We start from the raw sequence: 63,439 nt of genomic DNA on the forward strand, positions 1-63,439 counted from the left end.
GGTGAAACCGGAGTTTCACTTTTTAAGTGAGGTGGCAAATCAGACTCCTGAAAGAGGTACAGTCATCTGGAAAGGTTTAAAACGACTGATGTAAAGATCAGACCCAGGGGATTCCTGTAAAACCTTCTGCGCTGCCTGCCACTGGCACCAAGGGGTCCCTGGGTCACGTACATCTGTCCCCCAAACTCCATCTCTGGGCAGGCTCAGCTCCTCTCTCCTGCAAGGAGGGAACTGGAGCCAAGGCCGTGCAATAGCGCTGTCTGCAGTGTCTTGAGAGAGTGGCGCCAGCCTCAGGGCAGACTGCTGGGAACCAGGGCACAAATCCAAACTGGCTGAGAATTCTAGACCTAGATTTCACCAACCAAACATGCAGGGTAACCTCCTCCGGCATCCTAACAGCCTAGCCATGCAGTCCCCTTGGGTTCTCCGATCTGTCTCGCAACCCAGGTGAGCCTGTCTCTGAGAGACAGATGGTCTCTCACACTCAGAATCACAACAGTATTCAGGTTACTCCCAGTCCCACAGGTCCAGGCACCCCAGGTGAACTGCACCTTAGACGTCACACCAAAGACCGCGCATGTAGCCAGTCTGATTATAGGACAATTTATTAAAAAGGAAATAAGATTTATTTACAAGGCTAAAGCGGGTGAACATACACACACAACTAAGCTACAAAGTTTCAAAAGGTAACAGAAGCATCTATTGTAGTGACGCTCCGAGCTCAGTGGTTCAGGAGCGAAATTAGTGATCAGCCGTACCCAAAAGAGCCACAGTAGCGGGAATTCATTGTTTCATTTACTATAGCATTACTCCTATTTAAACAGAAGGGCAGGGGAAATATTTAGGTTTTTATATAAATGCTCGCAGCAAATAACTTAGTGGCTAATAACATAGTAAAAGCATCCTGACTGGTTAACAATTAAATCACAGTGTTTTAATATCAGGTGCTACAAAGAGCAGCAGGAGACACATTAAAGAGTCACTTGCAGCTCGTGATCCGCAGTCTGTGTATCACTGGTCCATTATAAACTCTGTGTCCTTTAGGGCTAACGCAGGCTAAGCAGCTGGGGATCTCTTGCTTATGCCTAGAAAACCCTGCCCCCAGCATCAACAAGCTAGATTCAGTTCCTTCTTGTATCCCACCTCCTCCCCTGTGCTCTGAGCTGCTGGAGATCAGCACTTCACACTCCTTAATGCCTTAATTCACCCTCCTGTCTGGTGATTTACACAGTCACAGAGGCTCCCAAAACAAATGCTCCAATATTACCTTACAGTGTGGGATACAGAGGTCAGAAGAAATGAGATTAATGCTGCAGCAGCTCACAAGCATTCAATAAAGGCTAAACACATTCTTATAATGCTAATACCTATTTTAAACATACAGCTGAGCCAGCCTGATCCCAGCTGTGCATTTCTCAGGGTCATGGAGCATTTTCTAAAGTAAAAAGCTTCTGTGGGGGAACGTCAGGGCAGTGAAAGCTGAGGCTGGTGCCTTGGCTCAGTTAGGCAGAGTTCCTGGTCCAGCTGAGGTAGGCTGGAAAGGCTGGATTTGAGCCGTTCCACTGGCGGAAAAAGAGACAGCACGGGTGGGGGGACAAGATGTGCAAATAGCATCTCTGGTTTTCACCTGAGTCCACAGTGCTCTGCCCAGTGATGCGCAGAGCATTCCCCGATATTCTGGAATTGCTCAGATGTGATCTTGTAAAGAGATCAGTCCGGCTTTTCCGGGACTAATTCCCCAGTACTCTCCTTACGAGCCCCCTACCACAGCAGCCTCCTGTGCCTGTGTAAATGCATCGGGTTTGGTGCAGATCCAGGGTCTCTCACTGGTGCATCGCAAGCTGCTGACCCCATTCTCATCATTCAGATACGCACAGTCTCCTCCTCCTCTTATCGGAAACCTGCAAGACAGAGAGCTGGTGTCAGGTAGGAGTTGGACATTTCTCCCTGCCTGTGACTGATGGGAGACGCTCTCGCACAGTGCAGGGACCTGCTGCACTCACAGCCCCTTATGACTCCCCTTCCTGCACCTGCCACAGGCCCCAGCTAGAAAGGGGGCAGTGGGGCAGCAAGGCCAGGAAAGGTTTGAAGATCAACTGACCTCCATGGTGCATTTATGCCGGGTGGGTATTAACCCAGTTCCTACTCTCCCCCCCCGCACACCCAGCTGGGTCTGGATGGGCCCCTGCAGGCCCAACCCACCCAAACGGCCCTGGGCGCAGGTTCCAGGTGACTCTCAGCGTGGCGAGGAGCAGCAGTAACGCTGCACAGAAGAGCTGGGTCCAGGGCTCCCTGGACAGTTTCCATCAGCTCCCAGGCCAGAGGCCTGTCAGGACAGGCTGTATTGCAGGGGGCGGCTGGGGTGAAATGCCAGCAGCGCAAACCCAGCGGCCATGGGGTGACCCCAGCCACTCACACAGAGCTTCCCGTGAGAGCTGGAGGCCAGCGCTTCCCATCTGGGAACAGGGTGGGATCCAGGCCCACAGGCAAATCCTTCCCCATGGTCCCATCCTGGCTACTCACAGTAGGCATGTGCTGGGCTAGGAGGAGGCCCAGCACTACTCTTTGGGCAGGCCAGGATCTCCCTGCCCTCAGGCCACCAGCCTCTGGCTCGGGGTGAGATCTGTCCCAGAGAAGGGAGAACCCAGCCCACAGCCAACTGTGAGCCTCTCCCCCACCAGCATCACCCCGGAAGAGCTCTGAGGGGATGGCAATGATGCACCCAGAGCCTTCTGCTGGGGTGGGTGCCCGCAGGGTGGCAGATTTCAGGGTTAACACCCCACTGAGATGCCTGTTTACCCAGTTCGGGTAAATTGGCGTCACATTAGCTATCCTCTAGTCATCGGGTACAGAAGCGGATTTAAATGATAGGTTACAGACTACAGTTAGTAGTCCTGCAATTTCACATTTGAGTTCCTGGGGTCCTGGTGACTTGTTACTGTTTAGTTTCTCAATTTGTTCCAAAACCTCCTCGAATGACACCTCCATCTGGGACAGTTCCTCAGATCTGTCACCTAAAAAGAATGGCTCAGGTTTGGGAATCTCCCTCAGATGCTCAGCCGTGAAGACTGCTGCAAAGAATTCATTTAGTTTCTCTGCAATGGCATGGTGCCCGCTGCCGTGTAGACAGACCCCAAACAGGCCTGCTAACAGATGGGCTCATGAGGCAATCACAGAGACAGACTGCTGCCGACATCAGGGCATCCTTGCTGGAATATGTGAAAGTATCTGACTGGGATCAAACAACAGGTCATCAACTGACTTGTTTTCTAAGCCTCCTCTGGGCACATTTTCCAGCTTCCCATCAATCGCAAAGGGCTTTTTTAAAAATGCCATTCAGCTGTAAGTACCTAAGACTGGGCACACTGGGTCAGACCAATGGTCCATCTAGCCCAGTGTCCTGTCCTCCGATACTGGCCAGCGGTAGGTGTTTCCGAGGGAATGAACAGAACAGGGTCAGTATCGAGTGATCCATCCCATTCACACTCAGCTTCTGGCAGTCAGATGTTTATGGACACTCAGAGCATGGGGTTGCATCCCTGACCATCCGGGCTGATAGGAACTGGTCGAGCTATCCTCTGTGAACTTATCTACTTCTTGTCTGAACAGAGTTATACTATTGGCCTTCACAACATCCCCTGGCAACAAGCTCCACAGGTTGACTGTGTGCTGTGTGAAGAAATACTTCCTTTTGTTTGCGTCAGACCTGCTGCCTATTCATTTAATTGTGTGACCGCTAGGTCTTGTGTTACGTGAAGGAGAGAACAACACTTCCCTCTGCACTTTCTCGACCCCACTCATGATTTTATAGAGCGCCTATCTCCCCCCCTTAGTCGTCTCCCCTCATATGGAAGCTGTTCCATATCTCTCATCATTTTCGTTGCCTGTCTCTGTACCATTTCCAATTCTAATAGATCCTTTTTGAGATGGGGCAACCAGATCTGCACACAGTGTTCAAGGTGTGGGTGAACCATGGATTTATACAGTGGCATGATGATATTTTATGCCTTTTTCTCTGTCCCTTTCCTAATGTTATTTAAAAGGATGCTCGTTTTTTGCCTCTAACCACCTCTTTTACTCTGCTGTTTAGCTATGGTGGCATTTTTTGAGGGTTTTTTTTTTTTAATTGGGGGGTATACATTTAGTTTGACCCTCTATTATGGTATTTTTAAATAGTCTCCATGCAGTTTGCAGGCTTTTCACCTTCTGACTGTTCCTTTCAATTTCCATTGAAGTAGCTTCTAGTTTTCCTTTCTGAAGTTAAATGCTACTGTGGTGAGTTTCCTCTGGCATTTCCCCCCACACAAGGATGTTAAATTTAATTACATTATGGTCACTATTACCAAGCAGTTCAGCTACATTCACCATTTGGACTGGACCCTGTGCTCCGCTTAGGCCTAAATCAAGAATGGCCTCTTCCCTTGCGGGTTCCAGGATTAGCTGCTCCAACAAGCCGTCATTAAGGGTGTCTAAAAATCACATCTCTGCATCCCATCCAGAGGGTACATGTCCCTAGACAATATGGGGATAGTTGAAAACCCCCATTACTATTGGGTTTTCTGCTTTTGTAGCCTCTCTAATCTCGGTGAATTTCACAGTCACCATCCTGGTCAGTAGTATACTCCTGCTGCTAGATTCTTATTCTTCAAGCATGGAATTTCCTATTCTGAGACATGCTAGCATACAGTTGGATTCGTTTAAGATTTTTACTCTAATTTACTCTATGCTTTCCTGGACATATAGTGCCACTCCCCCACCAGCATGACCGACTCTGCCGTTCTTTCAGTGCTGATGGTCCAGGGTCAAACCCTGCTATCGGCTCAACTAGGGTTTGGTTATTTGATCTCACCCACATCCCACTGAAATCCCTCTTGGGATGTCTGGGCCATCTCTACTGTACCCAGTTCTCATGGCAGCCCCAGGCACTCAGCATTTGTGACCATCAGGCATCTTTAACGCACATGGCCCCACTAAAGCCAGACAGATCTGAAAGCTTTGGCCAGTCTCCCAGCAGACAACACTTGCTTCCACCCATCACTAATACGCAGAGTACATAGCACTGACTGGTGAGTTGGCCTGAACTCGCTATCTCAGACACCAGGGACCCAAAGCCCAGGGAAATCACAGAGGACTTACAGGTTGTTGAATTTGGAGCCATCGGCCCATTTCCAGAGCTGCCCAGGGTCCCTCCGGAGGCCAATCCAGTGGTCAAATCCGCCTTTATAGCGCAGCAGGAAAGCCTAAAAACAGCAGAGGGAGAGGTGGGGTCAGAGCACAGGCTCTGTGCACCAGAGAATCACAGGGATACACTGAAGGGCTCTGTTTTCAGGGAACGGCTGGGGATTTTCGCCTCCCTCTTGTCCAGATCTGGGTAATTCAGTATTAACTTTCCCATCTCAAACCCAGCTCCCCCTCACACCAATCTGCCCTGGGCTGGAGCAGCTCTTGGGTGCTGCTGGGTCTAAGCTGCCCTGGCACTTCTCCATAGAAGGCCACATTCTGTGTCAAAGCCTCTTTACAGAACAGCTGAGCTCCCCTCCCCATCACAGGGGAAGGAGAAGGAAAGAGCCCAGCTGAGCTCAATAAGGGATGCTGGGAAGGGCCAGGGATGAGAGTAGAGCCACCAAATCCTCAGCCAGAAGGGGCCAAGGCTAAGAAGAGCCCCCCCATCCTCATCTGGCTACCCAAGAGCACTGGCTCTTCAAGTCAGTCTGGGATCTCAGTACCCCTTTGGCCCCATGCCACCCAGAAGATACTCAAGCCAGCCCAGCCCTCGAGAGGCGAGTGATCCCTGCAGTCAGACACGGACACTAGAGGTGCCCCGGGCCAGCCAGCCAGGCCTGGCATTCAGCAACTGGAAGCTCATTTACTCAGAGCTGCTCCTCGAGCCCAGGTTCTCCTGCAGCAGCTGCTGAGCCAAGACCAGAAGGTTGCAATTGGAGCATCTCTCACCATTTCCTGCTCACTGTTGATCTCAGCCAGGGAGGCGTTGAGCGCAGAGCAGTCGGTCAGGCTGTAGGTCCAGTTCCTTTCGGCCTCAGAGAAATAGTAGCATTTCCCTCGGTATCCGATCCAGCCGTCTGGGCACGCGGGGCCAGCAACGGGCCCCGGTTCAGCTGACGGACACTTAGGTCTGCACACTGAGAATGAGACAGCGACACGTGGTGTGAGCGAGACCCGCCACCCACCAACGAGGAGAACATGGGGAGATCAGCCCCTGCGCCCCAGGCTTCTGAGACACCTCGAACCAGGGTGGGTACTGAAAGGCCGTGAGGGAGCCAGGAGGACGCTGGGAATCCAGCCCCAGAGGGGGGTTATCTGACTCTGCTCTCCCTCTCTTGGGTTCACATTCAACAGGGATGCAGCTGACAAACCGCTCATGCCATGAAGCCCAGGACAGAGAGCTGGGCCCAAGCTCAGTGTTACAACACGGGGCAGTTGAGCGGCAGAGGGAGGGGACAGTTACCAGGGGGCCAGCAGGGGGGCAATAATTAATGGGTAGGAGATTAACTTCAACATGATTTGCCAGGTCTAGTACCCCAAGGAGTTCTGCTAGCCTGGACTGCTGCCCCCTCCCCCTGCTCTGCGCTTTGCTTCCCTGGAGAGGCAGGTTGAGATGAAGATGGGAACAAACTCCCTTCCCTTCAGGAGACCGAACGCCCGCTGCCCGGCCTGTCCAGCGCAGCCAGCCAGCTTCACGGTCACCACAAACAGCTGCCATCTGCGCTCGCACACGCTGTCTGTGCAGGGGGGGACGTCAACAGCGCGACGAGACCCTGCCCTGCCGAGGTCACCAATGGGTGGGTTTCACACTGCGTTAACAGGGCTGTCGGTACTGCGTTCCACGGCTCCTTTCAGTGACACGCCAGCACCTGCCCAGCACTGGGCACGACCCGGCGATGCAGGAAGGCCAGGCTGGCACCTCAGGGCGACACGCTGCAGGCAGAGGGCCCAGCTCATTGCTGCCCTGCACCGTCAATCACCCCCACTCTGCACAGGTATCCGTGACCGTGCCTGGGGCCCGGCAACAGTGACTTGGACCCAAAGTGCTCAGAGATGGGCTGGGGGGAGCTAATTTCAGTCCCAACACAGAGTGCCCAGGTGCAAGGGTCTGGGAGGGAGCAGGAGGAGGGTCTTGGAGGAACATCCCCCAGGAATCCTCTGTCCCAGGGGCACAAGCCAGACAGGGCAGGAGGAGAGACTGACTGTGGTGGCTCCAGGGGGAATGGGATGTGCAGAGAGGGGGAAGGGAAGGGTGAGAACTCACCTGCCAGGAGAATGATGAGAACTAACATGACTGCGAGGGCGACTGCGAGCCCAATTGTACATTTCTTGTAGTTACATCTCCTGCAGTTGCGACAAGGATCTGAAACAGAAAGACCCGTCAGGCAGGTCCATGAGGACACGTCTCCCCGACGGCACCAGGGCTGGAGCTGCCTTAGAACAGTGGTTCTCACCCACCGGTTCGTGTACCCCTGGGGGTAAGCAGAGGTCTTCCACGGGGCACATCAACTCATCGAGAGATTTGCCTCGGGTTATGACAGGCTACATAAAAAGCACTAAGTCAGTACAAGCTAAAATTTCATACAAGACAATGACTCGTTTATACTGCTCGATAGACTATACACGGAAAGGTACAGCGTTGATAGTCCAATTGATCTATTTCATAATTAAATATGCAACAATCAGAGAGAGTCAGCAATTTTTCAGGAATAGTGGCTGTGACACTTTTGTATTTTTATGTTCCATTTTGGAAGCAAGTTGTTTTTAAGTAAGATGAAACTTAGGAGAGTGCAAGACAAATCAGCCTCCTGAGAGGGCGACAGTCCTCTGGAAAGGCTGAGAACCACTGGACTCGAACATGCACCGTTCTGCCGATTGCTCCTTCCGTCAGACGCTCTGGGAGAGGAGCCCGGAGGGTCAGGCCGGCTGGGGCTGGCAGAACAGCCCCTCCTTCCCCTCAGCCCAGTGCCCTCCCCTGGGCACTCCCAGCCAGGCTGCCAGGAGGCCTGGTGAGCTCAGGGGCACAGAGATAAGGACCCGCATGTCCTGGTGGCAGTTGCTCAAGCTGCCCCCCATCCCCACTGCTCCTCTGCCCTGTGCGGAGCGCTGGCTGGGCCCACACTGCCGAGTGCCCCTGTCCCCGCACACTGGGGTCTCACACTGGCCATACACAGCAGAAGGGAGGAGAACGAACCAGGCAGAGATGGGCCAGGGCTGTCACGGGGGGTCTGACACACCCAGCCCAGGAGGGCCCTGCACAGCCCCACGGCCCCCGCTGTGTCTGACAGACAGCAGCTGTGAGTCAGGGATCGGTGCCCTGAGAGCCCCTGGGGGTGATCCAGTCCCTGCTGCCCACAGACGGGGTGTTGCTGGGCACTGGCTGCTGCCACTGAGAGCCTGGCCCCATGTGGAGCAGCCTCAGTGTCTCTCTCCAACTTGTTCCCAGGAAGCGACACCCCATTACCTGGCTCCCTGCCAGCCTCCAGGTGTCCATTGCCCTCAACAGGCCACTCCTGCAGCGGCTCTTTGCTCTCAGCAGGTCCAGCTGCTGGCCCCATCGTCTCTCTCAGCGACACTCGGGCCGCACACGCTGCTGGAGACGCTGGGCTGGGGTCGGCTCCTCTCTGTGACTGGGTCCAATTCTGCAGCAGCTGCCGAGCTGGGGCGGGGGTCCTGGCCCTGGCTCCCCGCACACCCTGCTCCGGACTTTCCAGCCGATCTGAAAGTCGAGACAGACCCAGCAGGACAGGTCAGTGGGGGGTGGGGCACGATTTGTGGTTTCTTGTTCCATGCCCAGCAGCCCAACCCCCTGCCAGAGGCGGTGCCATGGTGATTAAACCCCCATAAACCCCATCGGCCCCTCCAACCCCAGGGCTTCAGAGACCTGATCTGCTACAGACCCCACCCACCAGGCCACACCACCCACACGTGACAGGCACCCAGCTGGGGTTGACAGGAGGAAAAAACCCTCCCTCCCCACTCATACCTCCTGTAATCGAGAGCAAGTCGAGAATCCTAACAGGAGTGGGGAGTTGGTGGGCGGGGGGGGGAGAGAACCAGGATGGATTGAGTAAAATCAAGGCAATTAAATCACCAAGTCCAACGCCTCAATTGAAATGATCAATTTTAATCAACTTTTCCATTTACACTTCAGTAATTTTCTAAGGCCAAGTGCCCACTCAGTGGGCGACAGAACCATTAAAACTTCATGTCCAAAACTTCCCCCACAGGGGGGTGGGGGGGAGGCGGGGAAATTGTGGGAGTGGCCCTTTCCTTCCCCCTTTTTCTTTGGGAACACAGGCAGGGGGAGGATGCCCGGCCTGGGGAACCCAAGGTTGGGGGTACAGGGAGCAACAGTGCGCTGATGCGCCCCCCCCCCCCACTGGCTTGGGGCCATGGGAGGGGAAGGGCCCAGCTAGCTCCATGCTGCACACAGGTGCCCCATCCCCAGCGGGCAGACCAGGGGTGTCAGGAGAGCCACCAGACACCTAAGACAGGCCCTGCCCCCAGAGGAGAAGGAAAGGGGAAAAAGAGAGGCCCCCCCCCCCACCAGCCCAGAGAGGAGAAGAGAAGGGGGCCGCGGGGGGAAGGGGGCCGGGGCACATGCCCTCACAGCCCCTTAGAGTTGCCCAGCCCAGAGAAGGGGAAGACCCCGCCTGAGTGGACTCGCTGTGGGAAGCGCACGGAGGGGCAGAGGAGGCTGAATGCTCCGAGGTCAGACCCAGGAAGGTGGAGCCGGGGGAGCTGGGTGCCCTGCAGACAGGCTGCTCCCAGAGAGGAGACTGCCCCAGAGTCCTGCCTGGCTTCATGGGGAGCAGCTCCAGAGCATCCCCCCCAGCCCGGAGAGACAGAGGCGGGGGGCGTTCAGGGGGTTCCAGCCCCTGCCCCCCGTGTCCCGGCGCTCTCCCGACAAGCCCGGCGCGGGTGGCACGTTTCTCACCGGCTCAGCAGTGACCGTCCGCGCCCGGAGCCTCCGCGCCGCTCCGCCCGGCTGCGCTTTAAAGACCGTGGGCGCTTAGCTCAGCTTAGTCCGCACCCCCTGCACCTTCAACCTGCCCAGCTCTGACCTGCCTCTGCGCTCCGGGACCTTCTAAAGCCTCGCGGTGACTCCACCCCACCCCGCCCATCCTGGTGCTGTGGCCAATGGACAGAGAGAGTGGGGCCTTATTAGCATATAAGAGGAGTTGAGCACACATTTTACGGGAATTCATTGGCCAGCTGCCAGCTTTCACCCTAGAATGACTCCGACCCGCCCATTCAACAGAGAGAGGCCTGAGCAAATTTCCTGTGACTCCTTGTGGCCAATGGAGAGAGAACAAAGAACCGAGCTCCGGTGACTCCAGGCCCCGCCCTCTCCCTCCCCCTCTCCGGCCTGGGTGGGGGAGGCCTCCCTCTCCCTCTCCGGGCTGGGGGGTGTCACAGAGTCCCCGGGGATGCTCTGGAGCTGCTCCCCATGAAGCCAGGCAGGACTCTGGGGCAGTCTCCTCTCTCGGAGCAGCCTGTCTGCAGGGCACCCAGCTCCCCCGGCTCCACCTTCCTGGGTCTGACCTGGGAGCCTTCAGCCTCCCCTGCCCCTCCCTGCGCTTCCCCCAGCGAGTCCGCCCAGGCGGGGTCCTGGGGGGGCCAGAGGGTCCTGCTCTGCAGTCAGATGGGACTCTCAGCCAGACAGTAAATCAGAAGGTTTATTAGACGACAGGAACATGGTCTAACACAGAGCTTGTGGGTGCAGAGAACAGGATCCCTCAGCTGGGTCCATTTTGGGGGGCAGTGAGCCAGACAACCACGTCTGCCCTTCACTCCATGTCCCAGCCAGCCCCAAACTGAAACTCCCTCCAGCCCCCCCCCTCCTCTGGGCTTTGTCCCTTTCCCAGGCTTGGAGGTCACCTGATTCCTTTGTTCTCCAACCCTTTAGCTCTCATCTTGCAGGGGGGAAGGGCCCAGGCCATCAGTGTCCAGGAAACAGGGTGTCGGCCATTGTCTGGGTCCAGACCCCTGCACACACCTGCCCTCTAGGGCTCTGCAATGATCATACACCCTTATTCCACCCCCTGGATACTTAAGAACTGCTTAGGGGAAACTGAGGCACCCCCACAGTATTCAGAGGAAACATTAAGAACAGTCCCACTTCGTCACATCTCTCCCCCCTTCAAGATCGAACTGAGCGGGGTCACTTTAGCCAGTGACCTGGGGAAGTTCGAAGCCACCAACGTTCCCATGGATGCCCCAACATCTCTCCCATTCCTTGGTGGGAGTTACACCAGGCCCTTCCAGTTTCACGCCCTCCCTTAGGTCAGGGGTGTTCGATAGCACTCGCAGGCCGCATGTGGGAAGGTTTATGCAGCCAGTGCCCTTTGGCCACCCCAAAACTCCAGGGGGTCAAACTGGAATTGGGTCTTCTCCCAGCGTTCCAGTCTGGAGGCCTGCAATTCAGGCTGTCTTGGTTAAGAGCCCCCCTCTTGACCTGGGCCACATACTGTTCACTGACAGAACTCGCATGGAGACATTCCTTTCTCAACAACCTTGTCTCCCCAACAAGCTAGCCAAACACAGCCACTTGGTTAGAGGACTGTTTAACTTTCTTAACAGCTTTCACTCCATCTGAGACCTTCTCAAATCTCTCCACCCTGGATCTTTCAAGAGGAAAGTCAGTGGCTTCATTCACAACAGAAAATTTCTGGCTGTTAGGAACAGAGACTTTCGTGCTTAAATCACTTTCACACCCTTCAGTGGCAGTAAACTGCTTGCAAAGACTCCATGAGGATTCCTTTCCCTAGGGCTTGTCTATGCAACAATTCACCCCTTACAGAAATTCTGCCTTTACCTCTTCACTGAGGCTTGCTCTAGAGGAACACTTTCCTGAGCAACAGACTCTTTCTGGGTCTCACTTACATCCAGAATCACCTCTGGCCCATCAGGCGGATTCCTACCCAATCCCCTTTCAGGCAAATTTACAGACTTCCTAGATAAAAGGTCAGAAGCCTTCTCCTTCCCTTTGCCACACATGAGCAACAGGCAAAACACAAGCAACAGAATGGTCTGGGCTCTGGGATTTTACATAGACACTGACTGGATGCGACCTAGTTACAGGGCCATTCTCCCGAGCAGACACAAACTTAGGACCCTTCCCTTCCTGGGCTTTAGCTGAATCCAGAACCAGCTCTGAGACAACTGCACGACCCTCAACCATCACAGGCTGAAAGGCCCCTTCTGTCTGCTCCACAGACAAAGAAGAGCCGGACACACTTTCTCCTTTCCCAGACCCACAGCTTGGGATCTCTTTCCCCTTGTCCCAGCACACAAGGCTGGTCACAGACAAGTGCTTGGAGATCAGGGTAGCTCCCTCCCTTGGCAAGTCAATACCCCTGACAGACACAGGCACGTTTCCTTCACTGTCCCAATTCTCCACCCAGCTAACAGGTAAGGGCCAGGGACACTCATCTTCCACTCTCCTCGCCTTCCCGCCCTGGGACAGCAAGGGCAGCGCTGAGCACAGTGGGAGCTGAGACCCCAGCTGAGTGCGGGGAGACACAGGCAGGGCAGGGGATCTGTTGGGAGTGGCAAGGTGCTTGGTAAGCTGTGCTCAGCGCTGCCCTTGCTGTCCTTCTTAAGGAGACGGTGACAGGCCATCACTCCGCTCTTCCCAAGTTGTTGTGGACTCACAGGCCTGTGTGCTCTCAGCTCCCCATGGTCTCCAGGGAGAACCCCTAGTGTGCCAGCCCTTCTCGAGGTCACCACCTCTTTGCCAGGGTTGAGCTGCAGACTCCTCTGCTCCTAGGACCGCTCGCTGCAATCCCCAGCTATCACCAGCAGGAGAGTGAATTTGTGGGGAGGGGGTGGAGGGTGAGAAAACCTGGATTTGTGCTGGAAATGGCCTAACCTGGTGATTACTTTAGATAAGCTATTACCAGCAGGACAGTGGGGTGGGAGGAGGTATTGTTTCATATTCTCTGTGTATATATAAAGTCTGCTGCAGTTTCCACGGTATGCATCTGATGAAGTGAGCTGTAGCTCACGAAAGCTCATGCTCAAATAAATTGCAAAAAGAAAAGGAGTCCTTGTGGCACCTTAGAGACTAACCAATTTATTTGGTGCCACAAGGACTCCTTTTCTTTTTGCGAATACAGACTAACACGGCTGTTACTCTGAAACCTGTCAAATAAATTGGTTAGTCTCTAAGGTGCCACAAGTACTCCTTTTCTTCAGGGGAACCCTGTTACTGCAAAAGTCCTTCTCTCTCCCAGGGCCAAGCCGCAGGCTCCTCCGCCCCTGAGACTGCTCACCGCAGTCCCCAGGGGGACCCCCATTACTGCACAGACCTTCTCGCTCTGGTCACACACTCCCAGGGGTTAAGCGCCCCCCGAAACTGCTCCTCTGAGCCTTCAGCACACCTGGTCCTCATCAATCCCCCTTCGTGTTACTGCTCCCCAGTCACTTACTGCAGGAAGTGCCATCCACGGGGTGCAGTACATCCCACCGCTCCCACCAGTTCTCACGGAGTCCCCGGGCGACGCTCTGGAACTGCTCCCTATGAAGCCAGTCAGGACTCTGGGGAAGTCTCCTTTCTGTGAGCAGACTGTCTGCAGGACACGCAGCTCACACAGCTTCCATCTTCCTGGGTCTGACCTCGGAGCATTCAGCATCCTCTGCCCCTCCGTGCGCTTTCCCCAGCGAGTCCACCCAGGCGGGGTCCTGGGGAAGCCAAAAGGTCCTGCCCCCCAACTCCGCAGTCAGACATGACTCTCAGCCAACCAGTAAAACAGAGGTTTATTAGATGACAGGAACATGATCTAAAACAGAGCTTGTAGGTGCAGAGAACGGGACCCCTCAGCTGGGTCCATTTCAGGGGGCAGTGAGCCAGACAACACATCTGCCCTTCACTCCACTCCCCAGCAGCCCCAAACTGAAACTCCCTCCAGCCCCTCCTCCTCTGTCCCTTTCCCCGGGCCAGGAGGTCACCTGATTCCTTTGTTCTCCCACCTTTTAGCTCTCACCTTGCAGGGGGGAAGGGCCCGGGCCATTAGTTGCCAGGAAACAGGGTGTCGGCCATTCTCTGTGTCCAGACCCCTGCACTCACCTGCCCTCTAGGGCTCTGCACTGATCATACACCCTTATCCCACCACCTAGATACTTAAGAACTGCCTAGGGGAAACTGAGGCACCCTCACACTATTCAGAGGAAACATTAAGAACAGTCCCACTTTGTCACAGTTGCCTCACCCTGAATGTCACTGATCCCCCAGTTTATAATTTGTCTCTCCGGCCGCTTCTCCTGCTAATTTGAACATCAAAGCTCTTTCCTGTCCCCCACAGCTGCTGGGTTTGGGCCACTGCTAGGGCCCTCTACACTGGGGTTAACATCTGGATCCTGGCCAAGCTGGTTCTAGCCCATGTGGCCAACCCCCAGTGACCAAAAATCACAAGTCAGAGCCCCCCAAAACCATCAGATTGGCTTAAACAAGATGAGATTTTGAAAACAACTTTGGGTTCTGTTCTTGATCTCCTGGTGGTGGAGCCTTTAGGGGTCACCTTTTCAAGCTTTTCTCCCCATCCAGGAGGGCTAGAACAAGAAAAACGTCTGACAAAAATGGCCAACCCTGCCAAAATCTTCTACCAGAATCAGAAAAAATTAGTTCAGAATGATTGAAAACAGAACAAGTTTTGGTTTTTGAATTTTCCAGGAAGACAGTGAATGTTTTCTATTAAAGCCGACACTTTCCACAAAAGGTTGCCTTTAATCAAACATCCAATTTTTCCTAAAAAAAAAAGTCAATTGAACCATTTCAGTCCACTGGTTACAGCTGCTGTGAAATCCCTCATCCCACCCACCCCAGTTCCCACCCCCCACCCAACTCCAGCCCCTGCACCCATTGCACACACAGCTGTGCCCCCTGCCTGGCCATAGGGCCCCTTCCCTGTCCCCCCAAGAGCAGCTGCAGCAGATCCCAATGGGGGGATCCGCACAGGGACCAGCCAGCTGCACCTGCTGCCGCTCAGCCCTGCAGGGTCCGTGTTGAGCCTCTCCCCGTCCCCGTCCCGGGCAGAGAAGTGCGGTACCTGGGGCTGTGCCAGGCCCATCCCTGCCATGAAGATGCCCTGTGGGCTGCGGTGCCCCGGCAGAGGGAGAAGCTGCTGGATCCATCTGGGCTCCGGGCGAGCGCTGGGTTGGGATCAGGCCCCTCTGGGATGGCTGGGCAGCTGGTTTGCAGGGCCGGTCACCTCCTGGCCCCACGCAGATTGTCTGAACGTGGCAAGCTTCTCTGTAAGGGGAGCTCGGACAGTTCCTCCCAGACCTGTCAGTCACGACATTGCCTCCATTGTTTAGAACCGGTTGTGGGGTCCCCGGATCAGGATTCCCCCATTATATCCCCTCACCACGCCCTGGAGGGACCAGATGGAGGGATCTCACTTCAGTCCTTGGCCCTGGCCTGCTGGGATCCCTCAGGCACGTGATGACGTTCACTCGTGTTCATCCAGTCCCCACTTACAGGATTGTGACCAGTGGTGTCTCTCCCAAGCACCCCTGTCCCAATGCCACCCCAGTGGGTTCCGGAGCTGTTGCCCCTCCATTCCCCACCCAGTTCTCTGGCTTCAGACCCTCGCCCATGCTCCTGGTGTCACACCCCACAATCTGATTGGCTGAGAATTCATTCCCAGTGCTTCCAGCCCAGGGTCCCTGTCCCTCCCTTCCCCCTACCCAGCCTGGGACGGGGCAGCAGCTACCCCGGCAGCCCCACCAGCCGGAGCAAAACAGAGAACACGAGAAGCAAAAGCGCGTGCTTCTCCTTTTACGTTTGTGTCTCCAGCCCAAGAACCAAATGGATTATCCAGTGGTTCTCAAACTTTTGCCCTGGTGACCCCTTCCACACAGCAAGCCTCTGAGTGCAACCCCCCCTCCCCCCGTTATAAGTTAAAATCCACTTTAATATATTTAACACTGTTATAATGGCTGGAGATGAAGCAGGGTTTGGGGGTGGAGGGTGACCGCTCAGGACCCCCACATAATAACCTCACGACCCCCAGTTTGAGGACCCCTGGACTACACTGAGCATGCACAGACAGAGAGCCAGAGGGTTGAAAGGCCGCTGGGATGGACAAGACTTGTGGGGCTCCGAGAGACTGTCCCCGCCCGCCACCCCGCAGCAGTGTGAATTCAGCTCCAACCAGGGGCAGGAATCTGAAGTCAGTTAAACAGCAGAGACTTCATGCAGGCAGAGGTCCATCTTGCCCGGCAGGGACAGCTCCTTCCCTTCCAGGACGTGGGAAAAGTCAAGCATCAGAAACCTGGGAATTACAGAGTTACGGTCCATGCCCAGGCAACCTCAACGCTGCTCCCTGGAGCAGGCAATAGGCACTGGGATTATCGGCATGTACAGCAGCTGCACTCTCTGTGGGACCTGTAGCTGTACTGAAGGGTGGGGCAGGTCGAGAGAGGTGATAGGCGTTAGTTTGAGGAGTGTCCGAGCTGTGACTGGGCTACGAGGAAACCAGGGGTTGCCCCCACCCCATCAAAGTGCAGGAAGCATTGTACCTTGAGGATCCAGTCTGCCTCATTTTGTTGCAAACTTGTGTATGTTGTCTCAGTGGCAAGGCCCTGGGGGGGTCTTGCCACGGGGATTGGCAGCAGTGAGGTGGGATGCCAGAGCAGGCTGTGGGTTGAATGGTGGGTAAGGGAAAGTCTAAGGTTAGATGGTATCCAGTGAGTGAGTGGGAAGTGGTTGGTACATTTCACATGTGCAGTATTGTGCAGTATTGTGCTTAGTGTTTGAGCACTGGGCAAGCGGAGGCAGCTCCTGCCCATGACAGTGAAAAGGCCGAGTGTGAGCGTATGATGGACCTGTTGGGACATCACTCAGAGGGCGGAGTTACGGCTACCTGGGCACGTACCTGTATTTCCTGGCTTTTAGGTGGTTGAGATTTGCTGAACTCGATATTCTGGAACTGCTCCATTCATGGCCGTGGATATTCTCATCCCCACTGCTGGAGAGCCTGGGATATGCACCAAGCGTGCCCGGACTCAGCTCCTCACCCTGGTGTCAGCGGTATGTTCTTGGAGCACGCTCTCAGTATGCCTGTTCTCCGCTCCACACCCACAGTGGTAGGGCTTCCCCACATACTGGCTCACAGGGGGTGCAGGAAGAGGTGCTCAGACATCCCCAGAGGGGCAGGGACCCACAGAGCCCAGCTCACATGAGGGGGTCGAGGATCATTGGGAGGGAGGGGGCTCAGGACCCTCCCTCAAAAGCAATGGCCCCCCAGAACCATGCTCACATGAGGATGGAGGGCACAGAGGGTGGGGTCAGAACTACAGAGTTGGCCAGGGCCCTCCCCTCTCCCCCAGATCCTGGCACTCGCACAAGGGACAGGCACACATGGGAAGTTTTAGGGAAACAGGCTCAGACTCCTCAAGGACAGGCCAAGGCCTTCCAGCTCCCAGATCCCATGGGGGTGTCAGCCATATATGGGCTGGGAGGTGCCAGATCACGGCCCACACACCCCTGCTCCTATTCTCCCCCAGTCCCCATCCCTCTCTCCCACTCCTCCCTTCTCAGTGCCCCACCCCACCTAGCCCCCAACCTCAACCCCTCTCTGCCCCTATTCCCAGCCACTCTTCCATCCTTCTCACCCTCTGCTCCCAGCAAGCATTTGCATGTGGAATTCATTGTCATTTCAAAGACAGGGTTAGCACCTTCTGAGTATTCTGCTGTATTTGGATTAAGTTTCCCCAAAATAAATAATAATAATAATAATAATAATAAAAACCCTTGGAGAGAGGCAGATTAGAGCAAGATGCCTCCTTTTTTTAAGATACAGATTTCCTACCAAGGCTTGGATTTGAACTCCTAAGAGCATAAGACCTGCCACACTGGGTCAGCCCAAAGGTCCATCTACCCCAGTGTCCTGTCTTCCAACAGTGGCCAGTGCCAGGTGCCCCAGAGGGAATGAACAGAACAGGGAATCATCAAGTGATCCATCCCCTGTTGCCCATTCCCAGCGTCTGGCAGAGGCTAGGGACACCATCCCTGCCCATCTTGGCTCATAGCCATGGAAGGACCTGTCCTGCATGAATTCATGGTGCCCGCTGTGGTTCAATGGCTGGACCATTCCCCCTGGGGTCATAACTAGCTTTCAAGCTCCTTCCCCTCTCTCCCTGCACGGGCACAGTGTGATCTGCTTAGCATGTGAGTCTCACACCGGCTGAGCAGCCGGCCAACCTCGAATCTAAGTGGTTCATAACGTGCTCATTTGATCTCCCCCAAAGGGCTGGGGGACGCCCTGAACTCTGCTGGGAGAACTCTCAGCCATCTAAAAACAGAACAGGAGGACTTATGGCTCCTTAGAGACTAACATTTATCTGAGCATAAGCTTTCAGGAGCTACAGCTCACTGCATCGGATGCATTTAAAACCCTGGTGCAGTGACCTCAGCCCTGGCTGTATGGAAAGCAGGTCAACTTTAGCTGGTTGGGGGCTTTGTTCGGGGGAGGAGGGGATCTCAGAAATCCCTTGTCCAAATGGCCCTGTTGTGAGGATGTGACACAGCAGGGAGGGGGGAGTGTTGACCTGGGAATGTGCCCTGGGGATGGGAGACCTAAGAGCCTGTAACCTGAGACAGGAGGGGGAGTGGGAGGTAACACCTCTGCCCAGGAATGTGGACAGAGGCAGCAGAAGGGAACCTGCTGGCGAGGGTTTAGTTTCAGTTCGGGGCTGGGTGGAGGAACACAGGAAACCCCAGGGCTGGGGTCTAAGCTCCCTGCTCCCCCAGAAGGACTTGACTGAGGGGTCCTGGGTGTACCCACAACTCTGTTTTGGACTGTGTTCCTGCTATCCAATAAAACCTTCTGTTTTACTGGCTGGCTGAGAGTCTCAGTGAATCCCAGGAAGAGGGGTGCAGGACCTAGACTCCCTCACGCTCCGTGACAACTGGTGGCAGTGGTGGGATGTACTGCACCCCGCGAACGGCGCTTCCTGCAGTAAGTGACTGGGGAGCAGTAAAACGAAGGGGGATTGACGGGGACCAGGCGTGCTGAAGATTCAGAGAGAGACGGTTTCAGGGGGCGGTTAACCCCTGGGAGTGTGTGACCAGAGAGAAGGACTTTTGCAGTAACAGGGTCCCCTGGGGATTGCAGTGAGCGGTCCCAGAGGCGGAGGAGTCTGCAGCTCGACCCTGGCAAAGAGGTGGTGACCTCAAGAAGGACTGGCACACGAGGGGTCTTTCCTGGAAACCGTGGACAGCTGCCCGGCCTGCGAGTGGCCGGCAGGGAGATGTACTCTAAACGCCTTAAGAGCGACCTGGTGGAGCTGTGCAGGCAGAGGGGAATCCAGGAATTCCCTCTGAAGCACCTGGAATAGTCATTGTCGGAGACAGGACACTGGGATAGATGGCCCATTGATCTGACCCAATATCGCCATTCTTACATAAAAAATAATTATAATAAAAAAAAAAAGTTTAGTACAGAAACTCCCCAAGATAATGACCTCTTGAGATAGCGATGATGTGAGATAATGACATTGGCAAATAACGCATTTTAAAAATCTTGGCCTACTAGGGAACATATATTTATGTAAGTTTCCCAGTCCCAAATCTAGCTTCTGGAGAAAGGTCACTAAAACATAGTCCAGTGCTCTGGCCGCTGTTGTTTGTCAGGCCACCGTTCACCCTATTGCTCTGCCCTAATAGCCCTGCGCTGTCACCTTCTGCTGCCACCTGGCACTGGGACCTCTGTGAGCTGGTCTCTCGCGGTTCCACCCAGCTCTCAGTGTGGGAACCTCCCTGCTAGTGCCCCCCCACAACGCATTCAAGTGATTTGTAACCCAGCCCCAGACAAAATCTATCACTTGGGCAACACAGCTCTGTTTGCTGGATACTGAGGTAGATTAGGTGTGAATGTAAATACAATATGGTCCTGAAGCCTTTCCCCCCAGTCTCCAGCTCATCACTAGCTCTCAGGGAGAGCTCATTTAGACTTTGCTTACAAATCATCATTTGAAATTACTAGGTTGGCCAACGTCACTGAAATGAATGCGCTGACATCGCCACCAAAAACAACAGCTGTATAAGGAAGCTAGTCTATGTTCATACTTTTCAAATCTATTATATTTTTTTCAGATACACGTATTTTCTCATACACTCTATATGCTTTTAAAGTGGGTATTAACGTTTCAATTTCAATTCAAATTTCCAAACAATCACTAAAGTGGCGACGCTGCAGGTAACTAGTTCACAAAACTGTGTGTGTGTGTGGGGGGGTGTTGGGAAAATTCGGGGGGCGGGGGGTGTAGGGAAATCCCTGCCCCCAGCTTTCTCTGTGAAAAGTTTGCTGGGGCTGTGAGAAGAAAGCTGGCATTATTTCGAATCCCGGAGCTGTGCTCCACCCATGCGGTGGGAACGGGAATTGCACCTTTCCACGTTGCTTTTGAACACACAGTTGCATGAGCTGGCTTTCAGCACCCCCCACTATAAAACCGGATCGAGCCCCGCTGCCCTTTGCCCCCTTGTAGCCCCTGTAAAGAGCAGGCAGCAGAATCTGATTCCAAGTAAGGGCAGGCTGAGGTCTGCGGCTTCAGCAGATGTTACCGAGCATGCTCAGGGACAATCTAAGCAGCAAATTCTGTCAGGGAGCAGTTTTTTGACAGGACACCTGCCCACCCCGCCCCGTGGGTGGAGTCTAGAGCGGCGGGAGGGGGTGTGGGCGTGAGGTGTTGCAAATTTTATTACAATCTTAGGCGAAGAAAAGACAATTTCCAGGGTGAAACTGGGGTGGCCAAACCCTGGGGCGTTGGCGAGATCCGATGTCGTCGCTGTAGCCGGGGTACAGGCTCCTGGCGTCGTTAGCACTGACACAGGGTTTACTCTGACTTGGACAGGAAACCTCAGGGCATTGGGGCATTTTTTAGTGTGAAGAGGGGATCGCCAGCCTGAAAAGGCGGGAAACCGGTGGTCTGCATGATGAACAGAAAGGCCGAATGGAGGGGGGGAGGAGGGAGAAGCTAATGGGGAGGGGCATGGTCAAGGCCGTGAGGGAGAGGCTCGGTGTGGTGGGGAGGATCCAGGGGCACCATTTCAGATTTTGGGGAGGGGGAAACTCCAAGTCCATGAGGGAGGGGGGAGAGGAGCAAACGATGGGGGTTTGCTTCTGTCTAGTGGTACAAAACTATGGCCACCCCGGTGGAATCAAAGGATGAAACCTCTGGGGAATTCAACTCCTTCCCTATGGGGTCCATCCCCTTTTAGGGGGGCCGAGAAAAGGCAGCACAGAAGAGCTGCCCCTCACTCTCCTGGGCAGGGTAAAGGGAGCCAATGCCAGGGTGAGTCACTCCCTGTGGGTTCTTGTGCTATGGGAAGTATTAGGACAGGCCGGGCTGGGCCTGCCCAAAGCTAAAGGCCCTGTCCCTTGACAAAGGGGGAGGAACCACTAAGTCCAGGCTCCAGTTGATGGTGGGGGACAACAAAGGAGAAAACAGGAACAGGAGCCTGGTCTCAGGTGGAAAATCAGGGATCCGGAGGGGGATGCTGAGCAGAGAACCCCCAACAGCCCCCACCGCTCCTCCAAGGCGTCCAGGAGTCAGTGGGCACTGCCCAGAGGAACTCTGTCTGGAGACAGGAGCAGACAAGGGACCGGAAATAGACCCCACAGTCGCATGGCAAACCCCATCCAGCTTTCTGCTCCTGGAGTGACAGATGGCCGTCGGGCCAGCGCCAGGAGGTGGTTGAGGGGGGGATATTATGGATTTGTGGGGCGGCCGGGGCATGGGTGCAGCTCAGGAGGTGCAGGGAGAAATGCAGAGAGGTTTTGGAGGAGCCGGAAGAGGGGCTGCAACAAAAATGCCGTGTGCCTGGGTCTCTGTCTCCACAAAAGGGAGAGGCACCGGGGGAGCTGGGAGCTGTACCAGGTACACACCCCTGCTTTGGCTCCAGGGAGGAGCCACCAACTAGTATCCTCGGCTGGCCGTGCGGCCGGACAGCGGTACTGGCCCCCCGGGGTTCCTCACGCTCTCAGGGGGCAGCAGGCCCTGCCACCCGCTGTTGAAGCAGGACGCGAGGGCGAGGACATGGGTGGAGTGAACATGAGAGGGTACAGATGTTCTCTGGTGCAGTTTGGAGGCAGAACATCTGGCTGTTCTCCAGCCGGATCAGGTGGAGTTTTTCTTAAGGGGAGAATTCAGGTTAGATACACAAGGACGTTGGGAAGATAAATCCATCCAAAGATTGTGAGATGCTCCCGTACTACAGTGATGGGGTGCGGGGGACATAAGTGCCATAGATCGATGTATAGCCTTGTCTTCACAATCCACACCCTACCTGGCCTCTCTCATTCGCTATCACCCCTAGGAGGAGCTCCCCGTCAACATTTGCAAAGCCTTTGCATTGCCCTCTTTCAAATCACCCCTCAAAACCTCTCCTGTGCCAGAAAACCTGAAACCAACTTGACATTGGTTAGGTTACTGGGGTGTTGAGACCACAGCCTCTATAGAAATCCATGGTACGACCACATCTTGAATACTGCGTGCAGATGTGGTCACCCCAACTCAAAAAAGAGATATTGGAATTGGATAAGGTTCAGAAAAGGGCAATAAAAATGATTAGGGGTATGGAACAGCTTCCATGTGAGGAGAGATTAATAAGACTGGGACTTTTCAGCTTGGAAAAGAGACAACTAATGGGGGATAAGATAGAGGTGTATAAAATCATGACACGTGTGGAGAAAGTAAATAAGGAAGTGTTATTTATTCCATCTCATAACACAAGAACTAAGGGTCACCAAATAAAATTAATGACAGGTTTCAGAGTAGCAGCCGTGTTAGTCTGTATCCTCAAAAAGAAAAGGAGGGCTTGTGGCACCTTGGAGACTAACAAATTTATTTGAGCGTAAGCTTTCGTGAACTACAGCTCACTTCATCGAATGCATGCAGTGGAAAATACAGTGGGGAGATTTTATATACACAGAGAACATGAAACAATGGGTGTTACCATACAGACTGTAACAAGAGTGATCAGGAAAGGTGAGCTATTACCAGCAGGAGAGCTGGGGAGGGAGGTGGGGGGAACCTTTTGTAGTGATAATCAAGGTGGGCCATTTCCAGCAGTTGACAAGAACAGTAGGGTGGGGGGGGGGGAAATAGTTTTACTTCGTGTAATGACACATCCACTCCCAGTCTTTATTCAAGCCTAAGTTAATTGTATCCAGTTTGCAAATTAATTCCAATTCAGCAGTCTCTGGTTGGAGTCTGTTTCTGAAGTTTTTTTGTTGAAGAATTGCCACTTTTAGGTCTGTAATTGAGTGACCAAAGAGATTGAAGTGTTCTCTGAACTGGTTTTTGAATGTTATAATACTTAACGTCTGATTTGTGTCCATTTATTCTTTTACGTAGAGACTGTCCAGTTTGACCAATGTACATGGCAGAGGGGCATTGCTGGCACATGATGGCATATATCACATTGGTAGATGCGCAGGTGAATGAGCCTCTGATAGTGTGGCTGATGTGATTAGGCCCTATGATGGTGTCCCCGAATAGATATGTGGACACAGTTGGCAATGGGCTTTCTTGCAAGGCTAGGTTCCTGGGTTAGTGGTTCTGTTGTGTGGTGTGTGGTTGCTGGTGAGTATTTGCTTCAGGTTGGGGGGCTGTCTGTAAGCAAGGACTGGCCTGTCTCCCAAGATCTGTGAGAGTGATGGGTCATCCTTCAGGATAGGTTGTAGATCCCTGATGATGCGTTGGAGGGGTTTCAGTTGGGGGCTGAAGGTGACGGCTAGTGGCGTTCTGTTATTTTCTTTGTTGGGCCTGTCCTGTAGTAGGTGACTTCTGGGTACTCTTCTGGCTCTGTCAATCTGTTTCTTCACTTCAGCAGGTGGGTATTGCAGTTGTAAGAATGCTTGACAGAGATCTTGTAGGTATTTGTCTCTGTCTGAGGGGTTGGAGCAAATGTAGTTGTATCGTAGAGCTTGGCTGTAGACAATGGATCGTGTGGTGTGTCCTGGATGGAAGCTGGAGGCATGTAGGTAAGTATAGCGGTCAATAGGTTTCCGGTATAGGGTGGTGTTTAAGTGACCATCGCTTATTAGCAGCGTAGTGTCCAGGAAGTGGATCTCTTGTGTGGACTGGTCCAGGCTGAGGTTGATGGTGGGATGGAAATTTTCTATTCCTGGCTTTTTGACCATGAGCGAATCTCTTTGCTTCTCTGTGCCTCAGTTTCCATCAATATAAAATAAAGCTAATCAAGGTTCTGTTTTTTTCTCTCCTGTTTCTCAAGGCGGGACACTTAGATACATTTGGGGCCTGTCTACGCTACCAGTCTAGAGTGTATTTGTAAGCTGATGACCCCCACATGTTGTTCAGAAGCTATGGATGACACAAGCTCCTAAGGTTGTTCTGTGCTAAGCCCCTATGGCACAGCTGGGCTGGACGGCCTTTTCTCACTGTGCTGTGTGGAGCAGGTTCTGGGCACTAGGGATATGAAGAGGCTCTCAAGGACTAATTCTTGAAAATAAATATCAATGAACTGCAACCCAAATAAAAAATCACTGCTGCTAACATTGGTGGGTGATAAAATAGTAGCAGAGTGGTAATTAATGATGAGGACTGGGCAGTGACACAGATCAATCGGATCCCTTGAGAAGCTGGACCCATTCAAAGAAAACAAGTTTGAAAATAACCAAAGGAAGGGTCCTATAGCTAGCAACAAAGCATGCAGGCCACACCTACAGAATGGGGAAGTGTATCCAGGAAAGCACTGACTGTGAAGAGGATTTCGGGGCCATGCTGGACAAGCCATTCAACATGAGCACCCAGGATGATGCTGTGGTGAACGGGGCTAAAGCCATCATTAGATGTATGAAAAGAGCAGTGAGGAGCATAGGGAGGTGACACACCATGCGGAAGACTGATCATGGAATACTGCATCCAGTTTTGGCTTCCACCTTTGAAAAAACATTTTGAAATATTGGAAATGGGGCAGCAAAAAGCAATGAAACATTTCGAGGGCTGGAGAAAAATGCCTGCTCGTGAGCCATTGAAAGAGCTCAGCCTGTTTAGATGATAAAAAAGATCGGGAGGTGACGTCATTGAAGTGTTGAAGTGACTTCATGGAGAGAAACTATCGGGTATTAAAGGGCTCATTAATCTAGCAGAGAAAAGCATAACAAGACCCAGTGGCTGGAAACTCAAAAGAGACCAATTCGTATTCGAAAGAGGGCACACATATTCAACCATGAGGATGAATCACCAAAGGAACAAACTAGAAAGGGAAGTGGTGGGAATTCCCCACCTCTTGATGTCTTCTAATGAAGACTAGATGCCTTTCTGGAACATGTGTAGTCAAAAACTAGCTCCTATGCTCTACAGAAAGCATGTGATATGCAGGGGGTCAGATGACATGCTCTAATTGTCTCTTCTGTCCATAAAGTCTGCTAATTTATGAAAAACTGAGCATAGCATGGGGAGAAGCCTCTGATGTTTTACTATGTTCGGCTTGAGCCCACAATGAACGCTCATTGAGAGGGGTGATCCAGGGGAAGCGGCTAAAACATCCAATGTGGCTGGACAGGGGCAGGACATCAGCACTGCAGGGGAGGGGTGGGTGTGGCAGTGACATCACAAGGGCCTTTGGCAGGACCTCAGCCTATTGGACAAAGGTGGAGGGGAGGCGATGATCTCATAGAGAGATCTTGACATCAGCCAGGCAGGACAGGGGTGCAGGACAGGGGCAACCTCGGAGATCCCTGTGGCTTTGCTTCAGCACGTCTCCTTCTCGAGGTCTCTCCTGGAGGACTGAGAGAGCATTCACTTTCACGTACGCGAGCGCAAGGAGGACCCTCTTCGGAGTTTTCTCCTTTTCTTTTAGTGGTTTTGCTCGAAAACAGACGTCCCTGTATAGAAGGTAAGAGCCTCGGAGAGGTTTGGAACCTGTTCAGTCTGATCCATCAGGTGCCGGCTGATTTTTAGGAATAGAAAACACTAGATTGTGGGGGCAGCATTTTATTTCCAATCTAGGACTTTGTCCCTTAGAATTACTGGGGACATTGGGGTTTCTCCTTTTTGTTTTCCCTTTTCCTGTCTCTCCCTCCTTTCTTGTCTTCTCTTGCATCTTTGTCCTTTTCCCCTGCTTTCCTTTCACCACCAGGACCTGTCTGTGTGTCTGGAGTTGGGGATGGAGAAGGGGCGGGGATGGGGGGTTGCACTCCAACTCTCACTGCGGGAGGCCCTCCCAAAGACATGTGGCTGGAATGGTGCTCTAAGAGTGACTCCCTCCTGTGGTGACCCGGGACATCTGGTGAGAACTCTCAGCTTTCTGCTTCTCAGAGTCTCAATGCTGATGGGGGGAGCTTGGGGCTACTGTGAGGGAGGAGGCTCAGGTCCTTGTTATCCTCTTTTAAGACCAAGGAAATAGGACGTAACCAAACATGTATTTGATTGCTCTTGCTGCTTTTCTCCATTCATTGTCTTTGAGTAATTCACGATTCTCTCTCTAATGGGCTAGTTCTTCTAAAATACTTACTAAATAATTAGGTTTTAATAAAGTCAAATGCAACCCCATACCTCCAGTAACAAGGGAGTCAGGCAGCACCCTACAGAATTGGGGACAATCCGCTGGAAAGCAGTGACCCTGAAAAGGATTTGGGGGCCATAGTGGACGAGCTGCTCAACATGATCTGTCAATGTGAAACTGTGTTAAAAAAGTTCAAGCCATTCTTGGATGAATAGAGTAGTGAGGATGGAAAGGGAAGTGAAACAGCATTGATGAGACTGATGTTGGAATGTTGAATCCAGTTCTTGTGTCCACATTTTGAATATTATGTTAAAACAACTGGAGAGGGTGCAGAAAAGATTCATAACTGAGTGATGGGGATGATGCCCTATAATGAGACATTGAAAAACCTCAATCTGTTTAGTATATACAAGAGAAGAATGAAAAGTGAGTTGCTTGACTTCATGGAGAGAAAATGTTGAGTATAAAAGGGCTCTTTTATGTCGCAGAGAAAGGCATGACAAGACCCCATGGAGGGAAGCAGAAATCAGAAAAAGTATAATGACAATAAGACCCAGATTTGTAAGAGGTTTCAGAGTAACAGCCGTGTTAGTCTGTATTCGCAAAAAGAAAAGGAGTACTTGTGGCACCTTAGAGACTAACCAATTTATTTGCTCTAAGGTGCCACAAGTACTCCTTTTCTATTTGTAAGAGGGTGGTTCGTCATTGGCACAAAGTACCAAGAGAAATGATGGCTTCTCCATCTCTTGATCTCTTCGAATAAAGACTAGATGCCTTTCTGGAAAATGTTTGAGTAAAAGAAAAGCCCAGCTCTTCTGACATACAGGAGGCCTTAGGATACGCAGGGGATCAAATTAAATGTTCAAACGGTTCCTTCTGGCCATAAAGTCGACTAACTTGCGAAAACCTAATTGTGGCCTGGGGAAGAACCTCTGTGTTCTACTGTGTAGTCGGTGTCATCCCCACAAGGAAGTGTCATTGCGTGGGGTGATCCAGGGGAAGCAGCTCAAACATCCAATGTGGCTGGACAGGGGCAGGACATCAGCACTGCAGGGGAGGGGTGGGTGTGGCAGTGACATCACAAGGGCCTTTGGCAGGACCTCAGCCTATTGGACAAAGGTGGTGGGGAGGCGATGACCTCACAGAGAGATCTTGACATCAGCCAGGCAGGACAGGGGTGCAGGACAGGGGCAACCTCGGAGATCCCTGTGGCTTTGCTTCAGCACGTCTCCTTCTCGAGGTCTCTCCTGGAGGACTGAGAGAGCATTCACTTTCACGTACGCGAGCGCAAGGAGGACCCTCTTCGGAGTTTTCTCCTTTTCTTTTAGTGGTTTTGCTCGAAAACAGACATCCCTGTATAGAAGGTAAGAGCCTCGGAGAGGTTTGGAACCTGTTCAGTCTGATCCATCAGGTGCCGGCTGATTTTTAGGAAAGGAAAACATTAGATTGTGGGGTCAGTATTTTATTTCCGACCTAGGACTTTGTCCCTTAGAATTACTGGGGACATTGGGGTTTCTCCTTTTTGTTTTCCCTTTTCCTCTGTCCCTCCTACCTTTCTCTTCTTGCTTCCTTTGTCCTTTTCCTCTGCTCTCCTCCCACCACCAGGAGCTCTGTGTGTGGAGCAGGGGCTGGGGGGCGGGGCGGGTTGTGGGAGGCCCTCACAGAAGGTGAGACTGGACTAGTGCTCCGAGAGTGATCCCCTCGGTGGTGACCAGGGCCATTCTTTGGGCTATTTGGTGAGACCCCTTAGCCTCCCACCCCTCAAAGTCTCAACCTTGATTGGCTGAGGAGGGGGATATTGACAGGGAGGAAACTCTGGTCTTTGTTGTTCTCTTTTGTGACCAAGCAAATAAGTCACAACCAGTTAGATGTTTGACCAATGTTGATGCTGCTCTCCATTCATTGTCTCGGAGCAGTTCATGATCTTCTCGAACATTCCAATTCTTCTGAAATAATTCCTGAATAATTACTATGAACAATTGTTGGTCTGTAGCTTATTTGAGAGCAACTCTGCTACTGACTGGCTGCATCAGCTAAGACAAGTCACTGCTCCTTTCTAGCCTTCGTTTCTCCTTCTGTCATGTATGAATAACAATCCTCTCCCACCTACCTCGCCATGGGTGGATGCTGCGGATCCACTGAAGAGTGTCAGTCGGAGCAGTGCAGACTAGGGGGTGTCCTATCACACTGAGCCATAGCAGATTATGACCTAATATTCGATTTGATTTGTATTTTATTGTTTTGAAATTGTGAAAAGCAGCAACTACTTAGCTCAGACTGAAGCATCTCGTCTAATTTTCTAGAGCACAGTGTCTCCCCTTTGTGTACGACGAGACAGTTTAATGCGCTGTGACGGACAGGAGATGCTCTTGTTTTGCAAACAAATATTTTTGCAAAGAATTTTCATCCTACTTGTTATGATTTCAAGAAACAAAGTGGTTTCGTCTGAATGGATTTTCTGACAGAAAACGGTTTCCATGCAAATGTTCACACCTTATTTCCTGGGCTTTATCCCTGCCTCTGGGGGGTTGTTGTCTGTTAGTTAGAACAGGAGTCAGGACTGTTGTCTTCTCTTTCTGGCTCCGTCACTGCTTCGCTGTGTGACACATTGGGTAGGTCCAGTGGGAACAGGGTCAATTCTCTAACTCCAGGCAGCAGGGAGCCTGGGTGAGATAAGGGATGTTAAGGCCATCTGCGAAGAAGAAAGGGATGTTTCCAGGTGCTGAATGTCAAGAACTCTAAACTTTGCTAAAATGGCTAGTCTCGAGAAACAAGAACTAGTTGGGGCCAAACTTTAACCATTGTCTTTTTTAAAGCCCATTCAGGGATGTGAGTCCCAGAGAGCCATAGAGAGGGGGAGCAACTTGCCCAAAGTCCCACAGATCAATAGAAGCAGGAGTGACCATCCCTCTCAAAGGCAGGGGGACCAGACATTAGGGCCTGGTTGCAATTGCCAGCTGTGGGAGGGAGTGTGCGGCAGTGGTTAGTGAAGGGGTCCATCCATGGCTCTGACACTTGGTGTGACCCTGAGCTGGTAGCTGAGGCCTGTTTGCCATCAGTAGGGTTGGGGTCCTATCGCTCCAGCCCAGTGGGGTTGGGATGCTCCAGGAAGGTGTGTAAAGTGCGGGGATGTCAGGATCCTGGAGGCGCTGTCACCTCCGCCCTAGGGCCGTGTTCTGCACCCCCCTGCTGCTGGCTGAGTTTCTCTGTCCCTTGGCAATAAGACAGACTCTTGTTTTTACAGCCAGTCGATCGCCCTCGTGTCATCACCCTGCCTGCTGGCTGGGCAGGGTAACTCCTGAGGTCACCACCCTCTCCAGCCTGCCTTGGGCTTGGAGAGTGAGGAGGAAGGCGAGGGACGTCTGCTGACCCTGAACATCCGCCATCCATTGTACTATCACTGAGAGCAAGTGAGTGGCATTCGGGTTCCTCCGTGTCTTCCCCTGTCTGTCTGGGGAGAGGAGAAACAGGGGGAGAGACTATCTCCAAAGGGGGATTTCATTTGCAAACAGCCCCCAAGAGCCCCTCACTCTTAGGCCAGGCAGGGGCTTCTCCAGAGGGGTCTCCAGTGTGTTTGGAAAGGTTCCAGCAATGGGGCTCCCAGCCCTTCCCTTGTGGGACACTGTTCCCCAGGCTGAGTCTCTGAGCTGGGCCAGACCCTGTGAGCTGCTGAGCCTGGAAATCAATGGGGAACGAGGAGGCCCCTGGTCTTCCTGTGCCTGGGGTCTTTGTGACTTTGACATGGAGAATGGTTTCGCAGGAGAAGTCCGGGCTCCTGGGTTCTGTTTCTTCTCTAGCCTGGGTGGGAGAGTGACCTGGGACAAGAGGAGGGGGCTGCTTGTCCAGAGTAACCGATGGTCTTTGGGACTGACCCCATTGCTGGAAAAGGATGAGACTTCCTGGATATTGCAGCAGCAGGGATTACGAGGGGGAACGTTGGGAGCAGATGATGCAACGAAGTCCTGCCCGTGTGTGTAGATGGCTCTCCCTGCACTCCTGTGGGGGCAGAGGGGGCGGCTGTGGTTGGAGCAGGGAGGAGGAGGGCCGGAAAAGGGCCAGGAGTGAAAGGCTGCCTTGAGCCCAGACTCACCCCTGCTCCCCGCTCGGTTCCAGGATGGCCAGGCTCCTGCGGATGTTGCGGAGGAAGGCTCTGCAGGTGGCCCCAGAGCCTGAGGGAAGCAGCTGCCGCTTTCCCGAGGGGCAGAGCAAGCCCTGCGTCCCCGCTGGCGGGGAAGCAGCTCCCGTCCAGGCCAGACGGCGGAAGTGCCCGGCCTTCTGGAAAAGGACCCCGGCTCCCGGTGCAGGCGCCGAGCTGGGAGCGGCCCCGACCAGGCCCCGGTGGAGCTGGCCCAGGCTGCGGTTTGGCAGACAGGACCCAGCCCAGGAGGGGCGCCGGGCAGGGTGGCTCTGGGGCTGGTTGTGTGGGCAGCAGCGGCCCCAGGAGCCCAGCCCTCCTTCCCATCAGGAGGCCTCGCCCTGCCCGCTCTCTGAGGCCCTTCCAGCCCCCGCCGGCCAGGAGGGGGAAGGTCCCTGGCCCAGCACCGGCAGCTCAGCCTGGGACCGCGGCAGCACCTGGGCCTCTGGCAGCAGCCAGGCCGACGGGCGCCACGGCTTTGTGCCAGGTGAGGAGCCAGGCTGGGCCCCGGGAGGGCTGAGGACGGGATGTGAACCCCCTGGGCCCAGACGCTCTCCCAGGGATACGGGGGGGGGGGGTCCCTAGCCCAGGTGTCTGGCCTGAGCCCCGCGAACCCCACGGACAGCAGCAGCCGTCACACAGCTGCCCCTTCCGCACGGGGACCTGGGGGTGGGGGCGTGAGGAGCTGCTGCCACCTTGGTCCTTGCTGCTCCGGGCGGGGGGAACAGGCCCCTCCCATGGGGTCCTGGACAGGGGAGGGGGGCTCTGCTCTGGGCTTCGGCAGCTGTTGGGGGCTGAAGGCATCCCTGAGAGGGAGGTCTGGGGCCCCATCTGCCCTGGGTGCCTGAGGTGGGAAGGGGGCTCTTGAATCCTGCTCTGCCCACCACGCCCCTGTCCTTCCCTCCCTGGTGCAGGGACCCCCCTGGATTCGGAGCAGGAGGAAGGGGTGGACGTGGCCAAAGATGAAGCTGCTCTCAAGGTCATCCGAGAGCAGCTCCAGTGCAGAGATAAGGTACAAATGTTCCCCACCTGGGCTGGGACCAAGATGGCCCTGTCCCTTCCCAGCATCCCCACCCCCTGCCGAGGGTCTTGTCCCTCCTAATCCACCACCCCTAATGGGGCCCTTTTACATCATGATGTGGGACCCCCAGATGGGGGTGTTTGTCCCACAACAGCCGAGGTCGTCTCCCCCCACAGGCACTGTCCCAGTTCCTGATCCTGCTTGCGTAGGAGTGGTGGGGGATTTGGACAATCGGCGGGTCCCCACAATCTCCCATTGAGGCCTGAGCCCTGGAGCTGGTGTGGGTGGGGCAGGAAGGTCCCTCGCTAACAGGTTCTCTCTCGCTATACCCCACTCCCGGTGGGTCCAGGACGAGGGGCAGCAGCTCCTGTTCCTTCAGGCCATCTACCCCGCATGTCTGGCTGCACGGGAGAGAGGGGAGGACACGCTGGAGCCGCGCTGCTGCAAGGCGGCTGTGGTGAAGAGGATCGTGGTGAGTGAGACACGCCATACGGCAGCTGACGGGAGGAGAGAGACATGGGATTGGCAGGGGTATGGCCAGGCTAATGGGTGGGGGCTGGGTACTGTTGGAGGGGGCAGCAGAGGGCAGGGATTGCTGTCGCTGAAGACTTGGGAGAAGAGAAGGGAGAAATTCTGAGATTGGTGGGTAGTGGGCAGGGGGGGAATTGTGGGGCTGGAGGGCAGCTGAGAGTGGGGGACAAGGAATCACATGGTCCCAGATCGGTCATCGGGATGGGGCTGTATGGGGGCAGTTTTGACAGGGAGGAGGAGAGAAGGGGGTTGGGAGTGAGCTGGGCAGGAATCCGGGAAGGGGGACAAGTCGGATGGGCAGGAAGGAATCGGAGGAGCGGGAGGTGGTGGGGGATCCTGCTGGCCATGTGGGGCACTGGCTGTGTCATCTCCTCACTGGGAGGTGTCAGCCGGGCCTGAATCTTACACTCTCCTTTGTCTCCTTCGCGTCTCACAGGAGCTCATCGAGGAGCTTCCCGATGACTCGTCACCCAGCGCCATCCTCGCCCACTCCCTGGCTGCAGTGGGCAACCTCTGGTACCGAGACAGCCCCACCCCCCACCCCGCCGGCTCCCCTCACCCCAGTGCTGCTCCGGCCCACGGCTGGGAGTCACCGTCACTGTCCCGCTCAGGTCACCTCCCAAGAGTGGCGCCTCTGGCAGAGATGGTGGGGTGGGAAGGGTCACTCTCTCCTGGCAGGGCTCTTCTTTTCACTCCCATCCCATGACAGGGGCCTTGGGGAGGGGCTCACTCCCGGGCTCAGATACAGGAGGGGCAGCAGGCTCCAGGGAACAGGAGCTATTCCTGTCCTGCCACTGTCTGTCTGGGACGCCTTGGCCTTGTCATTCCCTAGCTAAGTGCCTCAGTTTCCATTCTCACCAGCCTGTGCCTCTATCCCTGTGGGTTGGTGTCCGTGTTGGCGACAGTCCCACCCCCGTACTGCACAGTCTAATACCAGCTCCTCTCTCTTGCCAGCACCATGAAACCTGCCCTGGAGCCAGCCCTAGAGACCCACCTCTTGCGAGCTGCCCTTCACTCCGTCTTCACCCTGGGCACGGAGAAGGACACCACCGACATCCAGGTACCTCCTCCTCCTCCATCCTCTTACTTTTCCAGAGTGGTCCTTGGTCCCTGCTCCCTTGATTCGCTGGAGCTCCAGATTTATGGGTGGAGTAACGGAGTTGGAACAAGCTGCAGGGTTGGATCCTTCCCTCCAGCAGGGAAGAGATTACCCCTCCCTGGGGCATTTCTTTCTTTCTTTCTTTCTTTCTTTCTTTCTTTCTTTCTTTCTTTCTTTCTTTCTTTCTTTCTTTCTTTCATAAGCCGTGTTTTGCCCAGAAGCCCAGCTTCCATCCATAGCAACTTGGCTGTTTCATACTCTTCTGCCTACAAGGCCCTCTGCAGAGACCTGCTAAGCTCATGGATCAAAGGTCCAGGGGTCATCAATTCTTGCGAATTGCCTGCAGTGGAATGTGAAGGAGAGAGGCCAGGATATGTGTTTGGAGTCTCCCCAGTGCTTCCCAGAGACCCCTCTTCCCATCCTGTGGCAGGTGTAGGCCCAGGTTCCCTAACTCTGACCCATGCTTTGCAGGCTCTGCACAAAGTCATCCCAGAGGTCCTGGATGCCATGCTGGGGAACCTGCTGGCAGAGTCCCCAGACACAGACAGACTCCACTTCATCTTGGAGGTGAGCCCCATTTCACCTGAACTCTTTGGGGGACTGGTAAGGAGAGACTGGAAGATCCATTTTCCACTCTGTCCTCCTAGCTGGGTCCCCAGTGGGCCATCCTTGGTTGGGGAGGTCAGTGCAATGCAGTGTCAGGTCCTTCCTTCTTGAGGGACAGAGGAAGGAGCTGGGACTTCAAGCCAGAGCTCTGCCTGGTTCTGCTGAGCACGAACCACAGGGCTCCTGGCTGTCTTGGGGAGTGAGAGTCTGAAAACCCACCCTTCCCCCACCCCTCCAACACACACACCCCATGAGATTCGGGAGATGGTTCTCAGAGAAGAGGCACACGCTTCTTCCTAGAGAAACAGGAGGACCCCAGGGAATCAGCCCTTCCCTCTGATCTGCTCTGAAATTCCTGGGGGAATTGTGTTCTCAGTCACTCCCTACACCCCCCCAAGGATTTCCATAGCAGGGAAGGGCCGAGGGTTCAGTCTCCTTTCTGGTGAACTGTTCAGGAATCAGGAGTTCTGGGAGGATGGGACCAGCCCCGACCCCGAACATTGTCCCAATCGAGAGAGACGCTGACAAGTTGTGACCTGCAGGGTACAAGCTGTGTCCTGGGGGAAAGAATCCCCTTCTAAAGCTCTGCCATCAAGGCCTCAGATATTCCCCCCTGCTCAGAATGTCTCAGGCCCCTGGGGCTGAGGGCGTGGGGGGCTCATTTGCAAAGCAGGTGCACCTGGCCACTGAGTCTGACCTGCCTCCTTTCCCCACAGGATATCAACTTGTGGGTCGTGTCCAGGGTGTCGCAGGAGCGAGCCAGGGCCATCAGGAGCAGCACAGCCCTGCTGAGATACACAGTCACCCTCCCTGAGTTTGACGTAAGTGACCTCCGACCCCAGCTTGCTGGCTCCCGGCGGAGGCAGGCTGGCTCCAGCAGGCTGCAGGACCTGCTGCTTCCGGGGCTGTGGCTTAGGAGGGTTCTTCATGGGGAGGCAGAGGCAGAGCAGGGACTGAGCTAGGCTTGAGTCAAGTTCTTCTTGTCCCGGTTCAGTGTTGTCCCTGGGCCTTTACGGGGACCAAGCTCCACCCCTGCTTGGCATCCCAAAGCAGGTCCGGGCTCCCTTGGCAGCAGAGCAAATGAAGGGTCGATCTCAAGCTCCTCTCCCCCAGCATCTCCTGCAGAGGGGCTAAGGGGAAGGAGCCCTCTGGCCCAGGGGGGACAGGGAGCTGACAGGAAAATGCTGATGGAGTCCCCTCTCCTCTCCCTTCCATTAGATCTCAGCCGAGTTCCCTAAGATGGGGCACCATGTGGCCCAGCTGGCTCTATTTGTCAGCGATCCAGACAAGGACATCAGCCGGCAGGCCAGGGAGGGGACTTACCGGCTCTACCAGCTGCTGCTCCGACAGAGGGGTAAGGAACCCAGCTGGGACACGGAACCCAATAGGGGACTGAGAGTGACCACAGGTGGATAATGGGACCCCAGACCATTTCTCTCAGACTGACCCCAGCTGGAGGACAAGTCTCTCTCTGCCTCTGGTCTTCTCCACTCCACTGTGGAGCCACCAATGGGATTGGAAGGACACAGAAACTGCAACCAGAATGAGAAAAGTGTCTCTCTCTCTCTCTCTCTCTTCCAGGCCTGACCATACATGACGCGGAAGATCTCTGGTGCTATGACTGGCACCAGGACAGAAGGCTCTTGGGCTACAAGAATACAGCCAGAGTGGGGGAGGTAAGGGCACTGTGCCAGGGCTTGACACAGCCCGGGGAGTGGGGCTGGCTGGGTTCCCTGCAGTGGATGCCTCCTGGAGACAGGAAAAGAGCCCACTCCTTATTTCCAGCTCAGAGCTCCTCATCCAGCAACCAGTGGGACAGGCTGGTGCTAAAGGTCCCACACTGGAACCTCGCTAGTTGCCGTGATTTGAGTGTCTTACGTGGCTGCATTGCTACGTAGCATAAGGAGGATCCCCGGGTGGGTGAGTTAATATAGGATTATGGCTCTGGGTGTCTCTCTGCTCCTTGTCCCCCTGGCTGATCCCCAAGTGTCTGAGAGGAGAGCCCTGAGTCAGTCAGTCACGATTGCTTGATCAGACCCTTGTTTAATTCCCTGCACCCTGTAGAAGCAGAGAAAGGAGGTGGGCTTTGCCCAATTCCATTGCCGGTCAGGAAGCAGAATGCCCCAACCTGGGAACTGGGTAGGGGACATAGTGCGTTCCAGAGCCAATATGGATCACATGTGCCCCCCTCATGTCTCCAGCCCTGGCCAGGGAATGGCAGAGTATCTGGACCTCAGCCACTGTTCCAAAGAAGCACATTGTCACTGACCCAAATTACGGCTACTTGCTGCACAAGTAGAAAATCAAAGACACCCCCCCGCGCCCACCACAACTGTGGTGAGAATATCCAAACCTTCGAACACACCGTAACACAGTGCCCCCAGCCTGGAGTCAAAGGTGAAATGGGTGATTGCCACAACATCACAGAGGAGGCCCTGGAGCGGCTCCTGGATCGACAAGGGCATTCACAGAACGCTGCTCCACAGACGCCCAGTGAGAGAGACTGTGTGAGGTTGTCCCGCCTCACACAAGCTGAATTGCTGCAGCGGAAGAACATCAGTCTCCGAGGAGCGTCTGGGATGGGGACTGGGCCATGAGTCTCCTTGTCCTTGTGAGGCTGCAGGTTGGATTCCCCTTGAAGAAACCAAGGAGATGCAGAGGCCATTCCCAGCAATGAGAGAAATCACTAAGCTGGGGTGAAGAGACCTTTGGTCTGTCAGCTCCAACCCCCTCGCCCCCCACAACACACACACACTCCTCTAGCCGCTGAGGTGCAGGAGATCTCTCTGCTGGAAGCAACACAGGGTCCCCTGTCGTCTCTGTGCCCTGCACAGCAGAGTGGGTCTGTTCACACACATTAGAGATCCATTTGCAGCCCATCCTGGCCCCTGCCAGAAATTGCCCTCCCGAAAGAGCCACTGGAGGCTTTGGTCCCTCAGCACCTGCGACCTTTTAATAAAGGGGCTTCCCTGAGCCCTGGGACCCTGAAAGCCTCCTGGGAAATGAACTGCCTTGGCCACAGCAGCTCTCTTCCCCGCCCTTTGGGGCACTAGACGGTGATGCCATTGTACCGCCAGGACTTGGAGGCTGGCTCTGGCCAATCTGCTCGAGCCTCGTGTCCTCTTGATTCTAGGTCTTTGGAAAATTCTTCTCCATCGGTCAGAAAAGATCCTTCCTGCAGACAGCAGTGCTGGCCATCCACGACCCCCTGCTGCGTGTCAGCCAGGCTGGGCTGGTGCTCGTCTACTCCCTCCTGGGGGAAGCCCAGCAACTGATGGGGGTCACGGTAAGCAGCTGCAATCGACTCAGGAGCTTGGGGTGGGGGCCAGGGCCTCATTCCCATCCTATCGCCATTTGCTGGCCTGGTGGCAAGGAGCCTAGTGGGGACTTCTGGACTTCATGGACTTCTCTTCTTAGGATGTGGTCACTCCTGGAAAGGACAGGAGAGTCCCCTAAGAGCCCTCTGGGAACCTTTCCTGCCCCACAGAGCTGCACCCATTTCCCCATAGCCTAGTGTCCATGTCACCCGAGCCACCATCGAGAGTTGCTCCCTTCCCCGGCAGCCTGGGAGGCCAAGGACTGACTGGAGATGGCGACTGACCAGGAAGGGCTGAGGCACATGGGCGTGGGAAGCTGGTCTTGCTGCTGGTAGGGCTGGACCCACTCTCGAGAGATTGGGAGGATTCAGTCAGCAGGGGCTGCTGACCTGCCCCCTTCACCAGGGCTGCCATCCTGTGGCTTCAGCTTTTGTCACTGGGGTGACTTCGGGAAAGGTCTCAACCTCTCCCCATCCCACTTCACTGCTGCCAGAATCCCTCCTGCCCCCCGCCACCCTGCTAGAGCCCCCTCCCTGCCCTACCTGGGTGGGGATGGAGGTGGGGGTGGAGGAGAGGGTTCTACGAACTTGAGCGGTGTCCCCAGGTGGGTTGGAGGTGGAACAGCTGTCAGGGCACTGATGGGGAGGTGGCAGGAGCTCACCCGACAAGGAGGGGGGTTGGCACTGGAGGTCACTAGAGAGGACAGCAAGCCTCCATCCTGGGGGTCGGGAGGCTGAATCCACCACTCAGACATGAGCAGCTGCTGGGTGGAAATGATGGTGCTGGTTCCAGGTGCCCTTAATCCTCCCTGATTCCTGGGGAGCGTCTCAGTCTCTGACATGTTCTCGTTCCCCTGCAGCACGAGGATGTCACAGCCAAGGTCATGGGCCAGCTTCACATCATCCGGCACTTGCACCAGATGCCCGAGGCGCTGCAAGGGCTGTGGCTCGTCTGATGCTCTGAAAGGTTCCCCTCCCTGTTCAGCAAGTCCCCTCCCTGCTGCAGGTACTGCTCTGTCTCACTGCAAATGCGGGGCTAGTGGAAGCGGAAATGGAGGCCCCTGGCACTCACAGAAACTCTCTCCCCTCTCTGTGGAGCCGGGTCCTTCCCTCGGCCCCCCAAATTCCTTCATCTGGGGCAGGAGCTCTTTCCCTCACACCCATACCCCTCCCCTCTTTCCTTGGTCTCACCCCCATCCCATTCCCCGTTCTCCCAGGCAGAGATCTTCCTGCCCCATATGGCGCAGAAGGACCTTTGGGTCAGGGCTACAGACTGTCTGCCCTACTGAAGCTCAGGAAGCTCCACATTTGAGGAGGTGAGGATGGGACAGAGGCTCAGGGCTAGCTTCATCTCCTGCCCTTTATTCTTCCTTTGGCCCCTCTATGGGCTCTCAGAGTCTGACATGAAGAGGAGCCTCCTCCGCCCGTGTCTTCTAGGCCCTGGAGCGTCTGACAGCCTCCCAGATGGGTGTAGTCGGAAGCTGAACCACCTCAGGGAGCAGTGGGGGCAGGTCCCTTGTCTGAGGAAACCAAGCAGTGGTAGTTCTCAAAGAGGCTGAGAGGAAAGACCCCGCTCCCTCATGGAGGTAAGAGCCATTGACTTCTTTGGGCATATGGGTTTCTTGGGGGAGAAATGGGATCCCTGCTGAATAGCCGGGCTGGGAGCTTCCCCCATCCCTGGGACAGAGACATCTCCAGCAATGTGCCACCCTTGTTTTTTTCCTAGCAAGAGGCTCCCCAGAGAACTCCTCAAACCTGTTCTCCTGGGAGCGTTTCTGGGAGGAGGCTCCCGTCCCTCAGTCTCCAACTCCATCATGCAGTCTCTTTCACCTAACATCTCTGCTCTCCAGCTCCACTTCCTGCAGCAGGACAAACGGACCTTCAGCTCCTAGAGAAAAGACTCTGACCTCCTTCTGATCAGCAATCGGGTTTCACCATCCCCTCAGCAAACCTGTCAGCCGGGCTGGACCGGATTTGAAGGAGGAGGATATCTAACAGGGTGGCTTGGCCTATGGCTGCCTAGCCTGGGGCTAGGCCAAATTGATGACCAAGTTAGCCCCACCTGAGAGGAAACAAGGGGAAACAGCAGCAAAAGTACAGAAGCAGAGGGAACTGTTCAGTTGACGGCCTTGGGCCAAAACCTGGAGTCCAGGGTAGGACTGGGTTCTCTCACCGTCCCTAAGGAAGGGGACACAGAAGACCATAGAAACCCAAGAAGGGCAGGCCGAGCCAAAATCAGGCTGAGGAAGAACTCCCCACGAGGGTGGAAGGCCTTGTTTCTGTTCAAGACATTTTTGGACTTTGTTTGGAAGGAGCACGACCCAGGAAGGAGTGGAGTAAAGGCCAGTCACCTGGTTGGAGGGCTGAGTTCCCAGACAACAAACTGCAAGCGTGAGTATCAGCGGGGTTGCTAGACCAGCGAGAAAGCGGTGACACGAAGCCTGGCCAGCATCTAGCGGTGAGTGAACTCTGGTACGCACCTGCTTCCATTCTGGAAAGAGCCTGGTATTGGAGAGTGGGTGGGGAGAGCAGGGAGGTGGGAGGGGTTCCTGAGGCTGGGGTCGGGAGGAAGCTGTGGGGCTGGGAGGGGAAGGACATAGCCCAGCTTGTGGGAGGGATCCTGCTGGCTGTGTCTGGAGCCCAGTGTGGCCTCTTCTGTGGGAAGTTCCCATGGGTCAGTGGGGCCTGAATCTCTCCTGCTCCTTTGGTCTCTTTGGGCTTCACAGGAGATGTCTGGTGAACTGCCCTTGGACTCTGGGCCCTGCATTGCTCAGAAATTATTCGCTACCTTCAGAGAGACAGGGCACAGCTCAGCCTGTTGGGTAGGCTGGAGACTCACACTTCACTCGAACACACAACACTGAGGTGCTTTGGGAAGCACAGTAACAAAGAAGAGATTTAAGTGAAACTAAGCAAGAGAAAGAGACAAATTTCAAACAGACAAAGAAAACACAACACACTTTGTAGTGACTTAAACTGAACCTTAACAAGTCACAATCTTTGCCTTAGCAGTTTCCAGACTAACATCTCAGCTTTCCTAACACACCTTCTTTGAGGTCCCTGTAGGGTACAAAACCTCTCTCTCGAATCCGCTGATTTGATTGCTTCGTCTTCTGGTTTCAGACCCTCTGTTCTCCTTCTGGGCTGCCTGGACCCTGACTGTAACATCTCTCTGGCCCAGCCTCTTTCACAGATGCGTGCTGCAGCCAGCCTAGCGCAGGGAGCAGTGGGGACAGATGGTCTAATCCTGTCAGACCAAGCAACAGGGGTCCCAGTGAGGCTTAGATGGAAGATCCCAGGCATCTCCTGGAGGTAAGAACCGTCCACTCTTCCGGGCACTTGGGGCTGTTGCAACAAAGAGGGGGCTCCTGTTCCATAGCCTATTTGTCATCGTGACTGTTTTTTTTTTATTCTCAGAGGATGCGTCTGGGACCCTGGAGACTGTTTCGTGCAGGAGGTTTGAGCGGGGAGAGATCACTCACTGTCATGACCCATGGGTCATTAACCCGGGTGTGCAGGGTTCCTGGGTTCAGCCACCCTCCAGGACGCCACCTGGAAGCCTATGAGAAACTGCTTACCTAGGACTGACGAAGTCCAGACCCAGTTTGAGGCTCCATCCCTGAGGTCCATTGGCAGAGTCCCAGAGCAGCTAATCAGCCCCCGGGACCTCCTTAAACCAGCAGCAGGAACAAGAAGCTGTCTGAACACCCGAGCTCCCACCCGCCCCCTCTGGACCGTGTGTTGGCTCTTCCTGCTCCCCAGGCTTGATTTCCTGGCATCCGGACTCGGGGTGACTCATCTGACTTGAGGTGCTGAACACAATTTGGTCTTTTGCTTCTGCTCTTCCCGTGTCCTGACCCAGCTGACTCTCAACTCCTGTCTTGTGAGTGTGGACTCTGCCTCTGACCACTAGGTCTGGTTGCCCATGACCTGGCCATCACACTGACTTTTCTACAATTCCTCCAGTGCCCTTTTCTGCTCTCCAGCTCTGCTCTCCCAGCAAGACACCCCGATCCCTGGCTCCCAGAGTCCTGCTTGCCTGCTAGTCAAGGGCTCAGGGGGAGAGCTTGTCTTGCCCCATCCCCCACCACAGCTGCTTTTCCTCGGGGACTCTCCCTGGCGCAGAGGAGAATCCGTCCTGGCAGCAATTCAGGAAGTCACGGAAGGGACGGTCTGCTCAGCTCCCTCTGCAATGCCACTGCCCGAGACCATCACGAGTGGGTGCCCAGTGACTGCGCCGGCAGCTCCTTGAGAGACTCCTGGGGCAGGGCAGTCGTGTTTCCCGGTGACCGCGGGAAGCCATGCAAAGAGTGCGGCATTGAGGAGACTCTCCTGCTGTCCCAAAGGGTTTCTGTTCTCCTGCACGGTCAGAACGTGGGGCCGGCTGGCAGAATGGGGAAGAGCTGGTTGGTGATGAGTTGGAGGAATCACCATAGAGGTGGCAGCAGCTGCAGATCCTGGAGTCCCTGTGGTCGGGTTACCATGCGTCCGGAGTTTCCCGGACATGTCCGGCTTTTGGGGTTTTCAATCACCCTCCGGGAGGAATTTGTAAAACTCTCCAAAGGGCCAGGATTTCCCTCCCAATGCAGCACTCTGGGGGCAGGGGGGGGGAGCTGTGTGCTCTGCGGGGGAGCACGGCACTGTGTCTGGCTCCGCACCCCAGACACACTGCTCTGAGCAGCAGGGTAAGGGGGCCGGGGGGCTGGAGAAGGGGCATGGGGTCCCAAGGGACAGTCAGGGGACAGGGAGCAGGAGGGGTTGGATGGGTCAGGGGTTCTGGGGGGAGCCTGTCAGGGGGTGGGCATATGGAAAGGGGTCGGTGGAGACAAGGGACAGGGAGCAGGGGGAGTTGGATGGGGCGGAGGTTTGGGGGCAAAGTCAGGGGCAGGGAGCAGGGGGGGTTAGATGGGTCGGGGGTTCAGCGGGGGCAGTCAGGGGACAGGGAGTGGTTGGATAGGTGTGGGAGACCTGGGGGTCTGTCAGGGGGTGGGGGTGCGGATAGGGGGCAGGGCAGTCAGGAGACAGGTGCGGGGGGAAGTTCTAGGGGGGCAGTTAGGGTGGGGAGGTCTAAGGAGGAGGTAGTTGGAGACAGGGAGAAGGAAGGCTTAGACAGAGGGCGGGGTCCTGGGGGGGGCGATCAGGGGACAAAGAGCTGCCGGGGTTGGATGGGTTAGGAGTTCTGTGGGGGGCAGTCAGGGGGCAGGAAGTAGGAGAGAGTAGATAGGGGGCAGGGCTACCACTCCCCCCCCCTCCCCCGAGTGTCCTCTTTTTTGAAAGTTCAAATATGGTAACCCTACCCTATGGGCCAAGCCTCCACTCCTGAGAGTTGAGGCGAACCTGCCCCTCTTCTCAGGGAGTCTTTGGCTTTGGCGGCTGGGCCTGCCTGCCAAGACAGAGGACTCAGTGTTTCCATCAGGCTGCTCAGCTGCAAATGCAGCCACCCAAAGAGGTGAAGAATGGAAGCGAAAGAGCAAAGCTGGACCCTCCGCTGAGCTCCTGCAATCAAGTGAGCCCAGCCTGGGAGAGACGAGGGAAAGCTCCAAGGTGGCTGGTGGCTGCAGGAATCCAGGGGAGGAGAAATAAATAGTTCATGATGAATCCTACGGGCTTTGTCTTGTGTGGTGAAGGGTTTAAAATGGGTCTAGTTACTATCACATTCAACTTTACAATGGCTGTGTCTGATTGAAGGGCAGGTCTGGAAAGGTCAGAGGTCACTCGACGAGCTTCAAGTCTCCAATTCTGTCCCTATTGCCTGCTTTGACCAGCTGATCTCAGCCCAACACATCCCTCAGGTGGTCGCAGTGGTGAACTCTTTCCCTCTTTTTCTGGATTAGCTGCCAGCATGGGGACGGGATACATGTGGCCAAGGAAATGGAGAGGTGTGGGGGTCACTGGCAGAGGCATGCAGAGAACTTGCAGAGTTTCCCGTTAATGCATCTCCTCTTGCCAGACTGCTTTCCGGGGAAGACAGCTATAAGAATGGATCCAGGGAATGGTTCTGTATCTCTGAGCTGTTTGGACACTTTCAGCGAACATTCCAGGTGCAAGACAGAGATCCCCAAAGTTATCCTGGGTAACCCTGAGAGACTTATGGAAAACTAGCAGATACCACATCTCTGCTGTCACTTTGCACTGACAAACTTGGACTGTCCGAACCTGTTCATGTATTTTACCTGCTTTAAGCTCTCAAGAACTTTCACAAATAAAAGAAAGAAAATTAAATAAATGACGTAGTTACACCGATATAGGGCCATAGCATAAACCCGACCTCAGAGTTGTCCCATTGAAATGGAATTATTTACAGCAGTCATTAAAGTTAAACATGCACGTAAGAGTTTCCAGGGCCGAGATTAAGGCCACAGCTTATGAGAGGGGCAGATGCAAGAAGAGAAGATCTGTGCAAAAACTGAAATACCACTTGCAACTTGGCCCAAACAATGCAGCATGAAAAATAAACTCATCTTGTTATACAGTAATAGAGCTGGTTCAAAATGGTTTTACACTCACAATGCAACCTTTTAACTAGAAATGCCACTTTGGATTACATTGATCATTTGAAAAGAGTTCCCTTTTTAAAAAAAACATTTTGGATTTCTCTGCCCACTTGAGAGAGAACGTGGAGTTTTTCCCACCAAAACTAAACAAAACTTTGATCATTAAAAACATTTGCAAATAAGTTTGAAGAATATCGCGGGGCGGGGGGGGAAGAGTGGTTTCTTCTTCAATTTTCATGACCCTCCCCACCCCCGCTATTTTTGACCAGTTCTAATTATGAATAAATGTCTGTCTGTCCATGAATGATAAATATGTCTGCTCCTGAAACATTTACAAACAATGGCTCTCAGCAGGAGCACTGAGGTCACATTACGCAGGGAAACGGCCAGGCCTGCAGGGTTCACATTCTCAGAGACATAAACTGCCCCAGGACGGGAATGTCACACACAACACAGCGTGACTGGCCCGGGTTGGTTAGGTGCGTGTTTTGCTGTTGCTGGCGAATTGTGCTTTTTTGAGGTGGGGGGGAGTTATATTTGAAATGAGTTCTTCATCCTCTCCCCCTCTCATCCATGGGAGACCAGGGCCCACCACTTCTTACTGGCCATAAGTGTGAGCGACTGGATGAGGGGGGAGAGAAAGGAGCGGGGGGGGGTGTTTTGGGGGCAAGGGGCAGCATGAAATGGGAGCTCAGGGAGAAAGGTGGCGTGAGGGGGGGGCTTCAGGGAAAGGGGCAGTTTGAGGGGGCAGGATCTTGAGGAGAAGGGCTGGCACAGGGGCTGGGCCACAGTTTGGGTGCCAGCAGCCCCCCCACTTTTAGGAAGCTTTTGCCCATCCTGCCCTCATCCCAAATACATTTGTTACAGTAAGAAAACTTTGAGCAACAAGGAGACTCAGAGACCCACAATATAACCACTAAAATCCTCACCCGCCCCTAGATCAGGTTGAATAAAACTAAAATTTTTTCAAGTTTTTGATGAACCGAAAAGCTTTAAAAAAAAAAAGACCCAGGAACATTTCAAGGGTTGTAACTTTTTGAATTTTTAAAATAAAACTGAAGGACATTTTTAAACAAAAAATTATTTCAAGCTGAAAAATCAAAATGGTTTGTTTGGAAAGTGTCTAAACGAAATGCTTCGACTTTTTAAGAACTGGGGGGAAGGGCTGGACGTGAACAATTCAGCAGACCAGACATGAATTCGCAAACTGCTGAATTGGCATTTTTCATCTAAAAAAGGCATTTTTCACCTAAAACTGGCCCTTGATACAGACCAAGGAGGGAACTGGAGCCAAGGCCGTGCAATAGCGCTGTCTGCAGTGTCTTGAGAGAGTGGCACCAACCTCAGGGCAGACTGCTGGGAACCAGGGCACAAATCCAAACTGGCTGAGAATTCTAGACCTAGATTTCACCAACCAAACATGCAGGGTAACCTCCTCCGGCATCCTAACAGCCTAGCCATGCAGTCCCCTTGGGTTCTCCGATCTGTCTCGCAACCCAGGTGAGCCTGCCTCTGAGAGACAGATGGTCTCTTACACTCAGAATCACAACAGTATTCAGGTTACTCCCAGTCCCACAGGTCCAGGCACCCCAGGTGAACTGCACCTTAGACGTCACACCAAAGACCGCGCATGTAGCCAGTCTGATTATAGGACAATTTATTAAAAAGGAAATAAGATTTATTTACAAGGCTAAAGCGGGTGAACATACACACACAACTAAGCTACAAAGTTTCAAAAGGTAACAGAAGCATCTATTGTAGTGACGCTCCGAGCTCAGTGGTTCAGGAGCGAAATTAGTGATCAGCCGTACCCAAAAGAGCCACAGTAGCGGGAATTCATTGTTTCATTTACTATAGCATTACTCCTATTTAAACAGAAGGGCAGGGGAAATATTTAGGTTTTTATATAAATGCTCGCAGCAAATAACTTAGTGGCTAATAACATAGTAAAAGCATCCTGACTGGTTAACAATTAAATCACAGTGCTTTAATATCAGGTGCTACGAAGAGTGGCAGGAGACACATTAAAGAGTCACTTGCAGCTCGTGAGCCGCAGTCTGTGTATCACTGGTCCATAATAAACTCTGTGTCCTTTAGGGCTAACCCAGGCTAAGCAGCTGGGGATCTCTTGCTTATGCCTAGAAAACCCTGCCCCCAGCATCAACAAGCTAGATTCAGTTCCTTCTTGTATCCCACCTCCTCCCCTGTGCTCTGAGCTGCTGGAGATCAGCACTTCACACTCCTGAATGCCTTAATTCACTCTCCTGTCTGGTGATTTACACAGTCACAGAGGCTCCCAAAACAAACGCTCCAATATTACCTTACAATGTGGGATACAGAAATTAGAAGAAATGAGATTAATGCTGCAGCAGCTCACAAGCGTTCAATAAAGGCTCAACACATTCTTATAACGCTAATACCTATCTTAACACACAGGTGAGCCAGCCTAATCTGTGGGGGAACGTCAGGGCAGTGAAAGCTGAGGCTGGTGCCTTGGCTCAGTTAGGCAGAGTTCCGGGTCCAGCTGAGGTAGGCTGGAAAGGCTGGATTTGAGCCGTTCCACTGGCGGAAAAAGAGACGGCACGGGTGGGGGGACAAGATGTGCAAATAGCATCTCTGGTTTTCACCTGAGTCCACAGTGCTCTGCCCAGTGATGCTCAGAGCATTCCCCGATATTCCGGAATTGCTCAGATGTGATCTTGTAAAGAGATCAGTCCGGCTTTTCCGGGACTAATTCCACAGTACTCTCCTTACGAGCCTCCTACCATGGCAGCCTCCTGTGCCTGTGTAAATGCATCGGGTTTGGTGCAGATCCAGGGTCTCTCACTGGTGCATCACAAGCTGCTGACCCCATTCACATCCTTCAGATACGCACAGTCTCCTCCTCCTCCGATCGGAAACCTGAAAGAAAGAGCTGGTGTCAGGTAGGAGTTGGACATTTCCCATCAGTCACAGGCAGGGAGAGATGCTCTCGCACAGTGCAGGGAGCTGCTGCATTCATGACTCCCCTTCCTGCACCTGCCACAGGCCCCAGCTAGAACGGGGGCAGTGGGGCAGCAAGGCCAGGAAAGGTTCGAAGATCAATTGACCTCCATGGAGCATTTATGCCGGGTGGGTACTAACCCAGTTCCTACTCACCCTCCGCACACCCAGCTGGGTCTGGATGGGCCCCTGCAGGCCCAACCCACCCAAACGGCCCCGGGCGCAGGTTCCAGGTGACTCTCAGCGTGGCGAGGAGCAGCAGTAACGCCGCACAGAAGAGCTGGGTCCAGGGCTCCCTGGACAGTTTCCATCAGCTCCCAGGCCAGAGGCCTGTCAGGACAGGCTGTATTGCAGGGGGCGGCTGGGGTGAAATGCCAGCAGCACAAACCCAGCGGCCATGGGGTGACCCCAGCCACTCACACAGAGCTTCCCGTGAGAGCTGGAGGCCAGCGCTTCCCACCTGGGAACAGGGTGGGGTCCAGGCCCACAGGCAAATCCTCCCCCATGGTCCCATCCTGGCTACTCACAGTAGGCATGTGCTGGGCTGGGAGGAGGCCCAGTATTACTCTTTGGGCAGGCCGGGGTCTCCCTGCCCTCAGGCCACCAGCCTCTGGCTCGGGGTGAGATCTGTCCCAGAGAAGGGAGAACCCAGCTCACAGCCACCTGTGAGCATCTCCCCCACCAGCATCACCCCAGACGAGCTCTGAGGGGATGGCAATGATGCACCCAGAGCCTTCTGCTGGGGTGGGCGCCCGCAGGGTGGCAGATTTCAGGGTTAACACCCCACTGAGATGCCTGTTTACCCAGTTCGGGTAAATTGGCATCACATTAGCTATCCTCCAGTCATCGGGTACAGAAGCGGATTGAAATGATAGGTTACAGACTACAGTTAGTAGTCCTGCCATTTCACATTTGAGTTCCTGGGGTCCTGGTGACTTGTTACTGTTTAGTATCTCAATTTGTTCCAAAACCTCCTCGAATGACACCTCCATCTGGGACAGTTCCTCAGATCTGTCACCTAAAAAGAACGGCTCAGGTTTGGGAATCTCCCTCACATGCTCAGCCATGAGGACTGCTGCAAAGCATTCATTTAGTTTCTCTGCAATGGCGTGGTGCCAGCTGCCGCGTAGACTAACCCCAAACAGGCCTGCTAACAGATGGGCTCAGGATGCAATCACAGAGACAGACTGCTGCCGACATCAGGGCATCCTTGCTGGAATATGTGAAAATATCTGACCCGGATCAAACAACAGGTCATCAACTGACTTGTTTTCTAAGCCTCCTCTGGGCACATTTTCCAGCTTCCCATCAATCGCAAAGGGCTTTTTTAAAAATGCCATTCAGCTGTAAGTACCTAAGACTGGCCACATGGGTCAGACCAATGGTCCATCTAGCCCAGTGTCCTTTCCTCCGATACTGGCCAGCAGTAGGTGCTTCCGAGGGAATGAACAGAACAGGGTCAATATCGAGTGATCCATCCCATTCACACCCAGCTTCTGGCAGTCAGATGTTTATGGACACTCAGAGCATGGGGCTGCATCCCTGACCTTCCTGGCTGATAGGAACGGTAGAGCTATCCTCGGTGAACTTATCTACTTCTTGTCTGAACAGAGTTATACTATTGGCCTTCACAACATCCCCTGGCAACAAGCTCCACAGGTTGACTGTGTGTTGTGTGAATAAATACTTCCTTTTGTTTGTGTCAGACCTGCTGCCTATTCATTTAATTGTGTGACCGCTAGGTCTTGTGTTACGTGAAGGAGTAAACAACACTTCCCTCTGCACTTTCTCGACCCCACTCATGATTTTATAGACCTCCTATATCCCCCCCTTAGTCGTCTCCCCTCATATGGAAGCTGTTCCATATCTCTCATCATTTTCGTTGCCTGCCTCTGTACCATTTCCAATTCTAATAGATCCTTTTTGAGATGGGGCAACCAGATCTGCACACAGTGTTCAAGGAGCCCGGGGAGGGGGGCGTGCCCCCGCACCGCCAAGGAGCCTGTGGAGGGGGAGAGGGAGGGGGCGCGCCCCCCCACGCCCGCAAGGAGCCAGGGGAGGGGGGACCCGGCCTGGGCAACTCGCTGGGGGAAGCGCAGGGAGGGGCAGAGGAGGCTGAAGGCTCCCAGGTCAGACCCAGGAAGGTGGAGCCGGGGGAGCTGGGTGCCCTGCAGACAGGCTGCTCCGAGAGAGGAGACTGCCCCAGAGTCCTGCCTGGCTTCATGGGGAGCAGCTCCAGAGCATCCCCGGGGACTCTGTGACACCCCCCAGCCCGGAAATGGGGAGAGGGAGGGAGAGGGGGCGGGGACAGAGAACTCCCCGCAGCCCGGGAGTTTTTTTTGCTAACCAACACTTCCTAAAAGTGGGGGGGGGGTGGAGTCAGCGCGAGGCTTTCAAAGGCCCCAGTCGAAACCCAGAGACGCTGCGGAGGCTTCCGGCGCAGACGGTCGCTGCTGAGCTGGTGAGAAACCTGCCGGGCGTGCTGGAGACTGGGGGGGACAGGGGCTGGACCCCCCCCCCGCCTGAACCCCGACTCCCATCGTCTCTGTCCTCCTCCCGCTCGCCGGGCTGGGAGGGGGGGCTCTATTTTTCCCCCTTCCTTCTCCTCTGGGGGCAGGGCCTGTTCTAGGTGTCTGGTGGCTCTCCCCACTCCCCTGGTGGGTCGGGTCCGTAGCAGATCAGGTCTCTGAAGCCCTGGGGTTTGAGGGGCCGATGGCGTTTAAGGGGGTTCAATCATCATGGCACCGCCTCTGGCAGGGGGTTGGGCTGCTGGGCAGGGAACGAGAAACCACAAATCGTGCCCCCCTCCCCCCCCACTGACCTGTCCTGCTGGGTCCGTCTCGACTTTCAGATCGGCTGGAGAGTCTGGAGCAGGGTGTGCGGGGAGCCAGGGCCAGGACCCCCGCCCCAGCTCGGCTTCGCTGCTGCTGAATCGGACCCAGTCACAGAGAGGAGCCGACCCCAGCCCAGCGTCTCCAGCAGCGTGTGCGGCCCGAGTGTCGCTGAGAGAGACGATGGGGCCAGCAGCTGGACCTGCTGGGGGCGAAGAGCCGCTGCAGGAGTGGATTGTTGAGGGCAAGGGACACCTGGAGACTGGAGGGGAGCCAGGTAATGGGGTGTCACTGCCTGGGAACAGGCTGAAGAGAGACACTGAGGCTGCCCCGCATGGGGCCAGGCTCTCAGTGGCAGCAGCCAGTGCCCAGCAACCCCCCGTCTGTGGGCAGCAGGGACTGGATCACCCCCAGGGGCTCTCAGGGCACCGATCCCTGGCTCACACCTGCTGTCTGACGCACACAGCGGGGGCCGTGCAGGGCCCTCCTGGGCTGGGTGTGTCAGACCCCCTGTGACTGCCCTGGCCCATCTCTGCCTGGTTCGTTCTCCCCCCTTCTGCTGCGTATGGCCAGTGTGAGACCCCAGTGTGCGGGGACAGGGGCACTCGGCAGCGTGGGCCCAGCCAGCGCTCGGCAGGGGGCAGAATGGGGGTGGGGATGGTGCAGGGGGGCAGTTTGAGCAACTGCCACCAGGACATGTGGGTCCTTATCTCTGTGCCCCTGAGCTCACCAGGCCTCCTGGCACCCTGGCTGGGAGTGCCCAGGGGAGGGCACTGGGCTGAGGGGAAGGAGGGGCTGTTCTGCCAGCCCCAGCCGGCCTGACTCTCCGGGCTCCTCTCCCAGAGCGTCTGAGGGAAGGAGCAATAGGCAGAACGGTGCATGTTCGAGTCCAGTGGTTCTCAGCCTTTCCAGAGGACTGTCGCCCTCTCAGGAGGCTGATTTGTCTTGCGCTCTCCTAAGTTTCATCTCGCTTAAAAACAACTTGCTTCCAAAATGGGACATAAAAATACAAAAGTGTCACAGCCACTATTCCTGAAAAATTGCTGACTCTCTCTGATTGTTGCGTATTTAATTATGAAATAGATCGATTGGACTATCAACGCTGTACCTTTCCGTGTATAGTCTATCGAGCAGTATAAACGAGTCATTGTCTGTAGAAAATTTTAGCTTGTACTGACTTAGTGCTTTTTATGTAGCCTGTTGTAACCCGAGGCAAATCTCTCGATGAGCTGATGTGCCCCGTGGAAGACCTCTGCTTACCCCCAGGGGTACACGAACCGGTGGGTGAGAACCACTGTTCTAAGGCAGCTCCAGCCCTGGTGCCGCCAGGGAGACGTGTCCTCGCGGCCCTGCCTGACGGGTCTTTCTGTTTCAGACCCTCGTCGCAACTGCAGGAGATGTAACTACAAGAAATGTACAATTGTGCTCGCAGTCGCCCTCGCAGTCATGTTCTTAGTTCTCATCATTCTCCTGGCAGGTGAGTTCTCACCCTTCCCTTCCCCCTCTCTGCACATCCCATTCCCCCTGGAGCCACCACAGTCAGTCTCTCCTCCTGGCCTGTCTGGCTTGTGCCCCTGGGACAGAGGATTCCTGGGCGATATTCCTCCAAGACCCCCCTCCTGCTGCCTCCCAGACCCCTGCACCTGGGCACTCTCTGTGTTGGGACTGAAATTAGCTCCCCCCAGCCCATCTCTGAGCACTTTGGGTCCAAGTCACTGTTGCCGGGCCCCAGGCACGGTCACGGATACCTGTGCAGAGTGGGGGTGACTGACGGTGCAGGGCAGCAATGAGCTGGGCCCTCTGCCTGCAGCGTGTTGCCCTGAGGTGCCAGCCTGGCCTTCCTGCATCGCCGGGTCGTGCCCAGTGCTGGGCAGGTGCTGGCGTGTCACTGAAAGGAGCCGTGAAACGCAGTACCGACAGCCCCGTTAACGCAGTGTGAAACCCACCCATTGGTGACCTCGGCAGGGCAGGGTCTCGTCGCGCTGTTGACGTCCCCGCCCGCACAGACAGCGTGTGCGAGCACAGATGGCAGCTGTTTGTGGTGACCGTGAAGCTGGCTGGCTGCGCTGGACAGGCCGGGCAGCGGGCGTTCGGTCTCCTGAAGGGAAGGGAGTTTGTTCCCATCTTCATCTCAACCTGCCTCTCCAGGGAAGCAAAGCGCAGAGCAGGGGGAGGGGGCAGCAGTCCAGGCTAGCAGAACTCCTTGGGGTACTAGGCCTGGCAAATCATGTTGAAGTTAATCTCCTACCCATTAATTATTGCCCCCCTGCTGGCCCCCTGGTAACTGTCCCCTCCCTCTGCAGCTCTCTGCCCACCCCGTGTTGTAACACTGAGCTTGGGCCCAGCTCTCTGTCCTGGGCTTCATGGCATGAGCGGTTCGTCAGCTGCATCCCTGTTGAATGTGAACCCAAGAGAGGGAGAGCAGAGTCAGATAACCCCCCTCTGGGGCTGGATTCCCAACATCCTCCTGGCTCCCTCACGGCCTTTCAGTACCCACCCTGGTTCGATTTCCCCAGGTTCTCCTCTTGGCGGGTCTCGCTAACACCACGTATCACTGTCTCATTCTCAGTGTGGAGACCTAAGCTTCCGTCAGCTGATCTGGGCCCCCTTGCTGGCCCCGCGTGCCCAGACGGCTGGATCGGATACCGAGGGAAATGCTACTATTTCTCTGAGGCTGAAAGGAACTGGACCTACAGCCTGACCTACTGCTCTGTGCTCAGTGCCTCCCTGGCTGAGATCAACAGTGAGCAGGAAATGGTGAGAGATGCTCCAATTGCAACCTTCTGGTCTTGGCTCAGCAGCTGCTGCAGGAGAACCTGGGCTCGAGGAGCAGCTCTGAGTAAATGAGCTTCCCGTTGCTGAATGCCAGGCCTGGCTGGCTGGCCCGGGGCACCTCTAGTGTCCGTGTCTGACTGCAGGGATCACTCGCTGTCAGCCCTCTCAAAAGGAGACCGACCCTCTCTTGGGCTAGGCTGGCTTGAGTGTCTTCTGGGTGGCATGGGGCCAAAGGGGTACTGAGATCCCAGATTGACTTGAAGAGCCAGTGCTCTTGGGGAGCCAGATGAGGATGGGGGGGCTCCTCTTAGCCCTGGCCCCTTCTGGCTGAGGATTTGGTGGCTCTTCTCTCATCCCTGGCCCTTCCCAGCATTCCTTATTGAGCTCAGCTGAGCTCTTTCCTTCCCCTTCCCCTGTGATGGGGAGGGGAGCTCAGCTGTTCTGTAAGGCGAGGCGAGGTTTGGGATGGGAAAGTTAATACTGAATTACCAGAGCTGGGCAAGAGGGAGGTGAAAATCCCCAGCTGTTCCCTGAAAACAGAGCCCTTCAGTGTATACCTGTGATTCTCTGGTGCACAGAGCCTGTGCTCTGACCCCACCTCTCTCTCTGCTGTTTTTAGGCTTTCCTGCTGCACTATAAAGGCAGATTTGACCACTGGATTGGCCTCCGGAGGGACCCTGGGCAGCTCTGGAAATGGGCCAGTGGCACCAAATTCAACAACCTGTAAGTTCTCTGTGAATCCCCTGGGCTTTGGGTCCCTGGTGTCTGAGATAGCGAGTTCAGGCTGACTCACCAGTCAGTGCTATGTACTCTGTGTATTAGTGGTGGATGGAAGCAAGTGTTGTCTTCTGGGAGACTGGCCAAAGCTTTCAGATCTGTCTGGCTTTAGTGGGGCCATGTGCATTAAAGATGCCTGATAGTCACAAATGCTGAGTGCCTGGGGCTGCCATGAGAACTGGGGTACAGTAGAGATGGCCCAGACAACATCCCAAGAGGGATTTCAGTGGGATCTGGGTGGGATCAAATAACCAAACCCCAGTTGAGCCGATAGCAGGGTTTGACCCTGGACCATCAGGACTGAAAGAACGGCAGAGTAGGTCACGCTGGCGGGGGAGTGGCACTATATGTCCAGGAAAGCATAGAGTAAAGTACAGTAAAAATCTTAAACGAATCCAACTGATCCTAGCATCTCTAAGAATAGAAATTCCAAACTTGAAGAATAAATCTAGCAGCAAGAATATACTACTGACCAGGATGGTGACTGTGAAATTCACAGATTAGAGAGGCTACAAAAGCAGAAAACCCAATAATAATGGGGTTTTCAAGTATCATAAAATATCATAACGTTACGGTATAAATCCATGCACACCCACACCTTGAACACTGTGTGCAGATCTGGTTGCCGCATCTATTAGAATTGGAAATGGTACAGAGACAGGCAACGAAAATGATTAGATATGTAACAGCTTCCATGTGAGGGGAGACGACTAAGCGGGGGATATAGGAGGTCTATAAAATCATGAGTGGGGTCGAGAAAGTGAAGAGGGAAGTGTTGTTTACTCCTTCACGTAACGCAAGACCTAGCGGTCACACAATTAAAAAAATAGGCAGCGGGTTTGACACAAACAAAAGGAAGTATTTCTTCACACAACACACAGTCAACCTGTGGAGCTTGTTGCCAGGGGATCTTGTGAAGGCCAATAGTATAACTGTTCAAACAAGAAGTAGATCAGTTCACAGAGGATAGCTCGACCAGTTCTTATTAGCCAGGATGATCAGGGATGCAACCCCATGCTCTGAGTGTCCATAAACATCTGACTGCCAGAAGCTGGGTGTGAATGGGATGGATCACTCGATACTGACCCTGTTCTGTTCATTCCCTCGGAAGCACCTACTGCTTTCCAGTATCGGAGAACAGGACACTGGGCTAGATGGACCATTGGTCTGACCCAATGTAGACAGTCTTATGTACTTACAGCTGAATCGCATTTTTAAAAAAGCCCTTTGCGATTGATGGGAAGCTGGAAAATGTGCCCAGAAGAGGCTTAGAAAACAAGTCAGTTGATGACCTGTTGTTTGATCCCAGCCAGATATTTTCACATATTCCAGCAAGGATGCCCTGATGTCGGCAGCAGTCTGTCTCTGTGATTGCATCATGAGCCTATCTGTTAGCAGGCCTGTTTGGGGTCTGTCTACATGGCAGCTGGCACCAGGCCATTGCAGAGAAACTAAATGAATTCTTTGCAGCAGTCCTCATGGCTGAGCATGTGAGGGAGACTCCCAAACCTGAGCCATCCTTTTTAGGTGAAAAATCTCAGGAACTGTCCCCGATTGAGGTGTCATTCAAGGAGATTTTGGAACAAATTGAGATACTAAACAGTAACAAGTCACCAGGACCCCAGGAACTCAAATGTGAAATGGCAGGACTACTCACTGTAGTCTGTAACCTATCATTTCAATCTGCTTCTGTTCCAGATGACTAGAGGATAGCTAATGTGACGCCAATTTACCCGAACTGGGTAAACAGGCATCTCAGTGGGGTGTTAACCCTGAAATCTGCCACCCTGCGGGCGCCCGCCCCAGCAGAAGGCTCTGGGTGCATCATTGCCATCCCCTCAGAGCTCGTCCGGGGTGATGCTGGTGGGGGAGCCATCCACAGCCATCTGCTCAGGTGGCTGTGAGCTGGGTTCTCCCTTCTCTGAGACAGATCTCACCCCGAGCCAGAGGCTGGTGGCCTGAGGGCAGGGAGACCCCGGCCTGCCCACAGAGTAGTGCTGGGCCTCCTCCCAGCCCAGCACATGCCTACTGTGAGTAGCCAGGATGGGACCATGGGGAAGGATTTGCCTGTGGGCCTGGATCCCACCCTGTTCCCAGGTGGGAAGCGCTGGCCTCCAGCTCTCACGGGAAGCTCTGTGTGAGTGGCTGGGGTCACCCCATGGCCGCTGGGTTTGTGCTGCTGGCATTTCACCCCAGCCGCCCCCTGCAATACAGCCTGGTCTGACAGGCCTCTGGCCTGAGAGCTGATGGAAACTGTCCAGGGAGCCCTGGACCCAGCTCTTCTGTGCAGCGTTACTGCTGCTCCTCGCCACACTGAGAGTCACCTGGAACCTGCGCCCAGGGCCGTTTGGGTGGGTTGGGCCTGCAGGGGCCCATCCAGACCCAGCTGGGTGTGTGGGGGGTGCGGGGGAGAGAGTAGAACTGGGTTAGTACCCACCCGGCATAAATGCTCCATGGAGGTCTGTTGATCTTCGAACCTTTCCTGGCCTTGCTGCCCCACTGCCTCCTTTCTAGCTGGGGCCTGTGGCAGGAGCAGGAAGGGGAGTCATGAGGGGCTGTGAGTGCAGCAGCTCCCTGCACTGTGCGAGAGCGTCTCTCCCTGCCTGTGACTGACAGGAAACACCCAACTCCTACCTGACACCAGCTCCCTGGCTTCTGTCTTGCAGGTTTGTGATAAGAGGAGGAGGAGAGTGCGCATATCTGAATGATGAGAATGGGGTCAGCAGCTTGCGATGCACCAGTGAGAGACACTGGATCTGCACCAAACCCGATGCATTTACACAGGCACAGGAGGCTGCCGTGGTAGGGGGCTCGTAAGGAGAGTACTGTGGAATTAGTCCCGGAAAAGCCGGACTGATCTCTTTACAAAATCACATCTGAGCAATTCCGGAATATCGGGGAATGCTCTGCGCATCACTGGGCAGAGCACTGTGGACTCAGGTGAAAACCAGAGATGCTATTTGCACATCTTGGCCCCCCACCCATGCCGTCTCTTTTTCCGCCAATGGAACGGCTGAAATCCACCTCTTAGGAGGAGCCTCTCGCCACTGAGCTAGGGGACAGTCTGAGGTGGTGGTCGGGGGGGGGGGGTCCCTTATTCTCTCCTGTTAACCCTGTTCCAGACTCGGGATAAAGAGTGATTGGAGCAGACAGACTGTCACCTCGGGGCATCATGCAGAGAGATGATTTCTAGCCCCCACCAGTGACTGCTGCTTGGAGAAGTGGGCCCTGGCCCCCGCAAGGGGAGAGGCAATTCCTGATTTAGTCCTCAGTGGAGCACAGGATCTGCTCCAAGAGGTGCAGGGAGCTGAACTGCCCAGCAATAGTGCCCACAGTGTCATGACATTTAGTATCCCTGGAGGGGACGGAATACCAGACCAGCCCACAGCAGTAACATTTCACTTCTAAAAGGGGAACCACAAAACCATGCGGATACTTGTTGGATGGAAATTGCACAGAGCCGTCACCAGGGTCAAATGTCTCCTAGCAGCACGGACACTCCTTAAAAACAGCATGAGGCTCGGACGAGGGGCTTGTCTCCACTCACAGCACTGCAGGGAAGACGCTACCTACGCTGACCAGAGAGCTTCTCCCATCAGCGGAGCCAATCCCCCTCCCCAAGGGCGGTAGCTATGGGGACAGGAGAAGGGCTCCCCTCAACGTGGTGCTGTCTGCACTGGGGGTGAGGTCAGGATACCGGCATCGCTTGTGGGGTGGATTTTTCACACCCTTGAGAAACATCGTTACACCGTCATAAGTCTGTAATGTCGACCGGGTCTAAGGGCAGGTCTCCACTACCTGCCGGAAACGCAGGTAGCGATCTATCTATTGGGGGTCAATTTATCACGTCTAGTCTAGAAGCGACAAATCGAACCCTGAGCGCTCTCCCGTCGACTCCGGTACTCCAGCACCGCGAGAGGTGCAGGCGGAGTGGAGGGGGGAGCCCCGGGAAGATGCCAAGGGAAGTCGACCTAGATACGTCCACTTCAGCCATGCTAGTCTCATAGCTGAAGTTGCATATCTTAGGTTAGATCCCCCCCCACACACACACCCAGTGTAGACCAGGGCTAAGGGTGTACCCCAAATAAAAAAAGACAGGAGGAGGACCAAAAAAATGCTATCCTGGCTAAACGGCAGAATAATGGAGGCAATCAGAGGCAAAAAGCATCCTTGAAAAACTGGAAGTCTAAACCTAATGAGGAAACTAGGACGGAGCAAAACTCCAGCAAGTAAATTGTAAAGTATAAGGAGGCAGGCCAAGGAAGAGTTTGAGAAGCAGCTTCCTAAAGATGCAAAACCTAAAAAAATTAAGTACATTATCCACTGGATCTAATGGGGAACCGTCCACCCAGGTCTATTTCCCCCCGGGGGTGTCACTTTAAGGCCAATCCAGATGTCGTTTGCATCTTGTACAACATCTTGCATGAAACCCTGTGATGTGCAAAGCAGAGGGGGTGGGGAGGAGTGTCCTGTAACATGCCAGAATTCCCGTAGTGATCCCATGAAGTGCCTGCTCTCTCCTTCAGCAGCTCTGCCCATAATGCCAGCAGGAGACCCCACCAGCCCCTGAGTTCGTTCACCCTCTCCCCTGGGCGGGCAGGGTCCAGTGCAGGTAAACGTGGCTCTCTCTATGCAGACATGGTAACACCAGTACCCGTCCTTGGTGGCACAGGGTGAGCTGGCCCTTTAAGGAAGTCCTGGGTTGAGCCTCACCTGTGACTAGGTGCCCCTGGACTCAGAGGCAAAGGTGATGGGAGCAGGTGACCAGGAGCCAGGCCTGGTGGGGCTACAAGGGCAGCCAGTCTGGGCAGGGAGAGATTTGATGAGGTAGGAGGTTTGTGTGAGTAGCTCTATGCAGAAGGACTCTGCTGAACTCTCAGACAGAGGGCCTGGGAGTGAAACACCTGCAGGAGCCAGCTGGGCAGTCTGGGGTGGGAAAGCTGTGGGGTTCTTGTTCTGAACTGTATGTTAATAAGCCAGACCCCCAGAAGGGGAGAAAACACCCCAGTGTGGAGTTTGATTCGGGGGCGGGGGGAAAGAGTCAGGCTACACTGGGTTTGTAACTAGTGACACACGTCTTTCTCCAGCTGGAGTTGGATGAGCCTGTATTTTCTGTTACCATCTCCTCCCGGTTCTGGATCACGACCATGCGAGAGCTCTTCCCCGAGCAGTCGTCACGGCTCCCAGTCCAGACTTTACGCTCCTTAGACAGCCAGTAGCACTTGTCCCCATGCAGCAGCCAGTCCCTGGGGCAGAGTTTGCACTCGGATCCCTCTGGAGGGAGAGATGGAAACCGAGGTGTCATTAATTCTGAACCTTCAAACTACAGCTGGATGAAAACTCTTGTTCAAAGTTGTTTTTTAATGGAAAATGCCATTTTGACCCAAATGAAAGGTTTTATTTTGATTGCCATTTTTCATTTTTGGATGGGGGGAATGGACTTAAAATGGAAATACTGGCTTTGAGGGTGGGAGGGAGGATTTCATTCAGTTTTGGAGGGGAAAGAAACATTTACTCTTAACATTTCCCTCCATTTGAAAAGTGGGGGAGGACTTTCACTTTTCTACTTCCTTCAAAGGACATCAAACTGTCATTTCTTTTCACATTTTTCATGAACTAGGCTTACAATGTATCAGCTCTAGTTCTAGACATTGCTGACGTTTCCCCTACAGTTGTGTAAAAAGCAGGGCTGTCAATTAATCGCCGTTAACTCACGTGATTAACTGAAAAAATTAACTGTGATACAAAAATTAATCGTGATTAATCACACTGTTAAACAATAGAATACCAATTGAAATTGATTAAATATTTTTGGATGTTTTTCTACATTTGCAAATATATTGATTCCTATTACAATACAGAATACAAAGGGCACAGTGCTCACTTTACATGATTATTTTTGATTACAAATATTAGCACTGTAAAAATGATAAAAGAAATAGTATTTTTCAATTCACCTCATACAAGTCCTGTAGTGCAATCTCTTTATCGTGAAAGTGTAACTTACAGATGTGGATTTTTTTCTTACATAACTGCACTCAAAAATGAAACAATGTAAAACTTTAGAGCCTACAAGTCCACTCAGTCCTACTTCTTGTTCAGCCAATTGCTAAGACAAACAAGTTCTGTTTACATTGACAGGAGATACTGCTGCCCCCTTCTTATTTACAATGTCACCTGAAAGTGAGAACAGGCATTCGCATGGCACTTTTGTAGCCGGCATTGCAAGGTATTTATGTGCCAGATATGCTCAACATTCATCTGCCCCTTCATGCTTCGGCCACCATTCCAAAGGACATGCTTCCATGCTGATAATGCTTGTTAAAAAAAATAAATGCATTAATTAAATTTGTGATTGAACTCCTTGGCGTAGAATTGTATGTCTCCTGTTCTGTTTTACCCACATTCTGCCCTATATTTCATGCTATAGCAGTCTCGGATGATGACCCAACACATGTTCATTTTAAGAACACTTTCACAGCAGATTTGACAAAATGCAAAGAAGGCACCAGTGTGAGATTTCTAAGGATAGATTCAGCACTCAACCCAAGGTTTAAGAATCTGAAGTACCTTCCAAAATCTGATCGGGACGGAGCGTGGAGCATGCTGTCAGATGCCTTAAAAGAGCAACACTCTGATACGGAAACTACAGAACCCAAACCACCAAAAAAGAAAATCAACCTTTTGCTGGTGGCATCTGACTCAGATGATGAAAATGAACATGCCTCGGTCCGCTCTGCCATGGATCGTTATCGAGCATGGACGCATGGCCTCCGGAATGGTGGTTTAAGCATGGAGAGATATATGAATCTTTAGCACATCTGGCACATAAATATCTTGTGCAGTGCCATGCGAACGTCTGTTCCCACTTTCAGGTCATATTGTAAATAAGAAGTGGGCAACATTACCTCCTGCAAATTGTAACCAAACTTGTTTGTCTGAGCGATTGGCTGAAGTAGGACTGAGTGGACTTGTAGGCTTGAAAGTTTTACATTGTTTTATTTTTGAATGCAGTTATTTTTTATACATAATGCTACATTTGTAAGTTCAACTTTCATGATAAAGATATTGCACTCCAATACTTATATTAGGTGAATTGAAATACTCTCTTTCTTTTGTTTTACAGTGCAAATATTTGTAACCAAAAATATAAAGTGAGCACCGTACACTTTGTATTCTGTTCTAATTGAAATCAATATATTTGAAAATGTAGAAAACATCCAAAAATATTTAAATAAATGATAGTCTCTTATTGTTTAACAGTGCGATTAAGTGCAATTATTTTTTTTAATCGCTTGCCAGCCCTAGAAAAAAGCCTTCAGGCTCAATGTACTAGTGAGGGCTTTTCTCAGGGTCAGCACTCAAACAGCCGGGCACTCTGTAGGTCAGGAAAGCAAGGTGCTGGGAGGCCAGAGAGGAGAGAATTCACTCCAAGTCTTTACACGGAGTTGCTCTCTTACGAATGATCTGCTCTAACTCTGTCACAAGTTCTGGGCTCGATGTAGGAATCACTGGCTGGGAGGAATCTCTGGCTTGGTGCATTCAAATGTAATTCCTTGAGGTTTGCCCGTGTGAGCTTATAAAAGCTGAACAGAGACAGACCCAGGCTGTTTCCCAATGGGAAACGTCAAGGGAAACTCAGTGTTGAAACAAATAAGACGGATGACACCCCCGACTAAGGCAGAACTGAACCCAGAGACTCAACCTGGCCGCTGGGGGCGCTGTTACCTCTGCTGGTGTCAGGATTCAGCTGGGAGTTAAAAGCAAGGTCCCATTATGGTCATTACAAATCCTATGGCTCTTCTTTAATGGGGGAGACCTGAGTCGGTTCAAATGACAGTTCAGGGGACTACAATTTGCCTCCCTCAAATGCCCTGTGAAATTCCAATAGGCGAGTGGATTCTGCTTCAACCATTCCCCTAAGACATCGTCTGCCCGTGTTGTGTGCTGCTGAACAGTTGTGGAGTTTCACCCCAGAGGTGGCTGCATGTCAGTAGTGGGGGGAAAGGATTCCCATAAGTACGACGTGGTTGGTAAAGCACTTTGGGATCCAAGCTCTCCAGCAGTTGTATTCTTTATTACACTATTGTTATGATTGTCTGTGCTCCAGCAATGGGAATTCCTCTTCCCACTAGAGGTCACTGCTGCTCCTCTGCACAAGCGGCTGAGAATTACTGATTGTGCTTCGCCTGCACACTCCCTGGGGAAAGGATTGTTTTTTTGTGATAGAAAAGGAGTACTTGTGGCACCTTAGAGACTAACGAATTTATTTGAGCATGAGCTTTCGTGAGCTACAGCTCACTTCATCAGATGCATACCGTGGAAACTGCAGCAGACTCTATATATACACAGAGAATATGAAACAATACCTCCTCCCACCCCACTGTCCTGCTGGTAATAGCTTATCTAAAAGCCATTTCCAGCACAAATCCAGGTTTTCTCACCCTCCACCCCCCCACACAAATTCACTCTCCTGCTGGTGATAGCCCATCCAAAGTGACAACTCTTTACACAATGTGCATGATAATGAAGTTAGGCCATTTCCTGCACAAATCCAGGTTCTCTCACTCCCTCACCCCCCTCCAAAAACCCACCCCCATACACACACAAACTCACTCTCCTGCTGGTAATAGCTCATCCAAACTGGCCACTCTCCAAGTTTAAATCCAAGTTAAACCAGAACATCGGGGGGGGGGTAGGAAAAAACAAGAGGAAATAGGCTACCTTGCATAATGACTTAGCCACTCCCAGTCTCTATTTAAGCCTAAATTAATAGTATCCAATTTGCAAATGAATTCCAATTCAGCAGTTTCTCGCTGGAGTCTGGATTTGAAGTTTTTTTGTTTTAAGATAGCGACCTTCATGTCTGTGATTGCGTGACCAGATAGATTGAAGTGTTCTCCGACTGGTTTATGAATGTTATAATTCTTGACATCTGATTTGTGTCCATTTATTCTTTTACGTAGAGACTGTCCAGTTTGACCAATGTACATGGCAGAGGGGCATTGCTGGCACATGATGGCATAAATCACATTGGTGGATGTGCAGGTGAACGAGCCTCTGATAGTGTGGCTGATGTTATTAGGCCCTGTGATGGTGTCCCCTGAATAGATATGTGGGCACAATTGGCAACGGGCTTTGTTGCAAGGATAAGTTCCTGGGTTAGTGGTTCTGTTGTGTGGTATGTGGTTGTTGGTGAGTATTTGCTTCAGGTTGCGGGGCTGTCTGTAGGCAAGGACTGGCCTGTCTCCCAAGATTTGTGAGAGTGTTGGGTCATCCTTTAGGATAGGTTGTAGATCCTTAATAATGCGTTGGAGGGGTTTTAGTTGGGGGCTGAAGGTGACGGCTAGTGGCGTTCTGTTATTTTCTTTGTTAGGCCTGTCCTGTAGTAGGTAACTTCTGGGAACTCTTCTGGCTCTATCAATCTGTTTCTTTACTTCCGCAGGTGGGTATTGTAGTTGTAAGAAAGCTTGACAGAGATCTTGTAGGTGTTTGTCTCTGTCTGAGGGGTTGGAGCAAATGCGGTTGTATCGCAGAGCTTGGCTGTAGACGATGGATCGTGTGGTGTGGTCAGGGTGAAAGCTGGAGGCATGCAGGTAGGAATAGCGGTCAGTAGGTTTCCGGTATAGGGTGGTGTTTATGTGACCATTGTTTATTAGCACTGTAGTGTCCAGGAAGTGTATCTCTTGTGTGGACTGGACCAGGCTGAGGTTGGTGGTGGGATGGAAATTGTTGAAATCATGGTGGAATTCCTCAAGGGCTTCTTTTCCATGGGTCCAGATGATGAAGATGTCATCAATATAGCGCAAGTAGAGTAGGGGCTTTAGGGGACGAGAGCTGAGGAAGCGTTGTTCTAAATCAGCCATAAAAATGTTGGCATACTGTGGGGCCATGCGGGTACCCATAGCAGTGCCGCTGATCTGAAGGTATACATTGTCCCCAAATGTGAAATAGTTATGGGTAAGGACAAAGTCACAAAGTTCAGCCACCAGGTTAGCCGTGACATTATCGGGGATAGTGTTCCTGACGGCTTGTAGTCCATCTTTGTGTGGAATGTTGGTGTAGAGGGCTTCTACATCCATAGTGGCCAGGATGGTGTTATCAGGAAGATCACCGATGGATTGAAGTTTCCTCAGGAAGTCAGTGGTGTCTCGAAGGTAGCTGGGAGTGCTGGTAGCGTAGGGCCTGAGGAGGGAGTCTACATAGCCAGACAATCCTGCTGTCAGGGTGCCAATGCCTGAGATGATGGGGCGCCCAGGAGTTCCAGGTTTATGGATCTTGGGTAGTAGATAGAATATCCCAGGTCGGGGTTCCAGGGGTGTGTCTGTGCGGATTTGATCCTGTGCTTTTTCAGGAAGTTTCTTGAGCAAATGCTGTAGTTGCTTGT

General features: G+C 53.5%; 2 protein-coding genes across 3 annotated transcripts; one reads left to right on the top strand and one right to left on the bottom strand.

Moving 5' to 3' along the window:
* Positions 1-603: 603 nt before the first annotated feature.
* On the bottom strand, positions 604-10,022 carry LOC144274612 (C-type lectin domain family 2 member D-like). 2 transcript variants are annotated; one of them, XM_077833589.1, is made up of 6 exons: positions 9,944-10,022; positions 8,468-8,722; positions 7,268-7,366; positions 5,953-6,140; positions 5,137-5,240; positions 604-1,901 (listed from the first exon to the last, which is right to left on the bottom strand). In XM_077833589.1, exons 2-6 carry the CDS (start codon positions 8,559-8,561, stop codon positions 1,751-1,753), a joined length of 636 nt encoding a protein of 211 aa, XP_077689715.1. In that variant the 5' UTR covers positions 8,562-8,722; positions 9,944-10,022; the 3' UTR covers positions 604-1,750. The 2 variants fall into 2 exon arrangements, with proteins under 2 accessions (XP_077689715.1, XP_077689716.1); XM_077833590.1 differs by lacking the exon at positions 604-1,901 and adding an exon at positions 4,376-4,512.
* A 39,047-nt stretch (positions 10,023-49,069) lies between these two features.
* Positions 49,070-56,128, top strand: LOC144274611 (C-type lectin domain family 2 member B-like). Its single transcript, XM_077833587.1, has 6 exons — positions 49,070-49,130; positions 49,521-49,777; positions 50,876-50,977; positions 52,070-52,257; positions 52,895-52,998; positions 55,719-56,128. The coding sequence occupies exons 2-6, from the start codon at positions 49,684-49,686 to the stop codon at positions 55,867-55,869; spliced, it is 639 nt and encodes a 212-aa protein (XP_077689713.1). The 5' UTR covers positions 49,070-49,130; positions 49,521-49,683; the 3' UTR covers positions 55,870-56,128.
* Positions 56,129-63,439: the final 7,311 nt, after the last annotated feature.

This window comes from Eretmochelys imbricata, chromosome 14 (assembly GCF_965152235.1).
Source record: "Eretmochelys imbricata isolate rEreImb1 chromosome 14, rEreImb1.hap1, whole genome shotgun sequence".
NCBI classification, from domain to species: Eukaryota; Metazoa; Chordata; order Testudines; family Cheloniidae; genus Eretmochelys; species Eretmochelys imbricata.

Excerpts from the sequence above, each read along its gene's own strand:
- LOC144274612 (XM_077833589.1), bottom strand. The coding sequence starts at position 8,561 with ATGGGGCCAGCAGCTGGACCTGCTGAGAGCAAAGAGCCGCTGCAGGAG. Across the intron at positions 6,141-7,267 it reads TCTCATCATTCTCCTGGCAG|TGTGCAGACCTAAGTGTCCG; the intron begins GTGAGTTCTCAC and ends TCTCATTCTCAG. Across the intron at positions 5,241-5,952 it reads TCAACAGTGAGCAGGAAATG|GCTTTCCTGCTGCGCTATAA; the intron begins GTGAGAGATGCT and ends TGCTGTTTTTAG.
- LOC144274611 (XM_077833587.1), top strand. The coding sequence starts at position 49,684 with ATGGGGCCAGCAGCTGGACCTGCTGGGGGCGAAGAGCCGCTGCAGGAG. Across the intron at positions 49,778-50,875 it reads GGAGACTGGAGGGGAGCCAG|ACCCTCGTCGCAACTGCAGG; the intron begins GTAATGGGGTGT and ends TTTCTGTTTCAG. Across the intron at positions 50,978-52,069 it reads TCTCATCATTCTCCTGGCAG|TGTGGAGACCTAAGCTTCCG; the intron begins GTGAGTTCTCAC and ends TCTCATTCTCAG.